The 60,948-nt window shown below is 35.2% G+C and overlaps 1 protein-coding gene, 1 long non-coding RNA gene and 1 pseudogene across 6 annotated transcripts; 1 reads left to right on the top strand and 2 right to left on the bottom strand.

Moving 5' to 3' along the window:
- Positions 1 to 6,949: 6,949 nt before the first annotated feature.
- Positions 6,950 to 14,079, bottom strand: LOC132631423 (ribosome biogenesis protein NOP53-like; annotated as a pseudogene).
- Positions 14,080 to 14,321: 242 nt separating this feature from the next.
- LOC132631402 (protein FRIGIDA-ESSENTIAL 1-like) lies at positions 14,322 to 28,037 on the bottom strand. 5 transcript variants are annotated; one of them, XM_060346987.1, is made up of 6 exons: positions 27,821 to 28,037; positions 16,498 to 16,662; positions 16,245 to 16,404; positions 15,883 to 16,103; positions 14,600 to 15,777; positions 14,322 to 14,510 (listed from the first exon to the last, which is right to left on the bottom strand). In XM_060346987.1, the coding sequence occupies exons 2-6, from the start codon at positions 16,637 to 16,639 to the stop codon at positions 14,481 to 14,483; spliced, it is 1,731 nt and encodes a 576-aa protein (XP_060202970.1). In that variant the 5' UTR covers positions 16,640 to 16,662; positions 27,821 to 28,037; the 3' UTR covers positions 14,322 to 14,480. The 5 variants fall into 5 exon arrangements, with proteins under 5 accessions (XP_060202970.1, XP_060202964.1, XP_060202961.1 ...); XM_060346981.1 differs by lacking the exon at positions 27,821 to 28,037 and adding an exon at positions 25,908 to 27,281; XM_060346978.1 differs by lacking the exon at positions 27,821 to 28,037 and adding an exon at positions 22,700 to 24,948.
- A 6,073-nt stretch (positions 28,038 to 34,110) lies between these two features.
- LOC132631397 (uncharacterized) lies at positions 34,111 to 39,164 on the top strand. The gene is made up of 3 exons (XR_009578840.1): positions 34,111 to 38,301; positions 38,394 to 38,512; positions 38,608 to 39,164. It is a non-coding gene; the product is annotated as an uncharacterized LOC132631397 (long non-coding RNA).
- Positions 39,165 to 60,948: the final 21,784 nt, after the last annotated feature.

The raw sequence follows: 60,948 nt of genomic DNA, 5'->3' as shown, positions 1-60,948 counted from the left end.
CTGCAGCAGCTCTACTATTGCAAGTACATGCTATTTGTCTTGCTATGCTTTCCCATCTCTATACCTCTTTTCAAAGATCCTTATGTTCCTCTCTATTCATATTGCATGGACCAATTCAGCAAACAACATTCTGAATATGTCAGCCTTCTGTGATCTTCCTTTAGCTTGTGTAACAGCCCAGTTTAAATGTTGTTCCCAGCAAGCAACTGGCTCAAATTGTATCTGTAGCCACATCAAGATCCTTGACCATATTTGATTTGTGTATGAGCATCTAACAAATAAGTGTTCCCTTTGATTCATCATCATTCAGGCACGAGAAGCATCTGAAGTCCACATTCAAGCCCCAACTGATTAATCTATCAGTAGTTAATAACCTTCCATGCAGCTATAGTCTATAACCACATAGTGAAAACAGACTTTGGCCTGGGAGAGTTTTGGTATTAAAAATTTCCAGGTAACTCTAGGATTCTCCCCCAGTAGCTTCAGGAAGATTTGCTTGATCATGCTCTGCCCGTCACTGAATCTTTCTTGCATCATTGCTAAAGTATCTCGGGCTAACAATGATTTTCCTAACCATCCAGCAGGCTTGGTTAGGAATTGCCATTTCCTGAAGCAGTTTATCTCTAGTATAGAAAGTATGTATCCACCTAATCCAAAGTTTTTCTACTTGTGAGATAAGTATCAATATGACTTAGCAATTGCAGCTTTGTTTCAGCTGCAAGTTAGTTAAAGTTCAACCCCCCAGCAAATTTGGGCATACACACTCTAGCCCAAGCAACTAATGCTTTCGTTTGAGCCAGACCAGATGTAACTCCTACAAAAACCATCACTCATTTTCTGATTGGAAAAACCATTAATCATTTTAGCGCCTTTGGGCAAAATGAAAAGCTGAGCCCAGTAGGCTTGTATATCAAAGATAACTGTTCCAGTTGGACTCTATAAGCATAGGACAGCTTCTTGACTGTCCAAGAGGAAATTCTAGTTGTTATTTTGTCTATCAATGGCTTACACTGTATGCGACATTTTCTTGGTTGACAGTGAAATGCCTAAATACTTAAATGGGAGTTCACCATGAACAAATCCCAGATGTTGCAGTGTTCCGCCTTTTTCAGCCTGTAAAGCACCCATAAAGTATACTGTAACTTTTTCCTAAACTTTCCTGCAATCCTGAGGCCCAAGAAAACTCGGTGAAACACCTATAGAGCAGCCACAGAAGATACATCACCCTTAGTGAACATCAGTAAGTCATCAGCAAAGCTGATATGTGTAATTCCCAGTTTTGAACACCTTGGATGATCCTTCCTTAATCCATTTAAACTCACGCGAAGGTACTTCATGGTAATTGCAAACAGAAAGGGTGAAATGGGATCACCCTGTCTCAATCCTTTGGCAGCATCAAAAGGCCTAGTAGTCTCGCCATTAATTAAAATGGTGTAGTTGACAATTTTAACACATTCTAGAATCCATGATATAAACCTTGTGGAAAAGCCAATTTCTTCCATGACTTCTTATAAGAACACCCATTCAATTGAGTCATAAGCTTTTTTGAGGTCTATTTTGATCATGCGTCTAGCTGAAATAGTTCTTCCAGAATAAGATTTCACCCGTTAATTAGCCAAAATTATGTTCTCAACAATCTACCAATCTATATATTATATATTTATATATATGCAGGACATAGCCCCAGTGACGTGACACTCTCTAGAGCCAGATTTTCTATTTATCTTTTTCTCAGATTCTTACTCTTTTACACTTTATTTTGCTTTTATTTATGTTATGTTTTAAAAACTCCAAAAGCCATCAGTTAGGAACAGATCTACTACTACAATCCTAAAAGTCACAACTGTTACGAAAGCAAACAATTAAGAAACGAACTTACTCGCTGTTATAGTCCCTAACCCCTCATCATTTTTTAAAATAAAACTTTCTTACAATTAATATTACTAAATACTACAATTCTATGACAGCATTCATTGTACAGTTTCAATATTATATTCTACATGAAGAATTTTAGTCACTGAAGAGGATCATGAGCAAGCAGTTGTGATTTTTTCACGTAAGTTGCATCTATATATGATGATTCATTTTCCCCATATACAATTCATGATGCCTCTAATTTGAAGGAAATGGTCGCTTATGTAAACTATATTTGAAGCCTGACCTGATTTTGATATCACAAAAAGAGCCTTCAAGGCTTCCTTCCTCGTGCGATCATCTCTGGCAGACTCTTAACATGTTCAAAAGCTTTTGAGCCCCCACCAATCTCTAACTATTTTCATCCTTCTTTCGTCTAAAAAACAAAGCACAGGGATAAAAGATTCAGTGATAAGAATCTAACAAAATCTCACGATTGGTCCAAACAGCTGTCGAATATGCTTTGACTACAAACTTCAAATATTGTACTTTGAGCAAAAACTGTAAACTACTTCATTAGTCCGTTACAAGATACCATATAGAAATAAAGCAGTGTGTAGATCCTCTTAAGTTGCATAATGCTTTAGATATTTAAAGACCAGCAAAATGCTATTTAAGAAACACAGCTGCCTCGTCATAGTACCAGCAAAAGGATCAGCAATTAAATACAGGTTGACATACTAAAATCTAAGATACTACTAGAGTAATCTCTCTCATCTTATATTGGGACAATGAAACGAATTTCCTAATTTTGTACAATTAATCAGTAGGGAGTTGCATTACCTTTAAGTCTCAAAGCAAGGTTATGCAGTAAGTAAATCACGAAGAATGGGGAAAGCATCCAGATGAAAGAGACTCGGCTCCACAAAATTGTCCAGCGTGTAGATTATTAATATAAAAGTGGACACAGTGGAGGTTAACGATATCAGTTAAGATGTAAATGAGCTCCTAACAACACAAAAGGGTGAGCAACCGAAGTTCACTGAATTCCTAACTTAAAAAATTGATGTTTGGCTTTTCAGATACCAATTATAGTTTTTCTTTACTGCTATGTCTTTCCACCAGCCTTAAAGCTTAAAGTGATAACTCCTTACTACTCCTAAATCAAAGACATATCGGCACCCATTACTAATAACATCAAATTCCTGATATTGTGCACCAAATTGCCAACAAATACTTCAACCAATTAAAGAACTGTGTATACATAACTTCTCAATGTCCAAATACTCTTTTTTTTTTTATGACATGGGAACCCGCAGCCGCTACTCTTCGGATGCGCACAGGGTAAACTCAGTTCCTGTGCAATAGCTCGCAAACCACACAGGAGAGTAAAAATGTTCAAATACTGTGACGCAAAGCTTACCATCTATCGCAAAACGAGCTAATCTGGATGCACCCATTCTTTTAAGGAATTTTTACTGGTTGTAGCTTCTTTTAAGCCCTAATTATTACTAATAACTATCCTTTTATTTAATTATAATTAGTAGCTAATTCACTTTTCTAAATTACAATTGGTAGCTATATCAAAACACATACCCAAATACATATATCTTTTCTATTCCCACTCACTATATTTTCCATCCTCTCAAAACCCTAAAAAACTTTCTCTCTCCCTCCTCACTACAACCGCCCCCGCCACAGTCCCGAAGCTCCGGCGACGACTCTAGCGGATCCCAACCAAAACAACTCTCTCTCTCTCTCTCCCCCTTCTCTCATCTGGACCGGCTTTGAACATTTGAAGACGAACCTCAGCGTCATCGTAGATGGCACGGTGAAACGGCGGAGAGAATCAGATCTGGTCTATTTTCGGCGTCAGCGCATCCAAATACAACTAATTCACTCGCAGACCAACTGATCTTCCACATATTATACATCATCATTAATCTTTTTTTCTTTATATAGCTGGCTCAGATCTGCGGATTTGAGTGTTTTTTGTATTTTTTGAGTGTATTTGGCTGAATATATGAACAATGTATATCTCAGATATGGCCAGAAAATGGCTCAGATCTAGCTGGCTCAAATTTGTGGATTTGAGTGTTTTTTGTATTTTTTGAGTGTTTTTGGCTGAATATATGAACAGTGTATTTGGTTGAATATATGAACATATGTATTTGGATGAATATATGAACAGTGTTTTCAAATACACGAAAATTTAAATGTATTTGACTTCATATGTAGTTTGAATGTACACAATGTATTTGACATTTTATTGAAATCCATTCAAATACATTGAATATATGAACAGTGTTTTCAAATACACGGATTTTTAAATGTATTTAACTTCATATGTAGTTTGAATGTACGATGTATTTGAAATTTTGTTGAAATGGCATCAAATACAACGAAAATCCATAAATGTAGCTACAGAAAAAAATATGTATTTGAAAACAAACAAATACACTCGTTAAAATACATATGTTCATTAAATAGTAATTATAGTTGATAATATTAAAAAGGTAGCTACTAAAGGTAAAAGACCTGCTAAAGGATAGTTATTCATGTAAGTTTACCTTCTTTTAAATAAAGGATCCTTGACTTGTAGAAGCGAGACAGACTGCTGCATCAGATTGTCTCCTATTTAAATAAGACATTAATATGCCAAAGACCAATCAGACAAAGGCAGGAAATCAAATATGGTGTGATTGATTCATTTTAACCATAGAAATGAGACCTTACCCATGTATGGGAAAATCTGATACCCAATAAACGCAGCACTCCCAGCAAAAATTAATTTTAAGAGCCATCCTACTTTTCTTTCAGCTTCTTATTCTATTGACTGTTCATCTACAAAGATCACACAAAATAAATCTTAAACCATTCCAGTGGTATAAACCCACAAGAATAGCAAGTTTCCTCTAAATAATATCATTATACAAATTCAAACCAGATATTACTCCCTCCGGTTCAAAATAAGTGTCCGATTAGCCTTTTTATTTTGGTTCAACATAAGTGTCCACTTACATAATCAAGAAGGAATTAACTTTATTTTTCCAGATTTTCCCTTAGTTACTCAATGCAATAAATAATCAAGAATCTTATCTATTAAAGGCAGTTTAATAAAAATACCTTCTTTTTTTCTTAGAAGTTAGTATTTTCTTAAGGGGTGTGTTAAACGCTAAAGTAGACACTTATGTTGAACGAGAGGGAGTACCAATTAAGAAACAGCTAGAGAAACACTGAAGAAGTAACAAGATTCCAGTTTCAAGAATCAATCAGGAATACTCCGTCCGTCCCAATTAAAGTGTCTTACTTTTCTTTTTGGTCTGTCCCAAAAAGAGTGCATCTTTTATATTCAGTAAGTTAGACAATTCAAACATCTTACATGACGCAAGTTTATAACAACAAGATTCAGAGGACATTTTAGTGCATTCTATATATCTTTAATTATGATCACAAAATTCATAAGTCTCTCTTTATTTCTTAAACTATGTGCCTAATCAATTCAAATTTTGAAATTCAAACAAGTCTTTCTTTGACAGTACTTTTTTCATATATCTTTTAAATATTTTGAATTGTCAATTATTGAGCACAAGGCTCTTAACCTTGTGGTCGTGGGTTTGAGCCCCACAGTAGGTGCTTTAAAAACTTCTAGTACTTAATCCCCCACTTTGTGGATTTCACTGGGTATGTTGTTGTTGTCGATTATTGTAACTTATAGTACTTTTTACCTAGTTTTCAAATATCTAAATTTTATATCAAAACACTAGAAGATTCCATGCCCGAATTCACAGTAAAAAATAAACTGTCTAAATCTCGATATATTGGTTACCTCTGCCAAAGCTGGAAGTAGAAAACCTTTTGGGTTGTAAATTTATAGGCATTTTCCTCCATAAATACTGCATTAAAATCATTACAAAAAGTTCATTAACAAATGAAAAAAAAAAGAAAAGGGAATTGATTATTAATATCATAATTTGAGGCTTAAGAGGAACGTACAGGGGTGAGTCGCACTGCTATTGTACGCATTTTGCAAGGCCAAACAATTGGGGGACTATATGACTTATTACAAAGTTTAAATTAAAAGGGAGTCATAAAAAATAAAACGGAACTTTGAATCTTTAATTTGAGACTCCAATTTAGAAGTGACTATATATATTAATATTAATAATGCCACACTCCTCCTCCCTCTTTGAAAGCTATTACTCCCTCCCTCGTAAACTTCGTACCAATTTTAAGTGTCTCAGGATCCGTTTGGCTTAACTTAAAAAAACAGCTTTTAAGCCAAAACAAAATAAATTGGGCTATCCCAACTCATTTTTGGGCTTATTTTAAGCACAAAATGGCTTATAAGCTGGCCAGCCAAACACTCAAAAAAACTGAAATAAGCTGTTTTCAGCAACTTATAAGCTAAGCCAAACGGGTTCTAGTTTGATTAGGCACGAAATTTAAAAAATAAAGAAAGACTTTTAAATGTTGTGGTCCTAAACTAACTGTGTATAATATACTAAAATGTCATTTTAATATTATATTTTTAAATTTGTCATGTAGAATGTTTGAATTGTCAACTTACTAAATATATAAAGAGTCACTCTTTTGGGACATACTCAAGAAAGAAAAAGTAAGACACTTAAATTGAGACGAGCGTGTAACAATAATTATCTACTTTGAAATCTTGAAATAATAACAATAACTTTACCAGTTTTTGCAACAATTTGATAGTTATTGTAAATGTTCCAATGTAACAAAATTTGATAGTTTTTGTAAGGACTTCAGAATTTGTTACAATAACTTTGAAATTATTAAATTTGTTTTCGAAATTTTAAAAATCCATATATATTCACTTTACATATTCAAAGTTTAAATTGTAATTCCCTCTCATCTCTCCTTCTTCATCTTTTTCTCTTCTTCTATCTTCTTTCGAAACTGGTATGAAATTGAAGTAAAAGCGTTCAATTTTGTAGACGTACGGTATCAATACTAAAAACATGAAGTCAGAATAGAAAAAGACATACTAGGTGAAGTAGGCTCAACATGAAAAGGGAATGATTGGAGCCTCGCGTTGATAGCATGTTCTGAAAAAAATGCTATAATGACAAACCAAGCAACAAGAATATTGCTATTGGAGATTACAAGAATAGAAAGACAGAATTATATTTTACATTGTCTTTTAATTATATCTTTCATAAGAATATGACATCCTATTTAGAGAGTACAAAGTGTTCTCCTAAATTATCGGAATTAATAAGTTTATGTAATTGAATACAACAATTACCAAAAAGGTTACTGAAGAGACATCCACATTCATTGGATTTATAACTAGTTGATAATTCATATTGCCATGACATTATTCTTCCTCAGAAACGAACCCATCTCAAGTTCAAGTTACTGATGTTATGTGCCCCCAAACTTATCACGTTGCATGTCTAGAGCGTCCCTCATCCAAGTGCACAGGGTGATATCAGAGCACAGTGATGAAAACATTTTATCCATGGTATCCCACAATTAACTCCGATGAACTCTATTTCCTGCAGACATCCCATGCCAGAAACAATTAACAAAAATCTTTTGATGCTGCATGTTTCCTTTGAAACAGTAATGCAAAATTGCACAGGACAAGTCACTCAATACATGCATTGGAAAAAAAAAAAAAGAGTTCTGTTACTTAAAACCTAAGGCAAGGGAAGTTGATGCATTGTCATCATTACTTTTCTTTTTTACGGGGAAAAAAAAAAAGAGGCAAAAGCTTTAATATTACATTGAAATGACAGAATTTCCAAGTAGCCAACATAAGCAAGGATATGGCGAGGCAACAATTCTTGGTGATTTTCCTCCCAACTATCACCTTCTGCTAGCCCCAAGGTATATTACCTAATTTTATGATCAACTATGATGCCATAAAGGAACATGCAAAGCTCACTATCAGAAAAATCAAACAAAAATAAAAGAGAACAATCCACAATAGTCTCAGTGTCGCATGGTGGACAGTGGACACCCCACTTCAAGACAACACGTATGAGTATGATGGGCTGAAAATACTTTTATTTAAGTTTCAAATAAGCGAGCCGATCAAATAAGCGAGCCGACCGGAAAGCCTGCCTTAAATTTCAAATAACAAGCAAGCTTTACTAACCTGCTACTCTTTTTTGAAGGAACAACTAGTCCCCTTTTCTCCAGGCTTTTAAACCGATCTCTTGCAAGGGTGCAACACCCCTGTTCGAAATAGAAAGCAAATCACATAAGAGAAAAGACCTTGACAATTGAAATAAATGTGACAAGAACCAATTTGGACAAATTCGAAATTAGGAACGCAACCTTCAGTTTACGGAGGGAACCAGTAATCTCTTCAGACAGTAAGACCTGAGCAGGAGCAGGCTCAAACCTGAAATGACAGAGGCCATTTATCTTTTTATCAACATCAAAAGTTATTGCAGAAGATAAAGCAAAAGCACAAGAAAAACGACTCTCATTGCTCAGATCAGGCAATCAGTATTCTTTCAAATCCCGATCTGGAAGTTGAAACATTTTTATTTGAAATCTGATGTTCTAGAAAGTCATTTTTTTCTAGTTAAGCCTCACTTCAAAATGAAACAGCACATACTTGCGCTTCCCCAAACGTGGTGGACAAGATCTTAGTTTTTCTTTCTTAGCAGTAACACGACGCAGATGTCTTTTCTGTTTTTCTTCTTCCTCTTTCTCTTTTTCTTGAATTATATCCGGTAAGCTGCAGGCACAGAAACAGATCAGAATTTATAAGAAAGGCAAATTCTATTTAACCAGAAAATGATTTGCCTGATATTCTAAGTAAATAGCAAACCTGTCAATCTCTTTGGAGAGCTGCTTTGCTTTTGTGGCTTCAGTTTCTGCTTTCAATTGTTCTTTGCGTCTAGCCCGTCGATTCTTATCAACTTGTGTCAGCATTTTGGGCTTTCGAGATCTGTATATAGTTTAAATTAATGATGTGTAATTTCATTTATTATTAAACAAAGGTAAGACCTGACTACTTGCGATAATGCACTAAATGTAACATGGATTGCCAAGGAAGCTGAACTTAGTGCACTGCAGATTGTGTCACACGTAACTGACTTACACAAATGAAGATCTTGAACATTGATCACTCTACAACTGATCAACATTAGGAGATCAGGATCATTACCACCAAAAGAAACAGATACGGACGGCAACAACTTCCCTATTATCTATCACGCTTACCCGGGACACAGTTTCACAATTTAACTCAGCTAGATTAAGGATCAAACCACTTCACATTATTAATATGATTATACATGTAGTTGATTTTAACTGAACATAAGCAACCAAATGTTAGTGATATACAATGCACTCATTGAGCATCTTTAACCAAAAAAAAAGAAGGATGTTCCATTCCGGCACATAAGAGTCCATCACAGGGTTTCCTCATAAACTAAATACAAAGGAAAGAATTTCCAAAGGGGAAAGACACTTGAGCAACTCCATCCTTCGCCTTAAGTTATTGGGTTAAATGAAATTTTTTACATGATATCATAAAGTTTTGATAAATCTACTTCTTCACCCGTAATTCTGACCTTCTGTCGCCTATGAAACCTCCAACCAAATTAAACGAGTGGGACACTATTAAAGATATACAGTGTCTCATATTGTGTGCTCAAAAAGTTTCCCCAGTTTCTATAAGGGTCTTCAACTAGTCAGTCATTGAATTAAAAATTCTTGGATTCGATGCTCAAATTCTAAAATACCCCAACAAGAACTTAATCAATCATTTTCTAGATCCAGACTTCCAGCACCATTTAATCATTCACAATTTACTATATGTCACCTCCAGAAAAAAAAAACTTATGCAAGCTTCCATGTAAGCTATAAATATTGGAAAAAATAAAGTTCCAAATGTTTGAAATAAGAACTTCTCCACTAGCTCAAGTTCTACCCCACAAAAACTGAATCCGTTTTTTTCCTAGTTGCAGTATTGCTCACTTATAAAAATAAGGCGAATTTCTGCATTAGCTACAAATGCTGGAAGAAATAAAAGCTACTAATGCTGGAAATAAGAACTCCCTACTAGAAGCAAAAAAGTAAACCAAACAGAATAGGGCAAAAGCGGGTTCAAATAAATAAGGACAAAGGGAGCACGAGGTCTTAGACCATCAGAGATTGAGGTAGATATATTGCATTTGACCTCATAAACATCCATCAGCTTATAAATTTGTTAAAACTATTAACCAGGCAAAGCCATATAAATAAACGATTCTACTGATCATGATAAGGAATTGAAAATAGAAAGACAATTGTGAGCCACTATAAAAACGAGGACACGACAACTCATGTTATCCTTGTAAAGTTAATAGTAAAAAAGTTAGGTCTTAAAGCTAATTGGATGTAACCAGTGTCCAGAGATTGAAGTTTAATTAATTTTACTGTCAGCATAATTAATCCTGTAGATTAAACGCATCTAATTGTCACGTGTTTTATTTCTCTCAAGCCAAAAGCCTAAAGACTGTCAAAGAAGCCCCTATTCACTATTTTAAGGGGAGTCCACGAAGATGAATATATACAGATGAGTAAATTACATAGCTCAAAGTTTGATGGCTGGACTTTTAAGTAATATAGTTTTAAATACTCTTGTATACTGAGCTAGCAAAGAATAGAACACATTTCAATAGGTAAAACTATCATGACAGACCAGCAACAAATAGAAGCTTACCTTTTCTCCAGATCTGTGTTTCCGTCTTCCAGTAGATTTTCGTTCTCCACGTCACTCCCACTGTCCGCTTCAAGGAAATACATCTGAGGCAAATGAATCTTCAGTTCATACGTACACCGAGTATAAGAAAACATAGCCCATAAAGCATATGCAAGGGCCATGGTCAAGGTACTAACAAGACAGTAACAGCTCAAACTTGCATCTTCTTAATTAACTGCTTCTCCAGGAACAACCAATGGAATAGGCTCCGGCCCCAATTCATTTCTATAAATTTTCTGCATTTCATCTGCAACAGCACAAGCTAATGCATCCTGAATTGAGAAGATACAGACTGAGTTATTAATTGCAGGGACTAGGAGCTCGGTAATAGCAAAATATGACATAGACACAAATTTTACCTGATGACTTTCGGGTGGCGGATTGAATGAGCATCCTGGAGGCTCAACTTCCACGGCAGGTATAACAGCAGTCTTCGGCTTCTGTCACAGGCAATGCATATTAAATTGATTACATATACCAATGCAAATTTGTCTTTTTCCTTTTTGAAAAGTACACTGATGCAAAATTGTTCTAGGAAATCATAAGTTTAATGAGATGCTGAAGAAATGGATCAAGGAAGAAGAAGAGATGAAGGTACAAACAATACGCACCAAGAGGTCGTTTGGTTTAGAGCCAAGTTATGCAGGGATTGTATCTTAGGGTTAGTAATACAAGGATTGTAATGCAGGGATTAATAAAGCATGAATTATAATGTAGGATTAAGTGTGTTTTGTTTAATTTTAGAAAATGGCTTACTACATGACAGTTATTTTGGTCATTTTAGTTGATTTTATAACATCTTAGTGATGCAACCAAAACGAGCTTGTGTCACCACCCAACCTAAACCAGCCGCTGAAAGTACAGTAAACCAAATCCCTAAAATGCAACCCAATCCAAACATGCATCACATATTTGATCAAAATCTTTAGACAGCCTAGAGCATCAATGATGCTGAAAGGAATGATTTCAAACTGCCAAATTGAGGAATAAGCAAAATGGAAAACAATCCAACTTAGATTTTCTTCTTGGATGCCTGTTATCTTTTTTGATGAAACCTTGTATCTGTTACAGATCATTGTATCTGCATAATCTAATTCGTCAAATGAAGTGTTGAAAATGTGTTAAGGAATGGGAAACTAACTGAATCAATCAATCAATCAACCATGCATCAATCACGAACATAGTTAGAAAAAGGCAGGCTGCATTAATAAGACCTATAGCAGATATTGCATCACAATTTATAAGGACAAAATTCAGCTGATTTTTCAAATATGTTTTTCATGTATAAGGGCCCCAAAATTAAATGCACATGGCCACTAAGTTATATGAAATTGACTCTTTTCATATGATAAAGAGTCTTGACAGTTTTGATAGGATCCCCTACTCATTTAACTTCTTAAGTAGTTGAGTTACTCTGTCTATCTCTGGCAATCCCTTCAAAATAATGATGCTCCAGAAGTTTCTGTTGCTCCTGCGAGCGTATTGTGGAATTAGGATCTACTGCTTCCTGAAACACTTGCTTCTAGGGAAATATGTCCAAGCCAAGAATCTAGATGGAGATTTCATTCTTCTGCAATTCCACACATTAAAACTAACAGAAGCATAGAATGAGTAATAAAAGAATACCTGTGTGTTAGCATTTGCTATGCTTTCGAAGAAGTTTAGTGTCTGTCTATTTAAATCTCTGAATTTAACAACTTTTGTAATGCTTTATTAAACCTTATTGTGCATAATTACAATAAATACAAAAATCAGGAGGATTTGTCAGATCCACAAAGCAAGAGCCAACTCAAATAAAATGAGTTAGCCAAAAGCCACTAACTAAGAAGTTGTAATGCATCGTCTATGACCTTTATTGCACCATTGACCTTTGCTTTCAAGCTAAAGAACATTTACTGTCGCTCAGTAACTAGTTCTACTGCAAATTATGCCATAACTAGTTCTACTGCAAACTATGTCAAGACAACTCTTTCTGTTTCAAACCAAAAGAATTATCTCGTAATGCTTTGTATTTGCTTGGACCTGCTAAATAAAACTTCATTTGTCTACACTGCATCCTCATTAATTAAACATCCAATCCATTGCACTTCATGCTGGTTCAACACACGATTAGACTGGGAATAATTCTTATGTAGATAGCTATAAGGCCAAAGAGCCCAACATAGTTTACTCACCAGTGAATGCATTGGATTTGTCCATCTTATTGCACTGTTTTTGTCAGAGTAACCTCTCATATGGTCAGCATGTCAATACAAAATCAACATAAAGAAGTATTATAGATATAACAACCAAAATTCACATAATCCTTTTTTACCCTGTTACATAAGTTCTTTTCAATGACAACGGTGGCATCCGGATCAACTTGCATGCACCACGATTATGCCACCGGCTACTGACTATCTTCCACTAGCACAAGTACCAATTCTATCCATCAAGGCTTAGGCAAATGGGAAGCAATTACTTGACACTTTTTGCCTCATCTCCATGCTGATACAGAAGTACCTCGACCACTTAAAATATCCTATATTGTTAAAGTTGGTTACTATGGCCACTGAAAAATCATGTGCATAACAAAATTTACTGATTAAGTTGTTTTTCAGATTGAAATATACTTTACTTTCAAAGCACAGGAAGGAAAGTTCAAGTAAAAGCCAGCATACTATCACACCATTATCTAATAATTGCAGAAACCTGAACCTCCGTGCCCCTAGTGAAGACCTGCAACTGTTATAAAAATACAAGTCCCCCACGCAAATACGTAAATATTAACACATGCCGCAACAAATGATGATCCTCATGCATTTCATTTTTCGTTTAAGGGCAAAAAAGAACTCCCACCAAGTGAACCTCTCCTTGTGATCACGACGAGGTAGATACCTCTTAGTAGTTTGGGGGATCTGTAGTTATCCTTAAACTTCCATGCTTGGTGCAAAGAAACAAACAAAAGCATGCTTGCTTGCTATCCTAAACTGTCAAGAACTGCAGTTGTAGTTCATTTCGTATACAACTAGCACTAGTCAATATCTAACCGTGAACCAGCTAAGTTGATTGGAGCAAGATCTTAAGGGAACAAACTCCCCCATTTTCAAAGACAAGTGATGAAAGACGAGAATCTACTTCCTCTAATCCTGTTGAAAAAGAAGTGAACATTTTGCTAACTAACTAAACTTTGTATTTGTTTTTCTTCAAAGGCACCATCTGCTCTCACCCGTCTTCCTTTAACTACTAAAATATTTTAGTTCCCTAAACTTTGAAAGTGAAAAGAGCACGACTAGGCTCTAGTCATGCAGCCTGAGTTACGAGCTAATGAGACCTCAATCCCAAAGCCTTTAAAGTATCTTTTTGATAGGTGCCTCTATTTTTACGGGGAATTTACTGTTGATAGATCTCACTAGTGCTCCCTCCTTCTCCCACAACCTTCTCACTCGCAGGAGTTTACAATGACTATACCGGAGCATGAGTGCCGGATCATGAGACTACCTGCTGAACATCAGATCAAAAGCTTCATGGATAATTAGTGGTCTCCTCCATGACCTTTTGCATCTAAAGCGTCCTCCTCAATGCCAGATAATCCAATTAGGGAAAGCACAGAGGTAAGTATGGCAGGAGCAGTAATCTAACAGCTGACTCCAGCAAAGATGATGACGTTAGCAAATTATATTTCCTTACCAAGATTGAATGAAACTATTACTCAGTAAACATAGATGCTTCCAAAATTCTTTGACGCATAAAGGCAGCAAAAAAAGGTCTTATCTAATAAGAAGAAATCCATATACAAAATTAACATTTTGTTTCTAGCCCTTTAGTAGAAACAAAAGTAGTCCCACAATGAGGCGTTTCACCGATTCCTGACTAGTGGCAGCATGTAAAGCAATACTTTTGATGATTCATCTCAAGATTTACCATATTTCTCCACATACCCCTGCAATCACAAATTAACCAATTGTCAAGTTCAGGGAAGAAAGAGCCTCAACCAGAGTCAGCAAGTACTGTCTCAGAGGGTTGACTCACCTCAATGAGCTTAGCTACTTTTGATTTAGATACAGATAGATACTGATTGATGGATTCAGTCGTATCAGGAATTTGATCGGGTGTCAAAGAGTTAATGATCTTATCTACTGCTTTCTTAACAATCATCTTGTATGCATCCTTCATCAAGCGACCTTCATGCCAAGTTGGCTTAAGCAATTCTTTAACGAAATCAACAAGAGCAGCACGAAAATGCTTCATAACTACTGACTCATAGTTCACAGATCCATCTCTCCTAAAGTTGGTATCAATTTCACAGTTGGGTCGGAGCTTCTCTACTTTTGGTTGTTTCCTTTTTTGGCCTCCGGGATTAATTAATCTTGAGTGCTTTTCTTCTTTTGAAGAGGTATTCACGTTTTCTTGATGGGCCACAGCTCTATCAGCTGTTTTTCTTTCATTAGCAGACAAATCTTTCTCAGCTGTGCTGGTTTGCTCAATGCTATCACGAATCGGATCATAAAGACTTTCTGGAGGGGGAATAATTTGACTAAGAAAGGCTGATGGCCGAAAAGGCGCAGAAGGCTCCCACTCATTAAAGTATACCTTGGTCTTATAACCGCATGAGTGTTCCATGTCCCCTGATAAACCAGTCCAAGAAAAAGGTTCAGTTCCACAACTAGGAAGTACTGAAGACTTGTTATGCAGAGAGATTGACCTAGAATAACAGTATTCCCGGCTAGGGTCTAAAAGCTTCTGATCACCAGTGGGATCTAGGTTTGAAGAGGAAGAAGTAAGATAAGAAGGCCACGTATCCACAGAGCGATTCAAGAATGGCAAATGATGATAGTCGAGCATAAGCTGGGTCCTCTTATAACTCGTGTTATCCAAATTTGAGGCATAAGAGGGTATTTCAGTGTTCTGATACTTGTAAGATGACAGTACTGAGCTACTTGGAAGCATTCCACTACGATAGCTATCTTTACTAAGAGAATCATCTTTCAGTAATGGTGATGAAGAGCTGCCATACCCAGCCAAGTATGATTTAGATCCAAGAGTTTCTCTTCCAATGTCTCTAAACGGAATGTTTGACCGATCCTCATCTTTATGCATATGCAAATCATTGTCACTATTCAACCTTCGATTTTCTCCACATCGAACTTCATCTGATGCCAAATCAGAGAAACAATCCCGTGCTGGTCTCTCAGTGGTATCTTTTGAACCTATAACACCGAAGTTACTTTATCAGGAATCAGGATTAGTAGTGCAAGACTGTGCAATACTAAAGTTAAGGTTAACCAATTCCAATAAAACTAGTTTGATATTACCTTCACCATTTATGAGTTTGCTTTTCATCTTTGCAGCATCTAAACCACCATCCTTATTATGGCCAGTTACAGGATCCTTTCCGTGAAGGAACCTGCATGAGCTCCCATTGATGCACCAACCTCTAGAATAAAACTCACATCTATCTGCTGGCCTTTCATTTCCACCACTAGAATCAGCACCAGGGGGAAAACTTCTTACCCTAGTCTCCTGAACATCCAACCTGGAAAAACCAGACCTTCAAGACTTGGTTCGACTTTAGATATAACCAAAACAAATTTCAACAAGGAGATATCCAAAAGCAGCATAAGATCCAACTTCCAAGTATGATTAAAAATTTGAGCAAGGACCAGTATAACTAAACCTCGATGATGCTTGTTGTAATTCATGCGACACTTCTTGATGACCTCCTTCAGTGAATTCAGCACTTACTTTTTGACCAACGGGCTGGGTTTCATGGGTTATTGTTTCCCCACTGTAACATCTTCGACCATGGAGATCAGAAAGTACGCCAGTTCTTTTTCCTGCAAGAACCCCAACAGGATCTCCGTGAATCTGTACAAGTCTTCTAACATGAGATCAGAATGTTTCTCATTTAATTTAACAAGAATTCTCACCATCCAAACTTGAATAATTGTCTCCACTTCTTTCATCAGAATTAGATATTCTGCTACTCTCTTCAATCATAGGGGAATCAGGATTTGCCACAGGTTGTTTTGGAGTAGAAATTCCTGATCTTAAATGCTCTTCCACACCCATAGGCTCCAGAATGTGGGTTCCATCTACAAGGAAGAAAGATCAGAGTAAGTCACAGACCAATACAACATCTTTGTGGTGGATTCCCTGTTTATCCAAATAACTCTGTCTAAACATGAAATGCTTGTCTGTCCGTAACAGATCTACTAAGGCACATGAAACCTTATTGCTAAATAATAAGGCCACCACATGATGGTGATGAATACACCTTAAGGACATTCTATACTCCATATTTCCATAGGAATGGCAATGGGGTGGTGGGGGCGGATTTGAGAAGAGAAGCCTTCCTTCCTTAACCCACCATGTTATGTTAGATTTCTTCTCATTATTTATCTACAAGGACAATTTTCCAAAATCCTCAAATCAAAGCAGTTATGATTAAAGCCACCAGCCACAATGAGTTCTCCATGAATATGAAGAAGGTCGATTCCGCTTACCGATAACTACTTTGGTCTCTGAGCCATCTTTTCCTTTTAAGAAATAGCTCTATTTTTTTTAAAAGGAACTCTAAGGAATAACTCTATTAGGCACCCAAGGGTGTGACCTAGTAGTCAACGAAATGGTTTCAGAACCATAAGGTCTTAGGTTTAAATCCCAACGGGGGTAAAAACACTAGGTGATTTATTCTTTTTTATCCAAGTCTTGGTGGGCAGAGTAACCCGAGACCTGTGCTGGTGGGAGGTAGCAGGTGTCCCGTGGAAATAGTCGAGGTGTGTGCGCAAGCTGGCCCGAATCACCATGGTTATAAGAAAAAGGAACAGTTCTATTAATGTGACTGAAATTTTCCGATGTACAAATGGTATGCAAAAAGTAAAGCACCTACACATGTGGTTCTCTAGGGATACTAGGATAGCACCCAATCATCTATGCTCATCCAAAACATTATGGTGCAGAAGATGTTCTTTAGAAACTTAGAACAATCATTCATCTATACAAAACTATGTACTCCACCTCTTAAAACTCTCTTATTTCTTTCTTTCAAAACATTCCACATAACAGCCAAGAGAGCTACATCATCATATGCTTTTCCTTCGTCTTCATCTGAAATCCGAATTGAACATCATATATCTCTAACAATAGTGGCATCACTCACATTACTTCGAACAAAACCAGCATTCCCCCACCATAGTTAGTTTGTTACCTGTGGTGCACAATAGGTGATCCACATCTTCTCCCGGACACTTGCACATGTGACCAACTGGCATATGTGGTCTTTTTTCCCTGGTAACTTTGTATACCTCAGCAGTAAGCATTTAAGGGTATGCTGGCCACCTCCAAAAATTACATATATAAGTAAAAATAATGACAGAATTCCTATGAAGTCAACCAACTGTACTTCATCTGCTATACATTGCTCTTTAGACCAAAAACATAAAGAAATAATGACATTCCTTTGAATTTTTCATTTGGATTTTTCAATGAAATTCATTTTGCCTTCAAAAATCCTTTAATTTATTTCCCTCTAGATGTTCCACAAAATGAAAGTTGACATTATCTTCCACCGTATCTTCTGGCTCTTGCTACCTCCCCTTCTAATCCAGCAGCTTGATAAGTATGCTCTGGCATAGTCCATTTCACCTTAGTCATACTAACGAATATAGCTCACACTTGTGTTGTAACTTTACAATGTAGAGATAGATGGTTGTTGATCTCGGGTGCCTCCTGACATAGTGAATATCTTGAAGCTATCATGATGCCCCTTTCCTGCAAAACTTCACGAGTCAAACTCTTCTGACCACCACCTTAGTTGGTGTCATGATCCTTCATATGGCTTTCCAAGGGCCTGTTGACCTTCCTATCAACTCAGATAAGCCCCATCTATACACCCTCTTCAATGGAAACACTCCATCCTTCTCACGTCTCCATGTAATTGTCAGGTTCCATAGTACCTTTAAAGTCACCCACCTATGTCAGTAATTCTGTCTCTTCTTATTTCCCAATCATTCAACAGCCTTGTGAAAGTTAAATTCCAAATATGTTGTCCTCTTCTTTTTTTAAAGATTTCATCTATAAGGATAACCACTCTCATTTTAAGCCAAATGAAAAAGCATACCTTCCTGGAAGCTCTTTGGAATTTATACTCAATAAGATATAGAAACCCAGTATCTTGTCATCAAAGATGTTTTTGGGAAAAGGAACATCCTTATCCGACTATGGGACATTCTACTTGTATAATACAACAACAACAACATATCTAGTTTACTCCCACAAGTGGGGTCAGGTGAAGATGTGCGCAGACCTTACCCTACCTTTATGGGGGAGAGGTTGTTTCCAAAAGACCCTCGGCTCGAAAGAAAAGACATGGATGTGACAACAAATAAACAACAACATACCAAGTGTAATCCCACAAGTGGGATCTGGGGAGGGTAAGATGTACGCAGACCTTACCTTTACCTTTTGAGGGGTAGAGAGGTTGTTTCCGATAGACCTTTGGCTCAGCAGAAACGTAGTCGATGCAAGATTGCAAGAAAGATTAGATAGCAAAATATCAAGTTATAACACAAATACAGCAACATATAGTAATACACACAGAAGAGTAGGGATCTACGCAAAACCTAAACAATAATACCAAGTGAATGAAAAGCGGATACGAAGAGGTTAGCCCCCTACTCCTTACATCCACAATGCAGCAAAACTCATCAACCTACTAGCCGTCTACCCTAATTCTCGACCTCCAACTCTTACTATCTAAGGTCATGTCTTCTGAAGTTGTGTCATGTCTTGTCTAATCACCTCCCCCCATTCTTCTTCGGTCTGCCTCTACCTCTCCTAACTCCTGCTATTGCCAATCTCTCACACCTCCTAACTGGCGCATCCTCACACCTCCTCTTCACATGCCCGAATCATCTTAGCCTCACTTCCCTCATTTTGTCCGCCACAGAAACCACTCCAACCTTGTCCCTTATAACTTTATTTCTAATCATATCTCTCCTAGTATGACCACACATCCATCTGAGCATCGTCATCTCCGCTACCTGCATCTTCTAAATGTGAGAATTCTTGACTGGCCAGCATTCTACCCCACACAACAATGCTGGTCTAACCACCACTCGGTAGAACTTATCTTTCAACCTTGGCGACACTTTCTTATTACAAAGCACCGCGGAGGCGAGCCTCCATTTCATCCACCCTGCTCCAATATGGTGTGCCACATCAGCGTCAATCTCCTCGTCTCCTTGTATTATGGCAAGATACTTGAAGCTTTTTGGGTATAGCTTGTGCCTCGATCTTCACTTCCACATCTATCTCCTGCGTCGCCTCGCTGAACTTGCACTCCATGTACTCCGTCTTAGTCCTGCTTAACCTGAAACCTTTAGATTCTAAAGTCGTTCTCCAAACAAACCCTATCATTAACTCCCCTACGCGTCTCGTCAATCAAAACTATGTCGTCCGCAAATAACATGCACCACGGCACCAACTCTTGAATATATCGTGTCAATTCGTCCATCACTAAAGCAAATAGAAACGGGCTAAGGGTTGATCCCTGATGCACCCCCATCATGACAGGAAACCGTTCCGAATCACCTCCCACTGTCCTAACACGAGTCTTTGCACCCTCGTACATGTCCTTAATTGGGATGTGACAACAAATAACAAAGGTAAAAAGCATGGTATCAAGAAACATATGGCAACAAAATAGCAAGATAAAAAGCAAATGAGGCAACAAATAGTAATACACATTGAAGAAAAGAAACTATGTGATTACTACCTAATACTACTGATACGGAGACCACTCGGCTACCTACTAACCTTTAGCCTACTCCTCGAGCTCCACACCTTTCTATTTAGGGTCATGTCCTCAGTAAGCTGTAGCGGTGCCATGTCCTGTCTAACCACCTCCCCCAATTCTTTTTTGGCCTACTTCCATGCCTCCAACTCTTGTTATAGCTAACCTTCACACCTCCTTACTGGCGCATCCACACCTCTTCTTCACATATCCGAACCATCTCAGTCTCGCTTCCCTCATCTTGTCTGCCACGGGTGCCACTTCCACCTTGCCCCGTATAACTTCGTTCCAAACCATATCCCTCCTAGTATGCCCACACATCCATCTGTGCATCCTCATTTCCGCTACACTCATCTTCTGAACGTGCACGTTCTTTACTGGCCAGCATTCTGCCTATCTAACCACCACTCTATAGAATTTACCTTAAGCCTTGGCAACACCTTCTTATCGCACAGTAACCCGGATGCTGCATAAAATTTTGAAACTAGTCTCTCTCTACAAATTTCTTTTTTTGTTTTGTAACTGTGGTGTTCGGGCCAGCTTGTGCGTACCTCGACAAATTCTAGGGTATACCTCCCACTAGCAACAGGTACCAAGTAACTCTGTCCACCAATGCCAAGACATATGAGAAGAAATCACCTAGTGTTTTTGTCTCTGCTGAGATTTGAACCTGGGGCCTCATGGTTTTCAAAGCACTTCATTGACCACTAGGTCACACCCTTGAGTGTTTCTCTCTGCAAATTTCTTACTAAACTTTACATCCAATTTTCTCCTTTACGTGTCCCATATATTTGAGCATAGTTATTGATTGTTGGCCCAATATACTGAATGTACTAGAAAGGCATTACTTAAAATGTGCCCCGAGGTCTTCGGTTCAATGGGAAGGACGCAACAGAAGATGTGCAGATTGGGCGAATATCACAAATTTAAATAGTACCAGTGACTAAAACCTGGTATTTAAGTAAAAGGAGAGTAGAAAGATCTCCCGCCATACTCCCCCAAGTTTTAAACACATGGATCAATTGAGGTTGGCCCAACCAACTAATTTCTCGGTTATAAAAAGGACGACATGGCTCAAGATGTCACCATAGCACTATCTCTAGTTGCGGAAGCTAACCCTATATTACGAATCACGCCTTTTACATTTCTACTAAGCTTCCTCCTACATTTGCATGATGTTTCTCCACAAACCACACTCGTATTGTATCATGATAATTTCTGTATTTCATCTCCCTTCTTAAACTCAATGTTTTGATGTTACTGTTCTCTATTAAGCATGCACCTTATTGCCAAAACCCCATTAATCATTTCCCTAGAAGAGCTTTGTTGAATACACTCATCCCTAACCCCTCCAGCCCTCTTCTCTCTTAATCAAAGATGTAATTAGCTTCTAGTATTCACCTCATTCTTTGTGTCCCAAAAAGAGTAATTTAAGCATCCCCAAATTCTCAATGACCGCATGCATGCATAAGAGCCGTAATATGCGGGAATGCTTGACAACAAGCACTTGATCGGTACATTCCGAACTTTCTTGAATCCCTTAGCTAGGTAATATCCATATGGATGGAGAAAACTCAAAGTTAGGTTCTCACCACTAAGCATTTATGCATGGTATTTGCAGCTCTAGAGTCCTGAAAGGGTCGGGAGATGGTCATTAAGTCTTTTCAAGTTCTACAGTTTGGGTTCTTCAAGAAGAGGTTAACTGTTCATTTAGTGTGATTACTTCGAAAAAGAGTAGGGCCAATGATATTAAGGAATTTAGGTGTTTTTAGCCTTTAGAAGTATCGACAAAATAATAACAATAACACTTGAAAAGAGATTGATAGCCGTGTTAGATAACCTCATCCCCTCAATATGCATTTGCGAGGAGAAGACAAATTCTTAATAGCTAATGAGTTGGCAGACACTAGACTAAAAAGTGAAATGTATATATGATCTTGTGCATATGTTATCTTTTCCCCTTATCATATCATATAGAACTTTATACATAAATACAGGTAAATTGTATGAAGCTTTAATATGTTATATGACAATATCTTCTGGGTTTGAACCTCTTTAGTAATCTTTTAGTTGTGCAAATAACATAAACAATGATATCAAGCATAGGAATTTGAAAGAAGACCTAGTGAAAGCTACAAAGAGCCAAAATCCACAGAGGACTACAAACACCTCACTCTGTCCGATAATGAACATACGAAAATCATATGTTAGCTTGTTCCTCACCAATTCCATTAGATCGGGTGACATGAACCACTACACACAGATGCATCAAAAGAAAAATTTCAACTTTGAGAGGGTGAGGAAAAGAGAAGCATAGAAGAAAGTTGAGAACTCACCATAATAGAGAGACCACACTTGAAAAGAGTGAAGAAAGCTTCCCAACTCGGAACTCGTACAAACCAACACCCGAGAACAAGGGCTTAAGCTATAAAATATTATATGTATTTGAAAGTAAATGTGGATTTGATCAAATGAACTGTAGCACACACTTGTCCTTTTAAAAAGACATAAGGGCACAACAGGAATTGTAGAATAAGATAGGGTATAAAAAGTTTTGAAGTGTGTGACCATCTCATTTAAAGGCTTAAGCAGTTAGAGAAAACACACTTTATTCACTGATTTACTATCTTCAACATGCCTCCGGCTTGATTCTTTCTCATGAGTCAAGCATGTGAAAAAAAAAATTATAATGGGTGGCGGAGAGAGTCGATCCCAGGACCTCTGCCTCAGCTGGTACCATGTTAAGGTGTATGATCATCTCGACACACGTTATTTACTTGTTTGCTATCTTTAACCAAAAGTAATAGAAAATTGGAAGGTTTCCTAATGTCAGACATATTAAAACTATTGTTGCATGTGTTTGTCCTTTTCGTCTCATTTGTATATAGTAGAGAAAAATGCTTGAAAAAATGAGATTTCATCAAAGGTTGAGAATATAATTTAGATGGTATGTAAACTATGAGTTTCACCCATTTGAATGGCACCGCATGCGAATTCTTTCGAGACTTTGAAGGGTAAAGGAAAAATCCTTTATCCGGTTGTAATGAGGCCTTCAAGCTTCAGCAAACTCATGGTGGAAACATTGTCAGGGGAACTTATCGAAGGGATTGAGATTGGTCAGAAAAGAAAAGGAATGGTGGTGATATCACATCTATTCTTTGCAAATGATACATCAATCGTTCGTGAGCTATAGGGTAGATCACTACAATACTTATTTAGTACTATGGTCCAAAGTCGTGCCAAGGCGGCGACATATACATCAATCACCGGGGATGAGCAAGATATCCAAACTTGAAACTAACCATGAGAAGAAGGTGGTCTCAGTATTGAGTACCCAGTGTAATCCCACAAAGTGGGGTCCGGTGAGGGTAGAGTGTACGTAGACCTTACCCCTCCTTAGAAGGTAGAGAGGCTGTTTCCGATAGAAAGAGCTTTGACATTATGTCAGAGAAAAATTCTCAAGAGAAGGCTTATAGTTGGAATCCATATTTGTCTAAGGGAGGAAAAGATAAAACTTACTTTACAAGTTACCCACATATTATGTGGCTATGTTTCGTATACCATCCACTACAATTGATAGATTGGAGATTGCCTACCTTCAACATGCAATACTAGAAAATGATAATGGAGATTTGCTCGGGATTTAGAAAAGCTCAATATCTTGTAGTTGAGTTATTAGAAGCCATTGCCTTTCCCCTTAAAGCGATGAAAAGATGTGAAACAAGGGATTATCGCTTCATAGATTCATCTATGTAGCTTCATAGAAGTGTATGCTCCAAACAATGACGCGCAAATGATCCAAACAGAAAGATGGTCAATTGTTCTAATATCAACTTTGCGGAGTTGGATTAATATAGTCATTGTGGTATATTGGATTTTATTGGTCGATAAAGAAAAATGTAATTTGATTATTATACTTTAAATTCATACATGTTTGGTATTTTTAGTCGTGAGTTGTGCGCTTCACTTCAAAGAAGTGTGTGCTTTCCTTCTCGTCTTTCGCTTCAAGACACATGGATTTTTGTTGCTTTTTTACATTTTTCTCTCTTAAAAACACTTTCTGTACAAAACCTCCTTTTATAAATAAAGGTAACAAGGATGAATGATGGAGGCCACAACATAAAAGTGAGTTGGACATTGCATGCATGTCAATTATAGGAAAACATATCTTCTCTGATTCACATTGAAGACTGAAACATGACTTAACTACAGAAGCAATGAGGAGAACATAAACTGAATGTCAAGAAGGAAATACGACTACAAACGGAAGCACCTCAAAGTAAAAAATCTAGAACTTACTCAAGTCTAAGGAGTTAAATGTATCTATTGGTGAAAGGGTCAACATAACTAGCCCCAATTGGACAAATTTGAGTAGATAAAGGATGTCAAAGAATAAAGAGGATTAAGGACTAGTCATGGGCATTTATCCTCGATCAACTTAGATCAATGTTGTTAAAATGTTTGCCTAACCGCTACTTAAGCCTTTGTCAAATTAGGCCTCGGGTCTAATTCACACCCCCAAACGCTAGCTCGAATGGAGGAGGATTTCCCGATTCTGGTTCGTCACCGATATGGTATATTCTCTTCACCACCACCACCCCCCCCCCCCCCTCACGCCCAGATCTAGATATTTTTTTCATCCGGGGTCCACTGTCTGGTCTGGAGCATGCACATTCATGGACCGGGGGCATTTTCACCGCCTATCGGTCAATTGGTTCGAGGGTACTTTGCCCCCTCTTTTTTCGGGAGCCCATATTGGATTGGGATTGGCCCTAGCTCTGATACCATGTCAAATTAGGTCTTGGGCCCAACTCACACCCCATAAGCTAGCTCGAAGGGAGGCGGATTGCCCAAGCCTTATAAGGAGCCCAGGATTCTCGTCCATCACCGATGTGGTATATTCTCTTCAGCCTTGAAGCTCGTGCACAAACAGCTTGGCATTTCACATAGTTAACCAATGTTTTAGTGTAGGCATACTGCGGGCCCCCACCTCATATGCTTTGTCTTTAAAAGTAAATATTAAAGGGCTACCCAGCGCACAAAGCATCTCGCGTTCGCGCAGGATTCGGGAAAGGACCGCATCCCAAGAGGTGTGATATAGACAGTCTACCCTAATGTAAGCATGGCTCCAACCCTGATCTATAGGTCACACAAAGACACTAAATAATAAATATCAATGATTGGTATACTAAACGTTAAGGAAATTTATGGAAGAATTTTTTAATATCCAAATTAGGAAATTAGAAACTTAGTACAAGAAAACACGACTTACTCCATTTAGTTGCAAATTTTCAATTCTTATGATCTAAATTTTTTTATTTGTACTGATATTTATTTTTCACTTAATTACATGAAGACTATTTTTTCTTCATCCGCAACTTTCATCACAAGAGTTCGTGCTTTAACTAATCTTCTTGCTTAAAGCCCTATTGACACTTAGAGCTTTTTATGCTTTTCACTTTGACATCACTGATCCAAACAAGTGAAGTGAAGCATAGCAGCATGCAATCTTTCACACCAGCTTTAAAGTCCATTGATGCTCACCAGTTTCAACAAGCACAACCACCATCTCCAAAGTCATAACGGATCATTCAGTAATCAACCTCGATGTGATTTTCGATGGATGGTAATAGCCACTCTACCTTCATGATGAACCGTCAAGAAGTGACAAATCACAATTATCACGCCACATCCATTTCTAGTGGTATCCAAAGGCTCATATAGCAAGGACGACGATGAATAGATTAACAAGAAAACATACTCTGATATATAGACATATACAGGAAGAAAGGAATAAACAAGAGTAACTCACACAAGTTCACTCACCGCAAGCATGCTGTTTTTAAATGTTTAGTTTTTTTATATAAGTTTCTTATGTCCCATTATTCTTCCCTTGCTTTATCTATCTTTCTTAGGACATTACTAACTTGAGCATGGAAGTCAAACCCAAATAGGTGGGGTTGCACTCATTTTTTTCTATATTTACTCCACTGGGATGCAATATGCACACACTGCATAAGACAATCCTATAGAGGAACAACTACAAAAGCAGGACATCAACATCAACACCAACACATGCAGTTTGCAAGAACAACCATCCCGTGACATGCTACAACTTCCTCCCGTTTAGAGCTTGGTTCCATCTTCCCAATCATCCTATTTCACAGGCGGCAAGGGTCCCATCTCAATCATAAAGAATAGGTTTTATCTATAGGTTTCTCTACTTCAGGCTCTTCCGAGGGCCTATGTTTGAGGTGAGATTCTGTAGTTTGATGGTTACTTATGTGATAGGAAAGATTGTGTCCGGTCACCAAGAAATTCTATTGATTCCATTCAGCGAAAGCGAAGTTGTCTTTCTATTAATCAGAAAGGAAAATATGGTAAGGATAGGTATCCCAATGACCGAAGTGAGATTCCCGAAAGGACTGAATGTACTACTTGCCTTGTAAAATTACATATTTCATACCATTAACCAGGGTTCATGAGAAGCAGGGATTAATTAATAATATAAATATCCAAAAGCAACAGGGAGGGAGCCAACTCCTATATCAAAATCTATAGTTTTTATCATTAAAACGTAAACTATTAACACATACTGATATATTTGTTCAATACAGCCACCAACAACAACATACCTAGTGTAATCCCACACGCTGGGTTCTGGGCAGGGTAGAGTATACACAGACCTTACCCCTCTACCTTGCCAGATAGGGTTGTTTCCGATAGACCCTCAACTCAAGTAACTCATTATAAAGCAATTTAAAGAAAAATAACATACAGAAGCAAAGCAGACATTGCGAATAATAATGAAAATCATTACATAGCCTTCAGAAAAAAGGAACAGTAACAACAACAACAACAACAACAACAAAATAATGCGATAAGCGAAGCAAAGAAACAACAGGTATTAACAGAAATGGAATGCAGCCAAACAATGAAAATGTAGAGATAGTGAATACGCAAAAGTTATAGCACCAGAAATCCGCATAAATAAAATACTCTCTCTCTCTCTCTTTCAATTTATGTTAACTCATTTTACTGAGCACGGAATTTAAGAAAGAAGAAAAGATTTTGAAACTTGTGGTGGTAACGAGTCACATCTATTTTGTGTGGCTATCTCCCTCCGTCTCATATTACTTGTTCACTTTTCTCTTTACACGTCCTTTAAGAAATCATAAATAAAAACATATTTTTCCAACATTTCCCTTAAATTGCACTATATTCAATATTTATTACTTTAAAAAAACAATTAATGTTAAGGGTACAATAGAAAAATTTAATTAATTTTATCTTGATTTTATAAATGGACAAGTAATTTAGGACGGATATTTTTAGTAACGTGGGCAACTAATACGGGACAGAGGGAGTAAATTGTAGAAAGAGGCGGACGAACAAACAAGAAAATAGGTTCACATAAAATTGAAACTGAGCAGGAAATTATGTCGAAATGGACGAACCTTTTATATGATCATTATCAACGAGTGGAGCTGATCCTTCACTATATTCTTCTCCGTGTTCGTTTAATTTGTGTTACGGGAGTGAGTTGTTGGTTAGTGACGGCGGCCCTAATGCCACGGGACTACGGGACTGATTTTGTAAATTGTTTATTTTGCTTGAACGGAGTAGGGATTTCATCTGATATAATAATCTCTTTGTTTGGATTTTGTTGGAATATGGGAAATTAGATTATTTAAAAAAAAAAATATATATATATATATATATATTACTATATAATATAAGAGGGAATGTGAGGACTTTTGTAGTCCTCACAAGAGTTTCCCAAATTTTAAAAAAAAAATTAATTAATTACTTTTATGTCCTAATTTTATTTATTTAAGTAAATTTTTTTATTTTTTATTTTTAAGGTTTACTTTTCAAAAGCTATCGAACCTAGGGACTTTTGTAGTCCTCACAATAATTTCTAATTCTTTTAAAAAAAATTAATTAATTACTTTTAGGTCCTAATCTTATTTATTTAAGTCAATTTTTTTATTTTTTATTTTTAAGGTCTACTTTTCAAAAGCTATCGAACCTTCTACCTCATTTTCCATGTTCTTTGATTTTCTAGTTCGTGCTCGATATCCGCATTTAAGCCCAATTAATCTAGATAATTAGCATTGTATCGCGCCTATTCGGAGGGAACGCTTCCTCCAAAGATTTTTTCTATATCCATGTTCGAACCCCTAATCCCTAATTAAGAGAGGAGCAGCTCCATCCGCTGCACAAGTTAAATTATGTATTTGTCTTAAAAGTTCATTAACTATGTATAGATTATTTATTTAGAACTAAATAACTTCAGAAAATTAGGATACATAAGTTATAAATGTCAAATTCTGGCTCCGCATTTGATTTGAAGTAAATAATTTTATCAAAATGGAAGTTAAAATATTAAAGCAGTGGAATGAAAATTTTGCTTTTATATAATTACCCACTTGTGGGACTACAATGGGTATATGGTTGTTGTTGTTGTTGTTGTACACTTGTACTAACACAGATTATATTTTTTTAGTTAAAATATCTACTTTTATATCTTGAGTTTCACATAACTAGTATATTATATAAACGAGAATCCACAAATTTGTCGTCCTCACAGGGCCACTCTAGGAATTTTGACAAATTGATGACATCACTCTGCTACACGTGGCTCCTTTTCTGCCTATCTCAAATTCTCAATGCTTGCGCTCCTTTTTTTTGTGGTTAAGTTCACTGCTACATGAACCTCTATTATTGGTACATATCTTTTTTATTCTTTTCTTGCTCTTGCCCTCTCTCCGGTTTATATTTTATGATATTGTTAACTTTTACATTTAATTCAAAATAAATAATATTTTACGTAATAAAGAAGTTATTAATAGTTTTTTAAAAAATTATTTTTATTTTGATAGTGAATTTTTACATAACCAAGAAATCATATTAAATTGGTACTATTTAATTAAGAAAAATTTAATAAAAGTACTTTTTATTTTCTAGAGGTAAGTGATTCTTAAGGGCCTGTCTATGCTAAAAACACCATATAATATGGACAGAAAGGAGTATTAGATTACTCTTTACATTATTCGTCTTTATATATTTTACTAAAATTTAGGCAACTTTGGAGCCACATTTTCGTTTTCAAGTAGAGCATTTATCAGATCTTTCTCATTACTCTTCTTCGTTTTAATTTATATGACATCTTTCATTTTTCGAGAGTTTTATTTGACCAAACTTTGAAGCTAAATCAAATTAGATCAACTTAATATTTTAACATTAAAATTTAGATATTTAAAATTATTCCAAAGTTACTACACTGAGAATAATATTTTTAAGCATACTTGTATATATAAGAACTAAATTGATTCTTGAGGTTCATTTGATGAATTTAGTTTTCCCCTTAATCTTGTCTAAAACTAAACTTAAATTAACACTTTACAAGCATAAACTCTTGCTACATAAAATATCACAAGTGAAATTAAAATTTTATAAATGCCAAAAGTCTATTTCTATTTATAAATTAAGAAAGGATATGCTCACAAATTCATAAAAATTGTAATGTTTTTCAATTTATGATTTTCACCGAGTTTTAGCTATTTTATATAATTTAAATCATATTACTTTACATAATGTCAGGTTATTTGTATCCCGTTAGCATTTGTTGATTCTCCTACCAAACTTCCTTTCGTATAATCTGTTTAAATTTTTTGATTAGGTGGCTAACAAAATTTAATAATTATGAAGACTTACCAACAATATATTTTTAACGTGCCACTAAATTATATTAATTATGGGGGAAGAAAATATGATACAGATTATATTCTTTATTTAAAATATTATTATTTTTATATCTTGAATTTGGGCCCGGGCTTAGCACGGGCCGCGGATAACTAGTATATATATATATCCCCTCCATAACGGCCCTAAACAATAAATAACCTTTTCATTACTTATAATAATTAATCGTTTGATTCGCGAACTAAATTATTCCAGAATTATAGTCCTGAGATTATATGTACACTGAAAATTCCAAGTTTTAATGGAATAAGGTGGTATCTAGGATTAAGTTTGGAATAATATTTAGTATTGTATTTGATTGACGTCAACCAAACACAGTATAAATTTTATCTCAAACTTAATCCTGAGATATGCCACTTTATCCCGAATACCAAACGACCTATAAATGAACTAGCTCTCATATTCTGAAATCAACTATAGCGACTCCATTCTTCTTCTTATGTTGCTGGTCGGGCAATTCACAGGAATGTCCTTATTTCGGGGTGGTCTTTAATTTTGCCCTACGGCTAAAAAAGTGACTGCAAATCCCTGACATTCTGGGTTCAAACCCCAACAGAGTCAGAAAAAAATTGCAAGGCAAGATTTCATAGCAAACTATGTCCTAAGGCATTGTTCCGCTGAAATTAGGTTATCCTGCATAAATGTGTCTCATAGTTTCTATATAGAAGTTATGTCTTAGACACAGTTTCTAGGCTGAAGTGGTTAAAACGCCCCCGAACTTGACGCGGATTATTACTTTCATCCCCAAACTATGTCTAGTACTAAAAACGCCCCTGAGCTGCCACATGGCATAGCAAGTGGTCTCATACTCTTTTATGCGCATGAAAGGGTATAAAATTGCCACGTAAGCAGCTTAACAATAAAAAATTTTTTTTTTTTTTTTACATATCCCTCTAATTTTTTACATATCCCTTTATTTTTAATTCCTAAACAAACTGCTAAAAAGACCATTTATTCTGTATTTATGTGTTTCTCCATTAAAATACACCCTAAGTTCGAACTCAAGATTTCTTCTTGAGTGTATTTTCCAATTACTGTCTAATCATTTCTCAGTATCTATTATATTATATAATGTAATATGAAGTACGACTAAATGGATAGCTTGCTCTTAGACTTCATTCATCACAGTGTTCAGGAAAGCGCTCGCTTCGCCGCTTGAAGCGATGAAGCGAAGTGAATTGAAGCGAGCCTATGTCGCCCCACGCATGTGAAGTGATGGGTACCCAGTGAAGCGCACACTTCTAGGGTTGAAGCGGTGAAGCAGATGAAGCGACAGAAGCGTACACTTTTGTTTATAACCTTTTCTTTTTTGTTTTAATTTAAAAGGTTAATTATGGACAAAAAGGTCTGTTGCACTTTACCTGGACATTTCAAAGGTTAAGGTTTTCTCCATCAACCAGTTGCGACCAAGATTCTCCATCGATTTTAGAGGTAAGATTTTTCTTTCTTCTCCTTCTTTTTTCTCTTCTCTCTTCCGCTTCTTCTTCTCTCTTCTTCTTTCTTCTTATGCCTGGCGCTGCTACTATTTATTTCTTCTTCCTCTTTCTTCTTCTTTTCTTTTGCAGTTCTGCTATGTTTTTTTAAGTTTTGCTCTGTTTTGTTTTCCAGTTCTTCTTCTTCTTTTTTCTGCTTTGTTTTTTGTTCCAGTTATTCTTCTTATTTCTGCTCTGTTTTTTTTTTTCCAGTTCTTCTTCTTCTTTTTTCTACTTTGGTTTTTTTTTAAGTACTGCTTTGTTTTTTTTTCTCCCAGTTCTTCTTCTTATTTATGCTCTGTTTTTTTTAAGTTCTGCCCTTCTTTTTAAAAAGTTTTGCTCTGATTATTTTTCTTTAATCTTAACAGCGATTAAAAATGATCGACCCGGCTTGGAAATATGGGAAAAAAGTTAGTGAGACCAATCTGACTGCAGTTATATGTTTGTTTTACGATAAGATAACAAAAGGAGGAATCTTTCGCCACAAACAACATCTTATTGGTACTTATAACGATGTCGTACGCTGTCTAAGATACTCGGAGAATGTGAGGGAAGAACTAAAAAAATATGTTGAAGGAAAAAAGGATCTAAAACTTCAAATGTTACATCAACCAAATGTGACTAATCTTGACGATGATGATGATGATGATGATGAAATGGAAGAAGGTGAAGTTGTTGATTTGTCCCTTCCTTCAAAATCACAAAATGGGCAAGCAATGCAACAATCAGTTCAACTTATGGATCAACCGCCGGTATGAAAGGTCATTTAGATTGCTTCTATCAACCGAAGCCAACTGATAATTCGGGGACGAGCAGTAAAAAAAGTTTGAATTTTGAAGGAGCGTGCAGCTGCGGCTTTTTCACGATGGATGTACGATGCAGGCTCCCCTTCAATTGTGTCAACTACAGCGACACTTTTGGAGCCTCATTGATGCCGTAGGCCATTATGGTATAGGAATTAAGCCGCCCACTTATCATGAAGTTAGTAACTCATAACTAGCTAAAGAAGTGGAAGAGACACAAAAAATAGTGGAGGGTCATCGGGTAGAATGGAAGAATTTCGGATGTTCCATTATGATGGATAAGTGGACGGCGAGAACTGGAAAAATGATCATCAATGTATTGGTGAATTCTCCAAAAGAAAGCTTATTTCTTGAATCTGTTGATGCGAGCGACTCGTCTACTGATTCCATCAAAATGTTTTTCTTGTTTCAGAGCACCATTGAGAAGATTTGACCAGAGAATGTTGTTCAAGTTGTTACAAATAATGCAACTGAAAATGTTAAAGCAGGTGTTGTGTTGAAGGGAGTGTTCCCGAACATATATTGGACTCCATGTGCATCTGATTGTATAAATTTGATGTTCGGGGATATTTTCAAGGAAAGACCCTTCACAGGAATTTTCACTAAGGTTGTTTGAGCACATTCCTACATTGTTCAAAGGCCTTTGTTGTTGAACATGACGAGGAGATTCACAAAACAAAAAAACTTGGTGAAACCTGGAAAGACTCAATTTGCTACTGCTTTATTGACCTTGCAACGTATGCACATACAAAAGGCCAATTTGAGAAGCTTGTTCATTTCAGATGAATGAACAATAGTAAATTTGTAAAAAGAAGTTATGGGGAAAGAAGTTGCATGCATAGTGATGTCTTATACTTTTTGGAATAGTGTTGTTCATGCTCTTAAAATTGGTGGGCCGTTGATTAAAGTACTTCGTTTGGTGGATGGGGAACAAAAACCACCCATGGGCTACCTTTTTGAAGTTATGCATAGGGTTAAGGAGTGTTGACACCCAATTTTGTCCCACCTTTCTTCTGAAATACCTATTTACGCTTCTAATATTTTCTTAGTAACCTTTTTTAAAAAAAAAATTATTTATATTTTACTATAATCATCAGCCTCTTATTAGTAGCGGCGTTTCGTTTCCATTGCTGATACTATTATTATTATTATTATTATTATTATTATTCTTATTATTACTATTATTATTATTATTATTATTACCAGTATTATTATAATTCGCATTTTTTATCATTTCAGCATTTTTACCAGCTTATGCATACATATCGCATTTATTTTCGCATAATTAAATAATAGCGTTTATTTACTATTGACTTTCAAAATATTATTGCACGGCTATTACGACGCAATATAATCTGAGCACTAATAATTACATATTTTATATTTAGCACACGTTAATATACAGTTAATTAAAATAGGTCTTTATTTTAAATTTAGAAGCCCAAAATAGCACAGGAAGGAATATATATTTTTAGCCCATCCGCCCCAATCAACTTATAATTATTTTCGGACCAGGCCATCAATGCCCAGCCCATGTTTTTAATTTATCAACCCAATCTTTTCGGACCAACTCACTACCCAGCCCATCAATTATTCAAATGGCCCAGTCCATTAAACCATTTAATACCCAGCCCAATCTCCGTCTCAACAAAGAACTGCTAGGGTTCTTTTTCCTTTCTACCCCAGCGCCGCACCACCCCCCCCCCCCCCCGCTTCTCTCTCCTCCCTGTCATCTCTCTCTCTCTTCTTCACAAATGGGAAAACCCCAGAACCCCTATCACTCTCATAGTCCCTGCATGGCTGATTCGGGAAAATGAATTAATGCTCGATCAGTTTTCAACGTTGGAAGTTTGTCTCTTTTCCTCTCTCTGTTCGTTCAATCTGAAGAGTTTTAATTGAATTTCGTCGACTTGCGAGGTAAAAATTGTTTCTTTATCAGCTGCTCTCCATCTTTCGAGTACGAAATTTTAATTGTGGCTGTCTTCTTCTTCTGGGTTTTCTGATCGTCGACAGAACTCCAGCGTTATTTTGAACGCATTTTGACTAAGAAATCCCGCCCAAGATTTCAAAATCCCAGCCCAAACCCTAATCTAAACCCTATAAATAGTCGTTAGTTGAGTAGTTAAAAGGGGGGGTTTTCGGGGGAGGAGCTGCCACCTTTGTTCGAAAAAAAAAATTCCTTGCTTTTCTCTTCCATTGTTCGGAATCTGCTGTTTACTTTTGTTTTCCGCATACAAGGCATACTCGAGTTCGAGCCTAGGTCTGAAACCCCCCGCACCCCACTTCGCTGCACCCTAAGCAGGTGATTCCCCTTTCCCTTTCGTGCCTTTTTATTTTAAGTTGTTTGTTCTGTGTTAGTTCGTTTACTGCCGCCAGGGATTTGTGAATTCAGTTTGAGTATCTGTATACGTGTTAGGACAGTTGAGTTCTGTGTATGAATCATATTCGTTCAGTTTGACTTAGTTAAAAGGAATGAGATTATGTGAAATGATTTACCTGGTTATTAAACGTGTTAATCAGCTCAATAATATTCTTATGCAGGATGATTAAGCTTTCCTGATATGTTAAATTAGTTCAACATGGTCTAAGCCCTGCTATTTAAATCTTAAATAGGTTGATCTTATTTTGCTAAGTGTGTTTGAATGTCTTGGTTCTTATTCATCGCTGGTTGTTTATATGGTTAGCCGCGACTAGTTGCTATGTCAGTGTAGGTTCCTTTGTTTCATTCATTGAAAAACCATAGCATGTTTAGCTTGATTTGTTTTAATAAAATGACAAAACTTACTTTGATTTGGTTGCTGAAACTGTAGTCGTAGTCGAAGGAGAAAAGACCCTGCTGTTTTGCCTAGTGTTTGAATTGCCTAGTCTGCTTAAATTAGTTTAATTCAATGAAGCCTCGTACGAGGAGTTATTTTACAGTTAAGCATGATTGCGTGTTCGTTTGGTTTAAACCTCCTGTAACTGTCTTTTAGCTTAAGCCAATATGAACAAATTCTTACTTATAAGTAATCTTATCCCTCACCTTCTCTCCTCTGAATTTTAAGTACACAAGCTGGAATTTGGACTCGTACAGCTCCTTCCCCATTTCCAACTTATATGAGCAAACTGCCCTTTTTGATAAACAATTCTTCCTTTCCCAAATAATCAGTCACTTAAACCAGTGTACTTTTCTTTCTTAACTGGGATATCGTTTGCCTTATTTTCCCTCCACTCATTTACTTTCCTTTGAGTTAATAAGGGTCTGTCCTGATCATGTATTTGTTAGCTAAGTATAATATTCAGCATTAACAAGAATCTATTTTAGTAAGAGACTACAATGAATTGGCTTTGTTTGTTCACATGCCCTTCGTCTCCTTCATTTTTTGCTGGAATGATTCAAACAGTCAGCTGCTATTTATGAAGACGTTGTTGAAATTCCATGTATTTGTTTCTCTTGTTGACTGTTGATTCATGCATATAGGAATTTGTTCCATTCTGATCTAAAATACTAAGCATATACAATGATTGCTTTTAATAGAATGACTAATTTACTTAATTGATTTCGAAAGTAACTAGTTCACCCCCGTGATTGGCATACCTGCCGATCTGTCTGCTTCCCCTGTATTCTCGAATGAGGCACTCTATTGATTAAAATCATAACTGAACATAACTGGGTCTGAAATCTGCTTTTTAAAATTGAAAAAGACTTCTGATATCTGGTCATGGTTATTAGTGTTTTGCCCTGCTAGTATAAAGAATGTGGAATTGAGTCTATATCTGAATATGCATGAGGTTTACCCAAATATGTTTATGATGTACGGTTCTGATGTACTCGTGGCATTTAATAGCTTGTGGCATTTAACAGCTTGTATATTCAAGTATATGAGAAGCATACTGCTGACAGAATGTCCCATGAATAGTTTTGAACTCTCTGTTAAATGTGACATGATAGGCAGAGTCATTTGTAAAGTGTACATGGCGGTTTGTTTGATTGTAAGCTGAGCGTGCAGGGGATGTATCAAAATATACCAAGTATATTCAGAGCTCTATATGCCACGCATATATACAAGCTTGCATATTTAGTGTATATGAAGTGCATCCCTTATCATAGCAAATCTGTGGCCAGTTTCTCCGTCGTTTTGGCTGAATGTTTCATTTGCACATGAATATTTGTCTTTAAATTTTTCATGTATGATGATCATATACTAATCCTTTTCCTTTCATTTTTGCATGACCACCGCATACGAGTCCAAGGGACTCGTCTCCCTCCACATTCGGTGTTGGGCTAAAAGCCCAACAAAATCTTCTCTCGGTCCATCCCTGTCCACAGCAAAAATGGAAAACATAAATGCTGGGCCAAAACCCAATAGGCCGGAACAGTGCGCGGCAGTTTTAAAAAATGAGCTGAGCTCATTCTCCCCAACAGCAAATAGATCCAGCGGTCCTAAAGTGGGCTGAGCCCATTTTAATACCATTTGCTCCCTTTATTTCATTTTATGCATTTGATTCGTATTTGTGCAACTAACCTTTTACTTGTTTGTTTCCTTAGCTAAATGAACCTTAGTAGATTAGTATAGAATTTAGTTTTAGTTACAGGGTAGTTAATTTAAGAAAGACCAGTTAATTCCATAGGCTTCTAAATTACTTACATTGTCTATAATATTTATTTTAAAAACTATTTACACCATTTATAATACTTACTATTACTAGAATCGTTAAATGCCAATAATGAGAACATGTGCCTTGAACTAGAGAATTGCTTTTCCATTCCTTTATCACCTTAGAGATTTAACGTACCATAGGCATGGAATATATGAGTTTAGGTATTGTAAGTTGATTTAATTACACATCATCTTAATTAAGCATAGTTAACAAAAGATAAGGAAAGGGATAAAGAAAACTCATTAGCCATTTTGTATTTCATTTATACTTCTAAAACGCAAAATCGATTAATACTTCATCGTTTAGTTTGCTTCAAATATTTATTAAAATATTTCACAAACCCGCATTTTCTTCTACTTATATGCAAATTATCATATTTTGTCAATTTTATTATTATACTTTCATTTAAGACATTAGCAACGTTTATAAGCTTTATTTTAAACTAGCATTTTAAAATCTCTTTTATACGAATCATTAGTCTTATTTTAAAATGGCATTATTATATTTTCATTTAAAGTCTTCTTTTATAAGTCTTGTTTTAAATAACATTTTTTATTTAAAGCCTTAGCATATCTTTAAGTCTCATTTTAAATAGTGTTATTTTCGTTTAAAACTTTAGCAATAGTTGTAAGCCATTTTCTAAAATTTAAACATTATATTTAACCTCAATTAATTAACCTAAGTTTGGCCGGTAAACCGTAGTTAACGGATCCTAGACGATGCCTAACCCCTTCCCTTTAGGATAACTAGAACCCTTACCTAGAACTGAAAATTAAGCAGACCATTAACAGAGGTTTAGTTTAGGCTTTACCTTAGTTAATAAATTAGGTGTCCTAATTCACCGTTAAACTAATTAGGTGGCGACTCCTTAAAAATAAGCAAATGGGAATCACCAAAATGTTGTACTCTAATTTAACCCGTTTAAATGGGGTGTAACAAGGAGTCTATTCAAAAATCATTTAGTGACCTGCATAAGTATGCAGAGGTCTTTGACGGATAAAAGGTGGGCGGATCAACTTCATCAACATTTGCATGCCGCTGGGAATTTGTTGAACCCATCAAGCTTTTATGATAACAATGAGATGCGATTAATAAATGCAAAAGTGACGAAGGGATTCTATAGGAGTGTTGCTAAGTTGGTTCCCGATGAAGAAGGGCAACATGAAATAGGGTTACAACTAAGTGCTTATACTAATTCTAAAGGGACCTTTGGATTTGCAATGGTTATAAGACAAAGAAAGAAGAAGTCTCCAGGTTAACAGATTAATCAATCTTTCTTTATAGTTTAAATTTTAAGTTATTTCTTTATACTTATTAATTCTTTAATAATTGTTGTACTTTAATAGTTGAATAGTGGAGGCTTTATGGTGGAGACACTCCGGAATTACAAAAGTTTGCTATCAAAGTTCTAGGTCTAACTTGTAGCTCATCCGGATGTAAGAGAAATTGGAGCGTCTTTGAACATGTAAGAACTAAGAAGAAAGATTTAGTATATTGAGATAACTATTATATCTCAATTGTCTTAACTCCTACTAATTACTTGCCACAACTTATTTGCAGATTCATAGTAAGAAGAGGAATAGACTAACCCTAAAGCGCCTCAATGACCTAGTGTTCATAAAATACAATAGAACATTGAGGCGTCGTTACAATGCTCGCAATGTAATTAATCCAATTGCTTTGGACAATATTGATGATGCAAATGAATGGCTCACCGGAGTTGAGTATCCTGAAGATGAAGCAATTTTTTAGGGAGATTCTGATTTCACTTTCGGTGTTGTTGCCGAGGCAATAGGAGTTGAGGAGAACCACTATGGTTTAAGGGGGAATACTTCAAGCCAACATAGGAGGGGAAAAGAAGTAGCTACAAGTAATTCCCTAGTTGATGAAGTTGAAGAAGATGACGAGCAATGTGATGATGATGCAGGAGTACAAGATTTTGACAATTTTGTAGAAGAATAAGAATTAGATGTTGAACTATTAATATCTTTGATTTTGTTTGTCCTAGGGTCTGGAGGATTTTGTGATATCTACTTTAATTTTTTAATTGAACTTTTGGTCTATGGAGGGTTTTGTGATATCTACATTAGTTTTTAATTTGAACTTTTACTTATATATATTCTCTATTTATTTTGTTCTTTTTAATAAAAATTGCGCTTCACCTTAATGAAGCGAGTGCTTCGCTTAAAGAGTGAAGCCAGACATTGTCGCTTTTTTCCGCTTCACGCTTTCCTAAACACTTATTCATCATCAAAGCTTAATCTAATTGGTCATACCCAGTTATTACTAAAATCAAAATTATGGGAGACTGAAAGAAAAAACCAAGATGAATTGACATCTCCATTATTACCAAAATCATTAGTATGTGCAAATTTATGATTTGTATGAGATCTTTAAAGATAATGAGTTGTCTCCCCAACCATGCCAGAGGAAGAAGAAAATAGATGGGGCCTCTGTTTGCTAACTTTTGTAGAGATTAGTTTGTCATTGTTCTTTTTTTGTTGTAGAAAAATAATAAGATGGGGCTATGGTGATTTACTTGATGTCTTTTTATGGGGTTTGAACAAGAATGGTGAAAGAAGAAAGAATGGGGAAAGAAATAAAGAAAGAATTTTTTTTTAAAAAACAGAAAAAAAAAATAGGCACACACTATGAAAATCTCGGTATGACATTTTCAAAACCAATAGAAACGATCCTTACACCCCCACTTTATCGAGTTTTCCGGACTAAACCTTAAGATTTCCATGAAAAAATTGAGAGAGAGAGAGAGGAGACTTTAATGGGTTAAGTCTTTTTCCTTTTTTTTTTTGGCTTTTAATTAGTCTACGTGGATCACACATCAGCTAAAACGTCCAACTAGACCGCGAGTGCATACACGTTGCTAAGGTCCAGGAACTCGGGGACATTTTTAAATTCTTTTATCCGAGTGTAGGGGTGTTTTTAATACTAGGCATAGTTCGGGGACGAAAGTAACAAGTCGCACCAAGTTTAGGGGCGTTTTAACCACTTCAGCCTAGTTTCTATATAGAAGTTATGCCTTACTCCTTGTCCGGTATAGTTCTGTAGGATACTACAGATGTTATGCCTTAAGACATAACATTACCTAGAATAGACATAGTTTCTATGAGAATTATGCCTTGCGAAATTGTTTTTCTTTTTACTTTGCTGGGGTTCGAACCAAAATCTCTCAGATTTTGTAGACGCGCTAATAAGGGTACTTTGACCCACAAATCATCATTAAATGAGAAGTAGGGATAACATTAAAGACCACCAATTTGAGGGGAAAAAAATTAAAGACCAGTCCATATGAAGGGCAATCAACACAATTTTCTGTTGTTGGTCTGCGAATCTTAGATTTTATACCCATTATACTACCTCTTCCGTCAAATTTACTAGGTTTGGAATCTATTATTTATACATATTTTGTAGATTTTTTAACAGACTATGCCAAAACCTATAGATTCAATTGAACCCATAGATTAATCACTGGAGATACCCCTGCTGTTGGTGGTTGGTTGGGAATTGTAAGAAGTGTTTTTTTTATGACAAGTGAACACACAGCCGCTACCCTTCGAGTGCGCACAGGGTAAATTACGCTTCTGTGCAATAGCACGCAAATCATACAGAAGAGATAACCCGTACTAGGCAAGCCCCATGCAACGAGCTCGACCCAGAAGGCAAATTCCCTACTTTTTGTAGGCAGGGGGTTTCGAACCTGAGACCTCCATTATGGAAGCCCCATGCTCAACCAACTGAGTCACCCTTGCGGGTAATTGTAAGAGGTGTTTGGATTGGCTTATTTTAAGTGCTTTTTGGCCAAAATAACTTTTAAGCTAAAATGTGGTGTTTGGGAAAGATAAAAAGTTTTTTTAAGCACTTAATTTGAGAAAATGACAAAAATGGTCTCTTAACTATGCACTTAACGTTTTTGGTCCTTTAAGTTTGTCACAAGTTAACAAAAATGATCCCATAATTATAAGGGTTGGTTAAAAATAGTCCCTTAAGTATGCACTTAACAATTTTGGTCCTTTAAGTTCGCCAAAAGTTAACACTTTTAATCTCTGACAAAATATTCATCGAACTCCATTTATTAGATTTAATGAGAACTATGAAAAAAAGGAAAAAATCAGCGAGAACTCACATTTAGAGGTACACATTATTAAAGAAAATGTCAAATACCTCGGGACAAAACCTGCGGACGTCAGTCGGTAATAGGGAAAACCCGAGAAAAAACCTACAAACTCGATAAAGTCAGAAAATAGTGTCTCGGAACATAAAGGCCGACGGACTCTGTCAATTAAAACCGAGGGATTCTATCGGCTAAGTAAAATACACTAGACTCGTGTTTACTGAAAACCCGGTATAAAAATAAATACTTCCATTGTAGAGATTCTTTTTGTCACGCCCCGAACCATGGCCTGGGCGCAACACGGCACTCGGGCCTTGCTTGCATGTGTCCGAGCGAACCTCATGGCTTGCTTGTCAACATGGGCATCAAAACAACATAATCTATATGATGCAATTTAAATGAATCATGAAAACATAATTGCGGAATAAAGTCTCGAAGCAATCTCATAGCATGACATATCATGAAAACGTAATAGTCTGCAAACATAAAAGCACAATTGACTCCGTGTACTAACATCTGTCTATGAAACCTCTAAAACATGTCTGAATATTAACTGCCAGGACATGGCCCTGGACTACCATAAACTGAATACTAGTGCAGACTTCATGTTGAACCCCGAGAGAAGTGGGGCTCACTAATAAGCTGATAACTGAGGTGATCCTACTGCGCAGGTGTATGCTCCTGAAAATCAGTATCTGCACCGTGAAGTGCAGGCCCCTGAGCAAAAAGGGACATTAGTACATGGTAAATAGTACTAGTATGTAAAACCTGCTGAAATGAAGAACATGGCACAATATAGGTATAGGACATGAACTGAAACTGAATATAACCTGAACATGAGCATGAGTAAAGTCTGAAAACAGTAAACCAATGGAAATACATGTATATATAACTACTTGTAACGTGGGGAGTGCTATAGTATAACCGACAACATGATTTGGTACTTGCGTCCTACCAGCAGAACACTCACACCTTGCCAGGGATATGAGATTTAAATAATAATAATAATAATAATAATAATAATAATAATAATAATAATAATAATAATAATAATAATAATAATAATAATAATAAGCATTTAAGGATCCAAACTGCATAATGAAGGTGTTGCCTCCTTACTGACAACCCTTATCCTACGGTGGCTACGTAGTTTCAGGCTTTACTGAGCCTTCTCGGTTAACTAAGTAAATCCCAAAACATGTGAATTATCATGATAGCTTGTGAGATCATGGTTTCATGAGATACTTGTCATAGTCTTGCAAACATGTTCTTGATTCGTGAATAATAATAATAATAATAATAATAATAATAATAATAATAATAATAATAATAATAATAATAATCATCATCATCATCATCATAAATACTTATATAATTAACTAGAAAACATGCTTGTAACTTGCTAGATAAAATCATGAAGCTTCATATAAACATAATGAGAACATATGAGGAAGAATTCATGATTCATGGATTAAGTTAGGGTTCCTAATAACCGTAATGGAAGATTAGGAATACAATAACGAATATAGATACAAAATTCATGTTCACAAATACATAAATACGGGCTACCAGTATATTGGGTTTAATGCCCTAGGATTTGAACTTCATGGATATCAAGCAACGGAGCGTGGGGAAGAACGTAGAGATTCCCACACGTGGATAGAAGTTCTACATACCTTAATTGCTCCAAAACTTGAATTAAAGACTTGAACTTTGAAGAACTCCAAAAGCTAGAATCTTGATCTTTATGTGGGTTTTCTTGAAAACCCTATGTTAAGAATGATGAATTCTTGCTTAATGATCATGAACGTATGTTGGAATTGACTTGGAATGCATGGAATAGGCTTACCTTAAAGTATCTTGAAGGTTGGGAGAGAAGAGCTTCGTCCTTAGGGCTTGAGAGACTTCTTTAGGGTTCTTTACCTCAGAAAAATTGGTTTAAAACGAAGTGCGAATGAAGATAACGAAGTTTGACTCTTAAAACGTCGTGGTCGGTGCGCGGTCGCGCAGCTGAAGACCCACTTCGCTCAGGTGATCGTGCAGCGAAGGCAGTAACACTGCCTCTGGTGCGCGATCGCGCACCTGAAGGATACTTCGCACAGCACTTCGCGCAGACTGCGCAACGTCCAGTAAAACGGGGATAACTTCTAGCACAGAGCTCCGTTTGAGCTCCATAATATATGTTTGGAAAGGTATTTCAAAGACCTACAACTTTCATGTTTTGAGTTTTCTCAAATTCCTAACGTCACTACCCGAAAACTGGCCATAAGTACAGACTGTCTCAGACTTAAACGAATTTAGAAGGCCTTAAGAACTTCACTTTTTGGTTTAACTTCAAAACGACTGTTTATCACCCGAATGGATTCATATAGCTAAAATATGATCTTTATAATAGTTTCATACATTCACATCTAACTCGGATTTACGGGATGTTACCGATATGGTTTAGTATGAGAGTACGAGGTGTTACACTTTTTTTTTTTTTTAAAAAAAATAGTTTTTGCGAATTTTTCCTCGAAAATAACCGACGAACGTCCGTTGGTTTTCCTGAAAAACAACAAATATTATAAAAAAAAAAAATAGTGTCCCTCGATTTGATCCATCAGTTTCCGTCTGTCTTTTTTTTTCGCTTGTTTTTAGCAGTGACAATTTTTGTAGTTTCTGTTATTTCTAATTTATTTCTAAAGTCTGGTGTATTTACTTAGCCGATGGACTCCCTCGATTTTAATCGACAGAGTCCGTCAGTCTTTGTGTTCCGAGACACTATTTTCTGACATTATCAAGTCTGTTGGTTTTTTCCTTGGTTTTTCCCTATAATGGACTAACGTCCATCAGTTTTGTCCCCTAGGTATTGGCCTTTTCTATAGTAATGTGTATCTTTAAATGTGAGTTCTCGCTAACCTTTTTTTCATAGTTCTCATCAAATCTAACAAATAGAGTTCGATGAATATTTTGTCGGAGACTAAAAGTGTTAACGTTTGGCGAACTTAAAGGACCAAAACTGTCAAGTGCATACTTAAGGGACTATTTTTAACCACCCGCATGGTTAAGGGACCATTTTTATCAACTTGTGGAAAACTTAAAGGACCAAAATTGTTAAGTGCATAGTTAAGGGACCATTTTGAACATACTATTATAGTTAATGGACCATTTATGTCCTTTTCTCCACTTAATTTTAGACAAAAAAATACAAAAATAAGCTAAAAGTCATAAGTTGGAAATACCCAACTTTTAGCTTTTAGCTTTTTTGTAAGTTATTATTGAAAAGCCAATCTAAACACCCTCTAAGTGTGTGCACATTGTATATCAGGTGTATAACAACCTAATATACAATATACACACACACACAATAATAATTTATTGTATAACTGTACTGGAGATTTGAATGGCGAACGAAAAAAATGTATACAAATATTTATAGATATACACATGAATACAGTGTATATATTCATGAATATATTGATATTCATTGTCGATATGTTGCGGATTGATTATACACTGTCCAACAGTGCTGGGGATTTGAAAGGTGAATGGAAGGATATACATAAATATTCATGGATATATTTGGACCTTATCTCGTACTGGTTATTGCCTTATATATCACATTTTTCAAGCCTTCGGGAGAGCCTTTAAATGTCAGCTTCTAGTACTTCCTCCAATCCATTTTAGTTGTCGCATTTTTCTTTTACAAGTTCCTTAAAAAGCTATTAATGAGCGTTAATCATTCATTGGTTCTTGTGCCGAGAGTATATCGGAAACAAACTCTCTACCTCCCAAGGTAGGAGTAAGGTCTGCGTACACTCAACTCTCTCCAGACCTCACTTTGTGGGATTTCACTGAATATGTTGTTGTTGTTGAGCGTTAATCATTCAAAATATTAATCTCAATGACTGATTAGAAAGGAAAAGGAATTACATTACTAACGTTTGGTTCAAGATTTCTGCAAAGATTCTTTTCAGTGTATTACAAAAACTTTTCAAATTTCTGAATCAAACGCCAACCTAAAGTAAGTTCCATAGTTAATTTTTGAAAAGAAAAAGAAAAAACTCAAATGGATCAAACACCAAGCAGTTCCATAGTGAATGGGCTGGACTTGTTGATTGGACTGGGGCATATCCAGTAAGATGTTTTTGTCATTGAAACCTGGTGTTTTGGCCCACATGTGTCTTTTTCACCTCAAGCAAAGAATACTACTCTAGAAATGATAACATACCAATGGTTTGATATCATTAATGGCTGTGGTGGGTGATAAATATGACCCATCTTTACTTAAATGTCTCGTATTCAAACTTTGTGAATGGAGTCATCTTTGACATGAATTTCTTTACCTTAAGGTGGATTCGCAGCGTGGACTCAAATTCTATAACATGCATTTATCGGGTTAACTAACTTGACGGATGATTACTCAACTTTGACATTATTGCACTACATTTACTAAACTATTTTTATAGCGAAAAAATCAACTATATCTAAGTATCACGAACGTCACTATTCGCTAAACAATTTTTTTTAACAAGAAAATCACTTAACTTTATCTAATAATCACATAAAGCCATTAGGAGAAAACCAAAAAAAAAGACAATTTATATGATACGTGGAAAGGAAAGTGAATGGCTTTTTTTATTTTAAGAAAATTAGTTAGTGGCTTTTTGTGATACTTCCGCAAAGCGCAGGTGATTGCTTTTGTTAAGAAAAATAAATTAGTGATTTTATGTGATATTTAGATAAAATTGAATGATCTTTTTGTTGCAAAAAATAATCTAAATATTCAATATCTATGCTAGTGAAATATAGCAGCTATATTATAAAATTAGACAAAGTACGCACAAATAGGATCGAACGTATCAGTTTCAAGTCTAACGTTTTAACAATTCACAGAACTGAAGATGGTGGCCGTGGGAGTCTTAAATATTTTTTACAATCTCTTAATTTTATCCAACTTTACAACCCTAGGTGGTCGTTTGGTGCATGGCCAAAATTATACCGGGACTATAATCCCGGGACTAATTTATCTCATATCTTGGGACTATTTTATACCATCTAGGAGATGGTATAAAATAGTCCCAAGATAAGTGGTATAAGATATCTCAGCTTATACCATGGGATGCATTTTATACTTTGTTTGATGCAAAGTATAAATTTATACCTTCTACCAACCATGATACAAAAATTAGTGCTGGAATATCCCAGCTTATACCTTCTACCAAACGACCCCCGGTGTTGTATCACAAATGGGGAAAGCAAGCAAAAATGTCAATAAAAATGGCACTACACGTCTACACGTATGAAAGTAAAAAAGAAAAAGGCACTACGTACATGTTGACTTAGTTTTTACCATAATCCCAATAAATAATACATTCAATATTAGAATAGTCTAAAACAAATACGCGTTTGCTTGGGACCACATTTTTCACTGATTTGTCAGCTGTAAACATCATGCGTGAGATTCTCATAGAATAGTATAATTAATAATCAGAATGTAATCAGTCCACGCAAAATTGACTCTAAACTATTCTTTTTTCCTTTCGGTTGTGCAGTACTTTTCATACTTTGTACCCGCAAAAACAGACGTTTTCATTTGAGTTAATTATTTGAGGCCGCGTTTTTTTTTTCCGCTTTTATATTAAAATCTGATTAAATTTAAATTTAAAAAAATTAATGCATGGGAGTAAAATGTTCATAACAAAGATAATTTCATACTCAAGGCTCGAAACAGATCTTTGGTTAAAGTTGTAGCCACAAAGCTAGAAGCACAAGAAGTTAATCTGAACTCCTTCATTGAAAAATTAATAAGGCTAAAATATTTTCTATTCATATATAATAATATTGATTCTCTTTAATCATGAAACACGTAAAGCATTACTTTATTTTAAAGTTGTGGTTGTCAAGTGACAATGTCGACAACTTATTAATGGGATGAAAGAATTAATGCTTCAATTATGAAAATCACATTGACATGTCTATCATCATCTTACGAGAGACATTAAGGCAGTTCAAGAGCTAATCTTTTCATGAGGTTAAATGGGGCATAGTGGGGTTGTATATTGTTTTCAACGATAAAGACATCTAGTTTGTTGTTTTTTTTTTGGTCATGATAGTTTGTCGGCTTAAGTGAGGTTTACAGCAACGAATTTACTATCGAGGCCACATATTTATTTAGTTTCCCTAAGTTTGTATAAGGATTATATATACTATACTACTTACGCTTGTCGTAAATCCAGGAAATAGAATCTCTTGGAATAGAAGAAAATGTCTTTTTCAGATCTCTTATGTGTTTTTTCAGATTTCCTATGTGTAAAAAATGAAGATCTCTTGTAAAAAGGCTTGCAAAAAAATCATGAAACTAAAAAAAGTTTGTAAAGGCCTAAAAATTCATTTCTCCCGATACAGATTCACTTGAAATGTTAAAACTTATTTTTTAAAAATATTTAACAATTCGGTGTTCAAAGTCTATTGATTCTGCTTTTCAGAACTATGTCTTGTAGATTTCACTAAAGGGGGAAATTAAATGCTTCCTGTCGAGATATTCTCTATTTTTAATACTCGACTCTAAGATATTTGGATTAAGAACGAAGGAACCTCATTCATCCAATTATATTCCTTAATAGTGCGGAAATACACTTCCCACGCTCTATTGAGTTTTGCTAGTTTGAGTAGCTAGCAAAATTAGTCCGTGGAAATATGATTCGCCCGGTCTAAGTTTAGGTAGGTAAATGATTCGACAATTATTAACTCAGTTCATGTTGACCCGTTCAAATTCAATCCGATTAAAATTGGGTTAATTTGAGCTAATTAAATATGAGCCCAAATTAACCTATGAGAATTGAGAAACTTTATCAAAATATTTAAATAAAAACTTTTTTTTGTTTGATATGTATGTATATATACGTAATTATTATAACAAAAGAAAAAAAAAAGTTGTTTTAGTTTTGTTTGATATCTAAATAAATTTAAAAAATAAAGAAATTAAAATTTGATAAAAATTGGCGGGTTAAACTAGGATATGTTTAGTGACTGACCTAACCCATCTCAATCTTACTGGTTTCTAGGCAACGTTAGAAAAAAAGCTCAAAGTCAAACATCAAAGTTAAAGATTACCCTCTTCAAAATTATTCTTGTAAATCACCTTTTATTGTTTCAGCCAATTTTAACCATCTAAATTTAGCCAAACCATCCATTTATCATCCCTTATGAAAAGTTTGCACTTCGAACAATTGGGATATTGACACGTATCCATCAGTTCAAACAATTTGGTGTTTTAGATATACAAAAATATTTTACGTATAATATGTGCTGAATCATATTTCTTTTCAGTGGTCCACACTCTGACACTCCACAGAGATATAGTTAATCCAAACACTAAGTCCGGAACTATAATACCCCTAGAAAAAACATTTTGAATCAAAATATCCCAATAAAAAAAAAGGTTACAAAACTATCTATAGCGCAATATTTTACTGTGCTATAGCACTAACGGAGACGGAGCCGTTAACTGCTATAGCGCAGTAAATTACTGCGTTATAATGTCTACACGAACTTGCTATAGCGCAGTAAATTACTGCGCTATAGTGCGTTTGTTTTTTTTTTCCAGCCCTTTTAGTTAACCCTTCTTCCATTACACTTTTTAACGTATTTTGACCATAGATTAATCATGCTTCGCGACCCCGAAACATCAATATTTTATATAGAACCCTACTTATTTTTATGCGATTAATAAGGTAGGATCAATACATCAAGGATACACAAAAGTTCGAATGGCCGTTTTAGTGGCTGAAAAGTGCTCGAACGTCATTTTCGTTTGAAGGTTCGGCGACATTATCTTGAAGTTCTTTGCGAATACTTACACTTATTCATCAATAATTAATCAAAAGTTTCTCAAAATGACAGCATTCATACAAAAAAAATAAACTTAATTAAATTGCACCATTCATTCATAACCTTGAGTAGATGAAAATACTTAGCATACTAATATTCTTCAAAATAACAGCATAATCATAAATTAAACTTAAAACTAAAATCACAACATTCTTAATCATCATCAGAGTACAAGTCCTCAATATCGTCCTCAGAAAAATATTGGCGGTTTCTTAAGACACATCTTTTTTCAGTAGCAGTTAGTTCTTTACCAGTTGATGATGCTTGTTCTTCGGCCAACTTTAGCATGTAAAATCTACAACGTCTTGCCAGCATTCTGTTGTTTTCCTTTCTAATCCTTTGCACGGCAAGCTCGCAACTTTCTGGACCTACTTGAGGCATGGTTAAGGAGTACCTTGTTGGGATTGGAGCGTTGAGATTTTCCAAGTCACGAACAAGACGTTCTGATTTGGCAAGCCGATGTGACCATTCTCGACGTAAACCGCAATAATATTCCCGCGGATCTGAATATTTCACACTGCAGAAATCATCATTACGCTCTATAAGAAGGTGGGGATTTAGCTCATCTAGTTTGAAATTACTGGTATCGCTCGAAAAACTGCTATGATTTGAACTTTCATCATCACTGCTATTTGGTTCTTTTGGAAGGAGTAAAGACCAAGGTGAGTTTCTACTGCTTGACATTGAATAATATGGTGTAGTCTATTAACAAAAGAAAGGGCTACTTATATAGTTGCAAACCCCCAAGAACCCTCCGCGGGAGGGGGGGGAGGGTCTTAATGACCCTACCTACTTACCTTGTTGTAAGAAAAATATTAATCTTCATCGGACATTTCACAGTCCGAATCCCACTTGGATCTAAATCTTGTGCTACCATGTATACCATACTCTACCCTATGGTAACGTATTTGCATCTGATTGTTCTCTTCGCGAAAACGATTAAGAGCCAAATTAAACTCTTTTGGAGTTTCGCGAGGCATTGACATAGCACGTTTTTTTAGCGTTTAAGCCCTACTGACGCTAACTTGTGCTCCAGTGCTCCAGCTTCCCTAACACGCCAATCTCACTCCTCTCTCATTTTATTATTGTATTCTCGATTGAATCTGTCGTTAGGGTTATTTGAGTAATGAAATTCATCATCACCTAGTTCCCAGGTCCTACCCATTGCTTCAAAGATGTTTGCTGGAGTGAACGATATAACACGATTAATATCTCTAAATTGGTCAAAAAATGACATCTTAACTCAATTTTGTGTGGAATGTTGTGTTTGTAACAACTATTCGTCAAATTACGTTATATAAAGTTTGATTCGAATTATTTTGGCAGGTGAGGTGATGTTGGTGCAGCCGCATAGCGCAGTAAAGTCATGTGTTGTAGAGTATAACACATGATTTTACTGCGTTATTCTGACTCAATGCCTCAATAACGCATTAATTTACTGCGTTATACTAGTATAACGCAGTAAATTAAGGCGTTATGTTGTTCTCCATCCATTATTTGATTTGACGTAACACTGCAAAACACTGTAATTGCATGCATGCGTTAGTCCTATTAATACCGAGTTCGTATAAGGCAAAAAAAAACATAAAATTCTAAGTTTCAACTAGTTTTATCATTTTGTATTCCTCCTCAGTTATTCAAAATATGACAGATGTTCCAAGAATTAAAGTTTCTTTATTCTGGGACGGACAAATTATATTCGAGGAAAATAATTTGCGCTACGATTCTCCCCTAAAATACCATGTTAAGTTTCCACTTGACTTAAAATTCTCAAAACTACTCCAAGCCTTGTATGATAGACTACAAGTTAGTAGAAGTGATTTTGATCTAAGTATAATTAGAAAATATCCAGTGTCATTTACGCCGCAAGGTGTAACTAGTTATGGATAGTGGTACATTCAAGACGATGATTCTTTGACTGATTATTTGAAGGCGTCGTATGATTATAGGCGATGCATAACTTTAAACGTCCTTGAAATGTATATAGAAAAGGTGCCCATTAATCGACTTGAATTCATGGCTAGGGCTCCTCAGGAAGCCTGAAATAGACCTCGTCGGGAAGCCCCGTCTATAATTCAGGCCGAAGTCACTCAAGCGGAACCTACTTATCAACACAATTACCGTGACATGAGTACCTATGAAAGCATCTTGACTAGCCAAATGCATCTGGATAGATTAAGTCGGCAATTTGACGGGCAGTGGTAAATATTCATTATTTACAATATTATTATTATTATTATTATTATTATTATTATTATTATTATTATTATTATTATTATTATTATTATTATTATTATGTGTAGTGGCACTTGAATGCTGCTAATGATGTCGATTATATTATTTAGGGGTTATACACCTGATATGGATCATATCGGACGGTCTCCTCAATCGGGATGGACGAATCAGGTTGCAACATCCTCAGCCTATCCAACAACTCAAAGCGATGGACCTTCCTCAAGTTTCGGTGCAGTTGATTACTATCGGTACATCTATTTTTTTTAACATCAATAGTGTTATTTGATGTGTAGTAGTTAAAACATCCTAATTTCTAATGTAGGGAGAATGTGGTGGTTGCACCAAATTATAGGCAAAGGACTGCTATGCATGGTCCGGATTATCTGAATTATATAGTGACATCACCCAGCGATAGTGAGGAAATACCTAATGCGGAGCAAAGTGACGATGAGCAAAGTGACGATGAGATTGAGGTTGGAATTAATCCTCAACATCAATTAGAACTGTTGCAAGACAAGATGGACAGTCCGGCACACGAGGAGGAACTGAATTCACAGCAACCATTTGAACAGCAAGAGTCGACTCCGGTTCAGCCACAAAGCCAATTTCAACAGCAAGAGTCGACGCCGATTCAGTGGCATTCCGATGAGATCCCCTATCTTGATCATCTTCAAGATCGCCCAGATGCCTTTGTCTTTACTAGAGATGATGATCATATTCGGCGAAGTTTGTGGAAAGAGCCAGTGGATCTTTTAAAACATAAGGTTCATATTGAAAAAGGGATGATTTTCAGCTCAAAAAAATCATTGCAAAGGGTTGTTAAGATTTATTGCATCCAGGGGATGAGGGAGTTTAAAGTTGACGATTCCACACGAAAAGTTTGGCGATTGGTCTGTAAGCGAAAATATCAAGGCTGCGAATGGATGCTTCGTGGTAAGGAAACTGCTGAAAAGGTGTGGAGTATTTCAAAGTTCTACACAAAGCACACTTGTGATATGGGTGACCTCTCAGATGATCATTGCAATCTAGATACTAATTTGATTGCGCGTGTATTAGTTGCCGACATTGGAAAAAACCCAAGGTATCCCCTTCGCCTATGTTTATTTTATTTTTGGTGTTAATATAATGTTCGTCGTTGTTACATGCTGATATTTCAACTTTTTCAGGTACCCTATTAAAGATTGTATTACAGCCGTCCTGAAAGTATATAGCAAAACTGTTACTAGGAGGAAGGCGTATCTTGGGCGTAGGCGTGCACATGAGATAGTCTACGGCAATTGGGAGGGCTCTTTCAAGAAGTTGCCGAGATACATGGCGGCTCTACAACATTTCAATCATGGTACTGTTGTTGAATGGAAGCTCAAATCGAAACCTGGTGTGCCCGGTAATATTTTTGATTTTGTATTTTGGGCATTCAAACCATGCATTGATGGTTTTGCTCATTGTTGGCCTGTAATATCAATAGATGGAACACATGTGTATGGGAAGTATGACATAAAGCTGCTAATAGCAGTTGGAATGGATGCAAATGGAGTTATATTCCCTCTAGCTTTTGCAATTGCAGCTAATGAGAGCATTAGTACGTGGGGTATGTTTTTTGGACTACTTAAGGCAACACATTATTAAGGATCGCATGGGAATCTGTGTGATATCAGACAGAAATGCTGGCATATTGCACAATATGTTCAATTTGCAGGGGTGGCAGCCACCCTTTGCCTACCATCGTTATTGTTTAAGGCATTTGAAGGCAAACTTCCAAAAGGCATATCGAATCCCAGCACTTTGCAATTGGATGTGGGCGGTTGCAACAGAGCATCAGGAGAAGAAGTTTAACCTGCAGATGGACATTATTAGGCGGGCGAATGAGGAAGCCTTCCACTGGTTGAATGCAATTGATAAAGACAAATGGACATTACACCAGGATGAAGGTAGGCGATTGGGTATGCTGACAACAAATAGCTCTGAGTCATTCAATGGTTTGTTAAAATCTGCACGCGGACTACCTGTCACCGCAATGGTGAGAATGACATTTAAGCAGGTTGTGGAGCGGTTCGTCACTAGATCAAAAGAGGCCAAAGCATATGCAACAGAAGGTCTAAGATGGTTGCCAAAACCGTCAAAACTGTTCGAGCACCACAAATATAAGGCTCAGAAACATGATCGGATGGAGTACAACCCTGCAGAGCGCATATTTGAACTCACAACAAGTGTACACCAAGGTAAAGGAGGTAACGTCCACACAATTTGTGAGATTCCAAGAACATGCACATGCGGCAAGTGGCAATCATATCACATGCCATGTTCTCATGCCTTCAAGTGTTTCATCACAATGGGAAAGAACGCCTCCTCGTACATGGCTGAGGAATATACAGTTGAAAATTATGCAAGAACATATGCTGGAAGGTTCTACCCACTTGGCAGTGAGAGTTATTGGCCACCGGATCCATTTTCAATGGTTGCAAATAAAGCATTTATCCGTAAATTCAAAAAGAATGCATACTCGCGTATTCATAATGAAATGGATGTTCCACCGGGGAGATACACTCGAAAATGCTCATTTTGCAATTATGTTTGGTCATGATAAGCGCAAGTGTCCCTTACAACATGGTGGTCAAACTACATCTTGCGGTGGAAGTACCTCTCGTGGTGGAGGAAACTTTCGTGGTGGAAGTACCTCTAGTGGTGGTGGCACGTCTAGCGGTGGTGGGGGAAGATCAACTCAAGGGAATTAATTGATGAATGTTTTTTAAGATTTTTTCTTACTTTGATGATTGTATGATTATGCTGTTATTTTGAAGAATATTAGTATGTTAAGTATTTTCATCTACTCAAGGTTATGAATGATGCAATTTAATTAAGTTTATTTTTTTTTTGTATGAATGCTGTCATTTTGAGAAACTTTTGATTAATTATTGATGAACAAGTTTAAGTATTCGCAAAGAACTTCAAGATAATGTCGCCGAACCTTCAAACGAAAATGGCGTTCGAGCACTTTTCAGCCACTAAAACGGCCATCCGAACTTTTGTGTATCCTTGATGTATTGATCCTACCTTATTAATCGCACAAAAATAAGTAGGGTTCTATATAAAATATTGATGTTTCGGGGTCGCGAAGCATGATTAATCTATGGTCAAAATACGTTAAAAAGTGTAATGGAAGAAGGGTTAACTAAAAGGGCTGGAAAGAGAAAAAAAACGCACTATAGCGCAGTAATTTACTGCGCTATAGCAAGTCCGTGTAGACATTATAGCGCAGTAATTTACTGCGCTATAGCAGTTAACGGCTCCGTCTCCGTTAATGCTATAGCGCAGTAAAATACAAAAGGTTAAAGCTAAGTTCTCTGATTGAATTGTCTCATAATCTGCTTACTGGAAAATGTTCATGATGTAGCTGCCAAGTCAATCATGCAATTCTATCTGAGGAATTATTTAGTGGAGTCTTTTTTTCGGCCACTCTCACATTAATAATTACAATTTATAATGGCAAAACATATCAATGGCAAGAATGCAATTAAAGACTTTTCTATAATATTAGTTTATTTTAATCTGTTAGAGTAAGTAAACTTTATTATTTTTCAAATTATTTGAACGATTACTTATAATTATCTTTAAACAATTAGAAGGTGCAAAAACATTATAATATCAATATATATAATGTCATATCAATGGCAAGAATGCAATTAAAGACTTTTCTATAATATTAGTTTATTTTAATCTGTTAGAGTAAGTAAACTTTATTATTTTTCAAATTATTTGACCGATTACTTATAATTATCTTTAAACAATTAGAAGGTGCAAAAACATTATAATATCAACATATATAATGTAAAACTCAACTATAGTGTCGTTTTGCTAAAAATTTATTTCCCAAGTTTCCCAGCTACTTGAGCCTACAAAATAAATTTGGACATTTACACGTGTCCATTAATAGGAACTGTTTGATGTACACATATCCTTAAACATCAGATATATGTGGTGAATCATTGTCATTCTGGTGTATTCGGAGATGCACTAATCTAAAAGAGACTATAAGTAGATTTGAAGTATTATAATTTGAAACATATCTTAACGTATGATAAAGTTATATATGTATTTATGTTGAGTAAACCTTAATCTAAAAATGTTGATAGCCGCAGGCAATTCTCTATATCGAGTTTGATATGGTAATCTGGAAATAAGAATAATATATTTTTTAGTATTTTTTGTAATGTATAACTTAAACTTATAAGTTATTAGAAAATTTTGACTTTAAACTCATACGTGAAGCTATACGAATTTCTAGAAATGGAAATAGGCTCAGCCCCAACTTGTATGGTTAAAATTAGGGGTGTACAAAGTAAACTAACAAACCGCACCAAACCGATAAACCGAGTTAAATCGAGAAAAAAACCCGACTAGTGGTTTGGTTTGACTTGGTTTGGTGTTGGACAAAAAAACCCGACCATAATTGGTTTGGTTTGGTTTTAACTAAAAAAAGTCAAACCGAATCAAACCAACCCGACATTACATGTATTCAATTTTTAAAATATTTTATACATAAAAATATTTATTTGTAAAGTAATTTATAAATATTTCTTAATTTTTTCGTAATTTTTTATCTATTATCATATTATTCAAGCTTGAACTTAGAATTTTGAATGTCAATAAGTTTTATATCCTACGGATGTTAGTAACTCAAATAAAGTCCAAACCAAAACCAACTCAACACTAATCCTAACAAAAGAAATTCAATTTACCACTAGAAATGACAATAATGTTGGATATCTATTATTTAGTTTTGCATAATTGATTTAGAGAGTAAAATACATAACTTTTTTTTTTCTTTGTCATATAATTAATACTTATTTTAGCATGACTTAGTATTTTTAGATTATGGTCATTTTCTTTTATGGCATGTTAATTAACAATATTTATTTTAACCGATTATATTAGCTTTTGTTGAATATTTTAATACAATGTCATCACTCTTCTCACATTTTGTGTTATTTTCTTGAGAAACACCTTAATTATATAATTGTATCTTACTAGAACTAGAGAAATATTTAAAGTAAAAGTTATATGTTTTGTATCAAGACTCGAAAAAAAAAACCCGAAAAATCCGAGAAAACCGAACAACCCGAGAAAATCCGAGGTTGAAAAACCCGAATTCTATTGGTTTGGTTTGGTGTATAAATTTAAAAACCCGACGCAATTGGTTTGATTTGGTGTTTAAAAAATCTGAACCAACCCGGTCCATATACACTCCTAGTTAAAATTATTATATGCGATTTGCTAAAAAAAAAAAAATATATATATATATATATAATTTTCTGTTCTGGTATTTGACATTAAGAAATAATATATGTACTAATAAACAAAGCAGCTCAGTGCTTGTGTTTCGTGTCACCTAACTTTAGATAGATAGATAGATAATAATAAAAGTAACACTTTCTAATATGATGATATCTGAGAAAATGGTTTGAGGTTGCCACGCAAGCACTATTAACTTCTCTTATTGGGTCATATCAATCAGCCAACCGAATCTTGTTGGTGCATATATATTATCTCTTATCTATCAATTTATTTGTATTACTACTGTAGATATATATGGGAGAATATTCATTTTTTATAGTCTTCACATGATTTTTTTTGTTTTTTTTATCCCTAATTAAAGTTTTAATGATTTACAAAGTCTTCATATATTTTGGTAAAATTTTAGGAACTTTAAGACTTTTTTCATACCGTTAGAAGTGATGATTTCATGAAAAAGGTAATACATATTATGATTTTTTTATATTATGGTTTTTTTTTTGTGAAAATATTATATTAAGCTTGTTTTAAATTATATTTTTTATTAATAATTTATTATAGACACGTAAAGAAATCATCCACTTATATCTTATATAGGCTTAATTATTGAATTAAAATATTGTTCTTATGATGTTATTTTTTTATTGATGTTATTTACCATTTATCATATGATATTTTAAATTTTATTCATCCGATTAAATGTAAAAAAAGTTTGTTTGATTTTTTCCTCTAATTTTTTATTATACGTGCTTGCAAGCAAACGTTCTCCAGACCCCATTTTGTGAGATTTCACTAGGTATGTTGTGGTTGTTGTTACGTCACTACAAGAAAAAATATATGTGGCAACAAAAAAAAAAATTGTTGTCATAGATTGATTATTGTTGCAAAAAGTACTTTTAGCAACAAAAAAAAAATTGTTGCATGAGCTTTTCCCAACGGCTGTTATTGCAACAACGTGCAACAACTTTTTTTTTGTTGCCAAAAGTACTTTTTGCAACAATAATCAATACTATGGCAACAAAATTAAATTCTTTGACAACAAAAAAATCATTTGCCAACAACAAAACTAAGTTGTTACCAAATATAAAAAATTTTGTTGCTATTTCTATACTTTCTTGTAGTGCGTGCTTGCAAACATACGTAATTAACAAAAATTTCACTTAAGGTAGGATTACTTTTAAAGTAAAAGAATAAACACAAATAACTTATATCATTGTTAAATATTTTTAAAATGTATCAGAAATGTAAATTATAGTCCTTCCGTCTCAATCAAAAAATGAATTTCGTAGTACGATAGCTAATTAATCTAAATTTATGTGCATAATTAATCTAAATTTACCTGCATATACTTTTAGCATAAAATTTATCTAATAAATGACTATATTAAAAGTGGAACGATAAAACATTATTTTCACATATATTATGAAACTCTTTGAAGAAAAATGTAGTTAAAGGAAATACAATTAGATCTTTAAGCAGTAATGATACTGAAAAATTGCAAAAGTATATTTTCACCTTTTTAATATTAAAATATGTTGGGAAATACGGGATAGTCAATATTTTATATAATTTCAGATAAAATAGTTAAGTTCAACATGAAAAAATTATTACATTGTAAATTCCATAAATAAGTTCATAAAATCAAGAAAAAGGAAAAGGATTTTTTTAACATGCACTTTTTGGAAGGAAAAAGAAAGCTTAAAGTAACAACAATTTAATCTCATTGTTTTTGCAGTACGTTTTCTATTGTTTAATTTAAAAGAACATATACAAAAGTATCTTACAATACCAAAACTTTTAATTATTTATATTGATCTATAAGTCAACTTTATTGATTTCATCATACAATAATATTGTAGCATTAAATATTTTTGACAATCAGTAGTATCTTTTTGTAAAAAATAGATTAGCTAATATAGGTTTAATTCAGAGAAACAAATGAAATTAATGTAACATATGAAAAGCTTATTGGATCATTGGAGACAATTATCTTAAAAAGTCAGTAAAATATAAATTAGAAAAACTTTCATCTGTTAGTCTAATATATAAACTACAAAAAATGTTTTCCTTTAACTTTCAGATACCTTTTTTTTTTACTTTAATATTTAGAATTCTTTAGAAAGTGTAAAACTATTATTAAAAAAACAAAGAAGCAAGAACCAAAAAAAAAAAAAAATCTGCAAATTTAATTTTAACATCGGTTTGGGCCCGAGCTTAGCACTGGCCAAATGACACTAGTTACTACTATATATAAGAGACAATCAAATGACTTTTGTAGTCCTCACAAAAATTTTCAATAAAATGTCAAACTTTTCAATTAATTACTTTTAGGTCCTAATCTTATTTTTTAAAGTCAAAATTATTTTTTGTTCTTATGATCTATTTGTCAAAAGCTGTCGAACCTCCTACCGTATTTTTCCTTTTTTTTATTTATTTTTTTATTTCCTATCCGGTGCCCGATGTCCGCACTGGAGCCCGATTAATCCGGATTCACGTCGCGTAGGGCTCATTCAAGGGAAGCGCTCCCCATCAAGAATTTTTTCATACCCAGGCTTGAACTCGAGACCGCAGGTTAAGGGAGGAACAACCACATGTATTTTACTTTATTTTTCCTGTTACTTTCTTCTATTGATCTTATCTATTAACCGAAAATGTAGTAATTTCTTCGCTAGATTCTCGCATCTTGTTGCTCTCTTATTTTCTCCTTTTTATTTTGTTGCTTATATAAGTTTTTACATGCAGACATTTCTTTTACTTTATATTTGTATTATGAAATTTGAGAATTTCTGAATTTTTTTTTACTTACATGTAGACATTTCTTTTACTTTATATCTATACTTTAATGAACTCATATGTGTTTAAACAGATTTTTGCTAAAATGATTTTCAGGTAGTTTTAAAAATTATTAAATGATGTCATATAGTGTTGAAAATGAAAATAGTGTTATCAGTCAAGATTAGTCTTTAAAATATCTTGTTTGGTTAACTATAATTAATCTTTTAAACACAAAATAAGTGTGAAGCAGGGCGGAATTAGAGTGTCGACTACGGATATGGTCGGATTTGCCCTTTAGTTTAAATTTAGTATTTGTCTAAAAGTTCATTAAATATGTATAGCATACCTAAAAAAATCTAGATCGTGAACTCTCATAAACTTCAAATTCTGGCTCCGCATCTGATTTGAAGTAAATGTTTCGTCAAAACGAAAGTTAAAATATTAAAGGAGTGAAATGAAAGTTTTGTTTTTATATATTGAAATAAACTTATTAGAAATTTAATTATTACTAACATAAATTATATTTCTTTAATTAAAATATCTATTTTTATATCTTGAGTTTGGGCCCGGCTCGTGGAACTAGTATTATATATAATTAAGAACAAGAATTTTTGTTTTCATCAAAGAGATGATAGTATTTTTTTAATTAAAGAGATGATGGTTTAATATGCAATAAGTTCTATTAATAGATCTATTTAAAATATGTAGTTAAAGGCTATAAATCTCATGTCAAAAATTAATATGACTACACATGTGAAAGTAAGAAAATTAATATTTTCTCATGCACTTTTCAGAAATAAGACACTGAAGTCTTAATTCTAAACATGTCTCGCAATTTCAATCCTAGGTACAGTGAAGTACGCAGGGACTTTTTGTAAACAATATTAATATTTGAAGAGGTGAACAAATGAATAAACTACTATAACAACAAGCGGTATCATTTTTTATATCCATACTCCTTATTTTAATTGTTTTGCTTGTTATCATACATATCTTGTGAAAGAATCCGAAGTGATGTCCTATGGCACTGCTTGAGCAATGCATATCCTATAGGGGTGGATGTTAGCCCAAGTTCATCACAAAGCATAACTTTTGATACAGAGTCAGTTAACCAGGGTTTTTATTAAGAAGAATCAAAATATACAAAAGTAAATGCACGAAAGAAGCAAGAAGATTCAACATTATTATATACATAACTTTTTTTTTTTACCTATCTCTAGACAGTCTAATTTTTCAAATATATATAAAAGCCTATTAAAATTCCAACAAAGATTTGAATTTATAATTTTAACAATACAATGTATTTAACAATTAAAATCTTTAAAATTAAACGCATTAAATTTAAAATTTTCTCCGCCTTTATATCAACCTCTGACTAGATGTACTTGGAGACAAGAATGGGGAAGCAAGCGTTAATTGATATTAATGAAAGTGGTATGCACTACACATGTTTGACTATATATATTTCTTACCATAATCACAATATCATAGTCTGAAACAAATTTACGCGTTAGTTTTGGCGGCTCCTCCACTCACAATATATGTATAATTGACTCCAACTGTCGATTGTTGCGTTAAACAATCATGAAACATGTAAT

This window comes from Lycium barbarum, chromosome 1 (genome assembly GCF_019175385.1).
Source record: "Lycium barbarum isolate Lr01 chromosome 1, ASM1917538v2, whole genome shotgun sequence".
NCBI lineage: Eukaryota > Viridiplantae > Streptophyta > Magnoliopsida > Solanales > Solanaceae > Lycium > Lycium barbarum.
Note: the sequence above shows the minus strand (reverse complement) of the source record. Positions and strands in the feature narration are given on the sequence as shown.

What these genes read in the sequence shown, in the direction of transcription:
- LOC132631402 (XM_060346978.1), bottom strand. Translation starts at nt 22,934, where the DNA reads ATGGTCACACACTTCAAAACTTTTTATACCCTATCTTATTCTACAATT. An exon ending in TTACAACAAGCATCATCGAG is followed by an intron (nt 16,104 to 16,244) that starts GTTTAGTTATAC and finishes TGGTTTTTCCAG; the next exon opens with GTTGGATGTTCAGGAGACTA. An exon ending in AAGTAGCTAAGCTCATTGAG is followed by an intron (nt 14,511 to 14,599) that starts GTGAGTCAACCC and finishes TTGTGATTGCAG; the next exon opens with GGGTATGTGGAGAAATATGG.